Source organism: Amborella trichopoda, chromosome 12 (assembly GCF_054954075.1).
Source record: "Amborella trichopoda isolate Santa Cruz 75 chromosome 12, AtrichopodaSantaCruz75HAP2 v2.0, whole genome shotgun sequence".
In the NCBI taxonomy this organism is placed as follows: Eukaryota; Viridiplantae; Streptophyta; class Magnoliopsida; order Amborellales; family Amborellaceae; genus Amborella; species Amborella trichopoda.
The window spans coordinates 6,601,210-6,673,298 of record NC_142347.1 but is presented as its reverse complement, the minus strand read 5'-3'; the positions used below and the strand labels follow the sequence as shown (position 1 = coordinate 6,673,298).

Sequence of the window (72,089 nt, the reverse complement as noted above, 5' to 3'; positions counted from 1 at the left end):
GCGCATAGACAAATTAGGAAGTCACCTCGATCGATCGATTAGGTATATGAATATCCTTCAATCCTCCTTCTCGGGGAATTATCTTATAAGCAATACGGAAGCACAAGAACAAGCATAAGCTGCTTACTCGGCAGATAATTTTCTTCTGAGTAGCCTTTGAGCCGTGGAACAAATTCAATTCATAGTCGACACACTCTTTGTGATTGAAAACTGCTGCCATATGGAACGGCCGGTTTTCCCTTTTCCCCCAGTAATTACGAGTGAGTGATTGGTCCACGCGGTGCCCTCCGATTCTTCCTACCATTGACTCTATTAAGTTAAGGTTATTCAAAAGCTAATGGTGCCGTGATTCGAAAGGCGTAGTACACGAGTAAGGCCCGTTGACTCCTGCCCGATTAAAACGAGGGCTTTGACGTTGCTGCGGCTTTCTTGCTGCGAAGCCACTCGGCAGAAAATTCTCTTAGAGCAAACGAGGGGGCCAACAAGAGAACAGAACTCGATAGACTACCGGGGATCATATAGGCTGATTCTCGTTGGGCTCGCCAGTGGCACGTGATGGAATCCAAGTAAAATCGATGGAAGTTTGGTTTTTCCAAAGAGAATTGGCACATCTGTTCTTTGCGCCTCTCTATAGGAAAGGTGAGCAGCTATAACTGCTCACTTGGTGAAAAAGCTGAGGCCTTCTTTCATTTCACGGGCGTGCCGACAGACATGGGCGCAGGCAGAATGTGCCATCGCCATGCACGACCTGCGAAGTCACAGGAGGAGGAAGAAAGAAAGAGGCATGCACAGCACTGCCACTTCCGCTAGTGGCTAAAAAAAGGATCCTTGCTTCCGATTTGCTCAATAAACCCTTTATGTGTGTGTGTGAAAATTTCCATACGATTGCATCTCTTCCCTTCCCTTCTTGCCTTTCGGACTAATGACTGACACCTTTCGTAATCCGTAATTAAGACACAACCGAGGCAGGGAATGAGTTTGTGATGTCCTGACTCAAACATTCTATTGAACCTTCAATCAGTTCTAGTCTTATTTTCTTATCCACGGCCAAGGAGGTTTGGGATCACGTACATGAACTCTTTTCAAAAGGTAATGATGCACGTATTTACCAACTTAAACAACAGATTGCCAGTAGACCAATCTGTTCTGAGCTGATCTAAGCTAATCTGATCTAATTAAGGGCTTGAGAGTTCAGGAGGATGAGACTGAGAGTGACTCGCACGGGTCTAGTTGTTTTCGTATTCGGTCAACTCGGAATTGATCCATAGAAATTAGAGACGGCTGCTACCGGGGGTAGGGGGTCTTGTTTTATGTGCAAGGCCATAATTAATCTTACTTTTTTTGCCCTTGAGTGCAAGCGCAAAGCATTCCCTATTTTTTCCCATTCAATATCTGACAGAGGATCTTGAAAGAAGAGTTATGACATCTGAGTTGAGTTCACTCGCCGCTGGCCTCCTCGAATCTATTAAAAAAGTCATTACTTTTCTCACTTAAGGAGCCTTCAAAGCAACAGCGCTCTAGAATGTGAGAAAGACACGAAACAACTCATCTAGTTTGCTTTTTATTAACAAAAAACTCTTTGAGTGGCGACCCCTGCACTCTTGTAGCCGCCTTGAAGCTGCAAGCAAACACAAAACAAACAAGAGTTTGATCCTGGCTCAGTCCACGTCCACAAGTCTGGAGCTGCACTCCACTGAACTAGAGTCATCCAAGTTGAGTGTAGTTTTTCCAGATCTGTTTCGGATGCCTGCCTTGAAGCCAAACCGCCATATTTGTCAGGCTATTGTTCTCTCGTTTCCTAGAATCAATGGAGAATTTCTGGCTGGCTGAGACTAACATGGGAGGGCTTCCAATTCAATAATATATAGAAAGAAACGCGGGCTTTGAAAGCTCGGAAGAATTGTATTGATCTGCGAAAGAAATGAATAAAGCCTAAGAAACATAAGTACTTCACAACTTGATTTTTTCTACTATTATTCTGTTTTCTAATAGGTCGGATGTAGAAGAAGATAAGGTGCTGAGAGTGGTTGTGGAGCGCGCTCAGCAAGAAAGCCGCAACCATAAGCAGCAAAGAGAGAGCGCGCGGCGCGCTATTATTTCTTCGCTCCTTAATAGCAGCGGCTTATTATCTTTCCGGCCGGTAAAAAAGGTAAAATCGGCTTTCGCGCTAGCGCGCTCTCTTTTTTTTATAGCTCATATTAGATTTATTGAATTGGCTTGCGTCCAAAAAACACGGGAAATATTAGACTTTATTTAATAGTAGAAAAAATCAAGTAAAGAAGTCAGGACCTTCAGCTTTCTCATCCCCTGCCTGCCGGAAGATTCATTGATTTGATTTCACTTTCCTAGCGGGAAAAAGTCATTTTGCGAATTCCTTTCCTAGTCCTATTTTATTAGTAGCCATGATTGGGGCTATAGTACAAACTATGCATAGTACTACAAAGGTTCAAAGACAGGATGTATTCCGACGAAATGCTATGGATTCTAGGAGGATTATAATGAGGAGGGGGACAGCCCCACGATCTACTAAAGAAAGGACAAGTAGCTTGATTGGTTCGAATCCAATTCGTGGGATGGCGGAAGGCCACTGAAAGCTGGCCGGCGGCAGAAACTCAGGTGTGATTCTTCTTTTTTTGAAGATTTAGCTTCAGCATACTCTCATTCAGAATGGCATTCGATTTAGATGCGCTTTCTATATCTGAGGAGGTTTCTGCTTCTGCTTCTGTTTCTGCTTTTCTTCTGCCTACTCATCATCAGTCGTCCATATAGTCCTATTCTAAGAAATCTTCCTCCCCTTACGAACAAGAAAATAAAGTGGGTGGTTTTGAAGGCTTCTAGAGTGAGGAAAGGCTCTTAGCCACCGGTGACCGGCTCAATGAGCACCTTTGGGCGATGGTTTTTCGATCCTCTCTTTCCCCTTTTTGAATATGCCCACTTACTGACGCAATACTGATTTAGTTATTAATATACGACAAAAGCGAAGTTTTACTTTGGAAATACATTCAATTGTTTTGCCTAGGCTTAGTTTAATCCGGAAAGCTATTGAATCATCTTGGACAGAAGAGAGTACGAAGGAGAAGTTCATACCCTTAAGATAAGAATCCCGAGTCCACGATAAAGACTAGCCTGTCAGCAAGCAATCAATTGGTCTTTGGCTTTCGATTCAGATTTGGATTGATTTCCTATTTTGAATACTTCTTTTTAGAAACCGGAGGTGTGGAACGAGGCCAAGCTACGAATATAGTTACTGATTTCAGTGCCGGTGGTTCAGACTAACTATTTTGATTATGGTTCCGATTCAACAGATAGAGACTACCTCATAGTTGAGCAAGGGGAATGGGTAAAAAGACAGACGGATGGCTCGCGATTGATAGCTGACTGGCCTGCCGCCTATGAAGATTGATAGCAGCGCTTCCCTACTATTAGAATTGATTGCTTTCCTTCAGTTCTGAGCCAAGGAGAGACCGACGCCATGGCCATCAGGGTTGGACTACTCCAAGTATTGCCCGTTCCACAGATATCCGGGGCATGATCTTGAGTCTTGCTACACACTCAGGGATGTCATCTATGATCTGAACGATCAGAACCGCCTGGACTGGAACGAGATCGATGCCCATCTTGCAGGTCAAGACCAAGGAATCTATCAAGATCCTCTGTCAGATCACACGGCGTCAGCATCTACATCACAGGGTGCACCCACCAAGGTCAGCAATAGGTTCTGAATCAATCCACACATCATACCACAGCCGAGCTGAATTACCGTCACCAATAACCCATGACGAACCAAGCTGGATAAAAGGAGCCAGCAAGCGTAGTTTTCTCCAGATGCAAGAACCTTCCCTCGGAAGATGCGGGTACCAGATCGGATGTCTTCTAAAATAACGGTTCTTCACCCAACACGCCCACAGAGAAGAGCCTGTTTGGGCTCGCCAGGCCAGCTTTAGTAAGCAGGCGTCGTTGAGATCTTGCAGCTTTCTCAATCCTAACCCGCCCTCGGATTTTGGCAAGCAGACCAAATCCCAACTTACCAAGTTGCACTTTAGTTTTATATCACTAGCTGACCATAGAAAATTCCTCATCAATCTCTCCAGCTCCTTTAGAATACTACGAGGGACTGGTAACGCCAAGAAGCAATGTATTGGGATGCTCGCCAGTACATGCTTGATAAGAACCAAACGGCCTGCAAACGATAGAAGTCTGCCCTTCCAGCCACTTAACCTCTTTCTGACTGAATCTAACAGCGGGAGGAAATAGCTTCTCTTAGGGGCACCTAAGAAGAGACCCCAAATAAGAAGCAGGTAGCTTACTCTCCGACATACCTGTCAGCCTTATAATTCTCTTCTTTTTGGAGGATGGCATGCAGCCCAGAAATGGCTTACTTTTTGAGATGTTGAATTGCTGCCCGGATGCTTGTTGATATTTGAGAAGCAACTGCTGAAGAGCCTTGATACCCTTCGGTGAGGCCCGCATGAAGAGGAGAATATCATCGGCGAAGAAAAGGTGACAAATCTGCGGACACCCAGATTTAGAAGTTAGCGGCAGGATAACACCTTGGGAAACCAACTGAGAGATATTATGGCTGAGGATTTCTTCTGCTAGGATGAAAAGGTAAGGAGACAGTGGATCTCCTTGCCGCAGCCCGCACTCCGGAGAGAAGAAACCACAGGGTTCCCGATTAATCAACACCGAGCCCTTAGAGGTGCAGACGCATTGCTGGACCAATTCTATCCAATCGCGGGAGAAACCCATCTTTGCCAGGGCCTTGAGAAGGAAACCCCAATCCAGCTTATCAAATGCTTTCGAGATATCTAGCTTCAAACAAATCGACCCACCAGCCAGTTTTCATTTCAGACGCTGCGCCAATTCATGGGCCAAGGCTATATGATCGTGAATAGACCTGCCTCTAACAAAGGCAGCTTGGTTAGGGGACACCAAAGAGGGCAGCAATGGGGCCAATCGAGAGGCCATGATTTTGGTGATGATTTTGAAGGAGAAATTGAGTAAACTGATGGGTCGGTATTCGTTAAAGGTCTTAGGCGAGCTGGATTTAGGAATGAGAGCCAATAAAAAAGTGTTGGAGGCTGATAGGATTTTTCTGGATGAGAAGAAATTCTGGATTGCTTCGGTCACAGATTTTCCGACTCCCAACAAGATGTGAAGAAAGCTCCTGAAAAGCCATCGGGACCCGGGCTGCTATGCCTCTTCAAAGCAAAAAACCGCCTCTTTGACTTCATCAGAGGCAGGAATGGCACAAAGGGACTTGTTTTGTTCGGCCGTGACTTGTGGTAAGATGCAATCGAAGATCGATTCATCCAATAACACTGGGGCTGGTTTGAAACAAGCAGAAAAATGCTGGACTGCTCCTTACTTTAAGTAAGCTGGGTCCAGCGTGGAAATCCCATTAATGGAGATGGAGCTGATACTATTAACATAGCTCCGCGACCTGGCTGTTGCTTGGAAGAAACGAGTATTCCTGTCCCCTTCGGTCTTCCATTTGATGCGGGATTTTTGTCTCCAGTGTCTTTCCTCCGCGTCCAACAGATTGTGTAACTCTGCTTTGGCAGACTGAAGAGATTCCAAGAGAATCGGATCGGGGGATTTATCTGCATCTGCCTGGAGCGAGAGAAGTGCGTAAGCACGGAACGAGAGAAGTGCGTAAGCACGGAACGAGAGAAGTGCGTAAGCACGGAACGAGAGAAGTGCGTAAGCACGGAACGAGCCTAAATGCGAGCCTAAATGCGAGCCAAAAAGCGAGCCAAAGAGCTCAAGAAGATGCGATTCTGCCTTCGCTATGTTTTGCTGAAGAACACCAAATGACTGTTTATTCCAGGCCTTGAGCTTCTGTTTCAGATTTTTCAACTTCTGCAGAAGAACAAATTGGGGGTTACCACTGACTTCGGTGGACCATACCTCCTCAACCAGCTGCAGGAAAGATGGGTGGGACAGCCACATCTCCTCAAACCTAAAAGGGGGCCTTGACATGTTGCTGGTTTTTCGGAATCTGAAGGACTATCGAGCAATGATCTGAACTAAATCTTGCTAGGTGCTGAAGAGAAGTCTTTTTAAAGGCGTTGGCCCAAGTGGGATTTACCAAAGCTCTGTCAAGTCGAGCCGCTACATATTTGGAGCCCTGTCTGTTGTTGGTCCAGGTAGAATTACTGCCTCTGAATCCAATGTCCAGCAGGCCTGTGTCGAGTAGCATATCCTGAAACTCCGCTACAGCAGTGGGATTTGGGGGCCTGATACTGAACTTTTCGGTCTGCAAAGAGACTGTGTTGAAATCACCTATTACACACCAAGGTAGATTAGCCCCTGCCTGATCCCGAAGTTCCTTCCAGAGAGACCTCCGATGCCTTAGCTTGGTGCTTGCATAAACTGCCGTAACAACGCATGATCTCAACCCATTCTTCTCTACCACCGAAAGACTGATGTGTTGAGAAGAGGAGTTCAGCTGAGTGAATACCCATGGGCTAGAGGACTTAGCTAGGGCCATAAGTTGCAGGTAGGAGAGGAAGAGGAGGTGGGGTTGGAGAAGAAGGTATCGAAGCCAGCTGATGCAAGACTAAGGGAGTGGAAAGAAGAAAATTTGGTTTGAGGTTCCGACAGGATAATGAGGTCCGGAGAGTTGAGATTAACCAAACGCAAAAGAGTACGACGGGTGGGGGCATTTGCAATACCCCGGAAATTCCAGAAGATTGTATTGATCATTGGAGGGAACAAGCAACGGCTTGCTCCTATTGAAAACGTAAGTTGCGCCTAGCGCGAAAGCCTAAGCTTGTTGCCTTAGAGGTACTAAGCTTTCGCGCTAGGCGCAACAACTGTAGGCTATCAGTCTAAATAGGGCCTAAGCTTGTTGCGCTAGCGCTTTCAAGCTTACGTTCGCTCAATAAGTAGTTTGCTGCTTTCAAGCCAAGCTTACGTTTGCTCCCTCGGAAGCGGAAGCTCCCGTTCATGTGACGAACCGAACATCGTTAGGTCCCGAATTCTGCGAACCACCGGATCTAGACCAAGATCTCCATTACGTCGTACGATATATCGATCCGGAGAACTGACTTTCAGTTGTAAGTCATCCATTCTGCTCCTATCTAAAGTGATGCTAGGCTGCTTCACACAGGTGCGCTTCGCTCGGCCACATGATGAACATGTTTTGAGCTAACTGCATGTCGAGCGCTTAAGCGGAGCTTGTGGTCACTCGTTCCTCGCTTGTTCCAATCCTAGTAAAGAGCTTCAGATCCGATTCTAAACTAAATACGATATTCCATGTAGGCCCTCACTAGTGTCGTTATATTGCTAAGGGGTGTTATCCCCTTCTTTGTCTTTTTGTTTGTGGTGTAAGGTCCCACATCGGTTGGGACATGGAAGTGAGGACTACCCTCACTCCTATATAAAGGGTCTTCCCCCCTCTTGTAATGCAAGAACTTCTCCTCATGTGTTATGTATGCTAATTGAGGTGTTTTAGTCAATCAAATCTTTTTTTTTATATACTTGTCTTCTTTCTCCTTCTAGTGGGCTTTTCCCACTTTGGGCCTTGAGCCTATCCACTTAGTGGGCTTACCCACTTGGGTCTTTTAAGACCATTTGTATTTGGACAAAAGGTCCATAGGTCCTGGTGACCTAGTGTGCCGTGGGCTTCGGCATAGGGTATTAATACCCTAGTGGAGAGCGATTGCTCTAGCACTGTGTGTGCTTTGATCCGCAGGAGCACTGTGTGTGCTTAGCCTGCAGCGGCATCTCTGTCGCAACAAGTGGTATCAGAGCCACTGACCGTTGATCAGTGCCACTTTGAAGTGGGTCCCATTTTGAATAGTGGGTTATTTCGGACGTGAGCGTTCCGATAGCAGGATTTTTCCTGTGTAGTGGAGATATCCACTTATCAGCCTTGATTCGAGGGCTACCACTGGCATTACGCCTTGGGTGCGTGTTAACCACAATAGGAAGTGGGCCATCACAGGATTCTTCCTGTGAAACACCGTGTGGATTGTGTTCTACGACACGGTTGTAGTGGGACACTGTAAGTGATCGATCAAGGATCATCACAGTGATCAGGTAGCTCACCTCGATAATCGAGTGGAGATGGCAGATCTTGGCAATACGTTGAGCGGGATTGAGAAGCTCAACAACAGTAACTACGGTTACTGGAAGTCCTGCATGGAGTCTTATCTCCAAGGCCAGGATCTTTGGGAAACGGTGGCTGGTGCGGATGTTGATCCACCAGAGAACATTCCGGCAAATGCAGAGGCTTTGCGGAAATTCCAGATTCGAGCAGCAAAGAGTAAGCAGCATAAGCAGCAAAGGTAGAGCGCGCGGCGCGCTATTATTTATTCGCTCCTTAATAGCAGCGGCTAACTATTAAAAATCGGGGGAGCGCGCTAGCGCGGCGCGCTATTATTTATTCGCTCCTTAATAGCAGGTTGCGGCTAACTATTCTTTTTCCGGCCGGTAAATGGGGATCCGGCCGAGAAAAAGTGAGCGCGCTAGCGCTATTATTTATTCGCTCCTTAATAGCAGCGGCTTTCTTGCTGGGAAGGCGATGTTTTTGATTAAAACATCGGTGCAGAAGGAGTTGTTGGAGCACATTCGAGAAGCCAAAACTCCGAAATAGGCTTGGGACTCGTTTGGTGCGTTGTTTTCACGAGCAAACGATGCTCGGTTGCAACTCCTGGAAAACGAGATTGGCACACTCACGCAAGGTAGCATGTCAATCTCGCAGTACTTCATGAAGGTGAAGAATGTCTGCAATGAGATATCCCAGCTGGATGACGAGTCCAAGATTAGCGAGACTCGGATGAGAAGGATCATCATTCGTGGACTGCGGCCCGAGTTTGGTGGCTTCATAGCAGCAGTTCGTGGGTGGCCGACACAGCCCACATTGCTGGAGTTGGAAAATATCTTGATTAATCAAGAGACTTTGGCAAAGCAGATGGCCGGGGTCACCATTAAGGAGAGCGAAGAAGCTCTATTCTCGGGAAAAGGGAAGAAGAAGCCCAGCATTAATGATCAAAAGAAAAAGCCCAAGAATTGGAAGAAAGAAGAAGACAATGGAGACAGGAGAAGAAGTCAGGAGAAGTCGAAAGATGGAACACGAAGTTGGTCGTGTTACAGGTGTGGCAAGCCTGGCCACTTTGCTCGAAACTGCAGAGTGAAAGTTTATGAAGGAAACGTTGCAGAGGTCAGTTCTCATGTTGAGAATGATCGGCAGAATGACGAGGAGTGGAATGTGCATGCCTCGTTTGCGGATATCTGTTCCGCCAAGAAAGGCACTACAATTGATGTGTTGACGACAATTGTAGAAGAACATCAAAGAGGTGTAAGTGCCTGTGCAGCATCTACCTCTAAGGAGAAGATCGACTATGACAGAGACTGGATAGTCGATTCAGGGTGCTCACATCACCTGACCGGTGATATGAGTAAGTTCATGAATCTGCAGAAGTATAATGGGAATGATGCAGTTGTGACCGCGGATAATTATGTTTATCCGGTAAAGCACGTTGGAGATCTCGCGATTTCGCCACTGAAAGGAAATCCGAGAGTGCTGGAGAACGTGTATCATGTTCCTGGTATGAAGCTTAGTGTCAGTTCCGCAGATTACGGCAGCGGGTCACTACATTCTCTTTGGACCGTCAGATGTGAAAGTCCTGGCGAATGCAGATGTTCGTGGACAGGTCCTCATGGAAGGGAGGAAGGTAAAGATGTTGTACGTGTTCTCGGCTGGTACAGCATATGTCAACAAGACGCGTCGACATGAGACGGCAGACCTTTGGCATGCTCGGTTAGCTCATGTCAGCTACAACCGATTAGCTGTGATGATGAAGAAGGAGATGGTTCGTGGTCTTCCTTCTCTAGAGACACGAGAAGGAGTTGTGTGCGCTGGCTGTCAGTTTGGTAAGGCGCACAGACAGCCATTCGGAGAGTCGAAGGTTCAGTCGACAAGACCACTTGAACTCATCCATTCGGATGTTTTTGGGAGAGTTTCTACTCCTTCATGTTCAGGTAAGCGTTATATGCTTACGTTCATTGACGACTACTCGCGGTATGTCTGGGTGTACTTTCTGACAGAGAAGTCAGAAGTATATCAGAAGTTTGTCGAATTCAGAAATCTGGTTCCGAATGAGTTCGATGAAAGAATCAGATGGCTGAGGACAGACAATGGTGGCGAGTACACGTCGCAGCAGTTCAGTGCTTATCTGAGAAAGCACGGGATTCGGAGGCAACTCACCTGCTCCTACACTCCACAGCAGAACGGAGTGGCAGAGCGAATGAATCGGCATCTGGGGGAGACTTGCCGCAGCATGATGCATGCTAAGAATGTACAGCCTCAGTATTGGGCTGAGTGCATGACGACGGCAGCTCACGTCATTAATAGGCTGCCTCATGCAAAGCTTGATTTTCGCTCGCCGTACGAGGTGTTGTACAAGAGGAGACCGACAGTAACACACTTCAGAGTGTTTGGGTGTGTGTGTTACGTTCTTGTGCCTGAGCAGCTTCGGACGAAGCTAGAAAAGAAGGCAGTGAGATGCATCTTTGTCGGATATGATGAGCAGAAGAAAGGGTGGAGATGCGTAGATCCCACCGTCAACAAAGCCTATGTCTCTCGAGATGTCGTGTTTGATGAGGCATCATCGTGGTGGTCTACCGAAAATGTAGTGTTGCCAGACTCGGAGACCCTAGACACGAGTATGCGAGCGCTGTTACCAGAACAGCAGGAAGTTTCTGTTTCCAGTGACTCTGGACCGGAGGAGTCACCGAGATCGAGTTCACGAACTGTTAGTTCGTTGAGCCCGTGGAAGACTGGTACACGAGACTCAGGGAGTCTAAGGCTCGCAACCCAAGAAGTGTCTTCATCGAGAGACAGTGAGGAGAGTAGCTCAAGGAGAGAGCTACGGGACGTTCAAAGTCCAGTGCAGGTACCGGCGGCTGATGCTACTGTTGATGGTCAGACAGGTCTCAGGAGGTCTTCCAGAGTCATGAAGCCGAACCCGAAGTACGTGGATGCCAACTATGCTGACACTGTGTTGCTCTCACAGTGTTGTGTCTCTGAGAGTCAAGATGCTGAAGAACCTGGCTCGTTTGAAGAGGCAAAAGGTGATGCCAAATGGCAGAGAGCGATGAGTGAAGAGATATCTGCTCTAAAGAAGAACGAGACGTGGGATCTAGTCCCACTGCCTGCAGGAGTGAAGCCCATTTCTTGCAAATGGGTGTACAAGGTGAAACGAAAGACTGATGGGTCAGTCGAAAGATATAAGTTAGGTTAGTAGCTCGTGGCTTTTCCCAGCAGTACAGAATTGACTACGATGAGACTTTTAGTCCGGTGGCTAAGATGACTACTGTGCGGGTGCTTCTCTCTCTTGCAGCAAGCAAGGACTGACGTTTGTGGCAGATGGACGTCAAAAATGCTTTTCTCTATGGTGATCTGGATAGAAAAATTTTTATGGAGCAGCCAGCTGGATTCGTGTGTCCTAAGAATCCAGAGTTTGTGTGAAAGTTGAAGAAGGCTTTGTATGGCCTGAAGCAGGCTCCAAGAGCATGGTATGGGAAGATAGCAGAATTTCTGCTGTTTTGTGGCTACCAAGTGTGTGCAGCCGATTCTAGTCTGTTTGTGAAGCAGACTAAGGGAAAGTTGTCAGTGATTCTGCTGTACGTGGATGACCTCATCATCACAGGGGATGATGTAGAGGAGGTACAGAGAGTTCGTGAACATCTCTCTGTTCGGTTTGAGATGAAAGAGCTCGGGGAGCTCAAACACTTCCTTGGTCTGGAAGTTGAGAGAAGTGATAAAGGAATCTTCCTATGCCAGAGGAGATATGCGTCGAACTTGTTGAGCAAGTTCGGAATGACGAACTGCAAGCCGATTGCTTCGCCGATGGAAGCAAATCTTCAGTTGAGAACAGATGTTGGGGACAAGCTGGAAGATGCGCGTATGTATCGCCAATTGGTGGGAAGCCTGATATATCTCACCATTTCTCGGCCAGACATCGCATTTGCAGTGGGTGTCGTAAGTCAGTTTATGTAGAACCCACGAAAGCCCCATCGGCAAAGCGGTTCGTCGAATTATGAGATATGTGCGAAGCACTGTGGATTACGGGATCCTGTACAAAGCAGGAGTTGTTCCCGAGTTGGTTGGATTTTATGATGCAGATTGGGCAGGGGATCCTTCCACTCGCAGATCTACCACTGGGTACACTTTTACTTGGGATCGGGAGCTGTTTCTTGGTGCAGCAAGAAACAGCCAACAGTGGCATTGTCGTCAACAGAAGCGGAGTATCGAGCAGCGACAATGGCAGCGCAGGAATGTTGCTGGCTTTTGCTGCTGGTCAGAGAGGTTGGCATAAGTGTCGATTACCCTGTGGATGTATTTTGCGATAACCAGAGTGCAATCCGTCTTGCATCGAATGACGTATTTCATGCAAGAACGAAGCATATTGAAGTGCACCATCACTATATTCGGGAGAAGGTGCGCCAACGGCGAGATTGATCTGGTGCCCGTATCCACTGAAGAGCAGCTTGCAGATATCTTCACGAAAGGACTGCCTTCCCCAAAATTCTGCAAGCTCCGACAAGAACTTGGAGTTATGAGAAGAGTCGGTGTCGAGGGAAGGAGCTCACATCGAGAAGGAGCCTTGGCCTGATAAGGGAACGTCAGCGCTAAGGGGGAGTGTTAGAAGAAATAAGTGTTTAGGATGAAGTGATAGATTTTCTATATTTGACTTGAGATTTAGCGTTGTAATGTTCACGAGGTTGTAAATAAAAATAATCAAATGTTCAGTGCCTACTGACTGAATCACTTGAATCAAGCCAGAAGTAGACGTTCCAAAACTCCTTGATCGAGGAACTGTCCACAACAAAGATGATCGTACATAAGCATAAGTCCATGCGTAGGCATTCCGGCCTTTAACCTGCTGCCGCCAAGCTCCCTCGTCTCTGAAGAAGCAAGCAAGGTGGCGATGATGGATCGATCCCAGCAATAGAATCAATTCCTCCCCTTCGATCTGATGGATATGAACATCCTTATATACCTATAGTGAACCCTTCGCGAGTCCCGGTGGGAGGGATCCGGGGAACCCCAACACATGTTGATTCTATGGAGTCATAAACGAACTATTGAAATGTTGAGTAATAGAAGTCATCGATTTCGGGGAAACACTCCCCATTCTGATTGATTGGCCGGATTGATCTTTTCTTGAGCAAAGCAGTCCAGGCCTTGACTTTCCTCCAGCTTTTGAACGGGTAACGAATGAGACAGAAGCATTCCAAATGTTGGATGGACCATCTTTTCTGTTCCCTGCCGAGCTCACATATTTCTATCAACACCGGGAGGGGGGCAGACTCATTCGCTCTATGGGATGACCGGGTGCATGAACCACCTCTTCCTCAGCTGGAACAGTTGGGCCAGAGGAGATGATTGAAGCTTAGTGCCTAGTGCTCAATACCTATTTCCCCAAAACAAGATTGGGTGGGCAATCCGCTTCAAATTCTGTTGGGGGGGGAGTGGCCGACAGCACAAGCGGGGATGAACCGGAGATGTATTAATACGTTTTGATGAAGAGAGGCGCTAGGGAATTAGGATATTAGGCAAACGCAACCTTTGATTGGTTTGATTCGCCCACCCAGCAGAGGGACTCAGCACTGGAGACTACAAGCCGTCAGAGTTCTTTAGGGTTTGCCCCCCCCTTAGACGCCCGGGACGGATCGACGAAGGGAAGGATTGCATAAGAACTCTCGGCCCAATAAGTCCATAAGAAAGCTTTGAGTGATCGGGCGGGCTCGGGAAGTCGAGTCGACCTTGAAACGGGTCCAGCAGCACCCCCTTACAGACTCTATTTATTGGTAAACCGGTCGGGAAGAGCAAGTTGATGCCGGATCGAGAGGAGGGGCAACCGCTCGCATTTGACCGTATGAATAGAATCTATCGACAAGTCGAGCCTACGTATACGTTAGAGCAAGACGAGATAATCCCAGTCGAGCGCTTAAGCGGAGCTTGTGGTCACTCGTTCCTCGCTTGTTCCAATCCTAGTAAAGAGCTTCAGATCCGATTCTAAACTAAATACGATATTCCATGTAGGCCCTCACTAGCTCTTCGCTTGTAAGTACAAGGAGCATGCCCGAGGGGGCTACTACGCTCACCGCGCACTTGCATCACCACCTGAGCTTCGCTACCGTTTCTCGCCCAGCTCCTACGCCTACCACGAACTTGAATCATCACGTGGCTGCTAAAGCAAGCTAAGCTTCACACAGCCCTGAGGAAGCCAAAACACCCTCTCCTCTCACGGCCGAAGGCTCCGCTTAACGTTGGAGAGCTTTTAGATCCCGCCCTAAAACGCCCATTCTCCCAGAGTTCCGAAGTGATCCTCATTCTCACCGCAGTAAGAACGGGCAAGAATCGCTTCGGTTGGACTTTATAATAGGTACGTATCTGGCAGTGGTTCTTCGGATCGATCACAGATTCTCGGCCCCGTGTTAACCACGTTTGGCTTCCACTCCAGTTGACCTCTCTTGTTGCCATCCCCCCGTGATAAGGTAGAGAGCCAAACCAACCCTCCTCTTGTGGGGAGTCAAGTATCCCTGAGTCCTTCCTCCTTGGCTCAAGTCATTTGAATAAGAAAGAAATGAATAGGGGCGACTTCACTTAACTTAACTGAACGTCGACTTATCTGTCACATAAAACTTCTATCAATGCTAAGGTATATAGATAGTTTCTCTCCGATTGCCAAGGTACGCGTTCCAGTTCAAGCGCCTTCTCAACAAGCAAAGAAAACTTCATTCCTCTTACTCATATACCCTACTCTGCTTAATTCATTCTATAGGGCGAGCTAAAGACTCTTCCGCTGGTAAAGGTCTCCCCTTAATTCATTCTATAGGGCGAGCTAAGGTTATGGAAGAACTTCGTCGAAGAAAGTGAGATGTTGGTTATGAACGTCCGCTGTGGAGACTACTAAGGAAAGGTAGTAGGCCGAACTAGCCAAGGCTAAGGAGCGAAGCCCCAACTCTCTCCTAATGTCGAGCATAAGTGGCGAAGCCTTCAATTACGGACGAGTCTCCACTAAGGCAGCGAAGCAGCCGAGTCTACCGAGGCTAAGGAGGCAGTTAGTACGTTAGCCATAGTCTGAGCATGAGCGTTCGCCTACTATGTAGTCTGGCTATTAGAGCTGTGTAGTAAAGACTGAGCTACATATTCTAGTCGTTCGCCCCATGAGCAAGTCCGAGTAACACAGCCAAATCCTATCACACTGGTAATGAGTTATTGTGGAATTAGCCCTAACAACACATTACCAGCGAGGTTTTATTTCTTAGTGACGCATGTCATATGTGTTTCAAATATCTTGCATGAAACTTAGGTACATATTGAAATATCATTAATATGTTGTTTAGTTGTCATTTCAATGATGATAATGATATCCTTAGGCAACTTTTGACCACAATTTAATAGCCTTCATGAGCTTTTTGGTCCTCCTCTTCTGGGCTCAGATGTGAGCTACGCCATTAGATCTGCATCTCAAATCTGAGGTTTTTCCTTCATATCTATACTTTTTTTCATAGATTTGTGTCCATATCTCTCTTCATCTTTGCATCTCCATTTCCTTTTTTGTTTTCTGGTCTCCTCTTATTTCTTTGATTCCTTCGTCCCTTTGACGACTTTGTTTTCTTTCCCTCTCATCTTCTCCGTCCTTTCTCTTTTTAGTTGTCTTGTTCTTTTGTTTTGTCTTTAGTGTAGTATACTCTTCTGGTTTTTGTTCCTATGTGCTTGTTCTTTGCTTTGGGTTGTTTTGATGCTTTACATTAGTTTTATCTTTCTACTTTCCCTTTTTTTTTTCTTACTTCGTCTTATTTCCTTGTGTATTGTCTAGTTCGTTCCTCTCTTTCTTTTTCTCTCCTTTTCTTTCTTGAGCTTTTTGTTTTCTGAACCCCTTTTATACATCTCTTTTAGGAGTCCCATTTTCTCTCTTGAGCTTTTTGTTTTCTGGACACCTTTTTTACATCTCTTTTAGGAGTCCCATTCCTTTTAGTTTGTAGGATGAGAGAGAGAGATCTTTAGCATTGGGGTGGCGGTGGGAAAGGTCCCCCACCCCGTGCCCCTCTCCTCCTCCGTCCTTTCTCTCCACCCTTTTCATTTCCATCATCTCTTATCCACCATTTTTTCCATTGCTCGTCCTCATCTTGGCTTCTTCCTTCTTCTCTGCTGCTCTCTATCTCTTTTCCTCATTTCATTTAGCCCAATCAGATTAACACCTAAGATGGGGTGACTTTCGGGGTTCAATACTTTGTCGATGGTGTTTCTGGGTTTTCTTAGGGGACTGAAAGATCTATATATGAGGTGACTTTAGGTTAATGCTTAAGATGATGCTCGTTCACTGGGAGCCTTGTTACGGAGCTTTGAGCTACTATTCGAGGCTCTAATTTTATGATTTTGTGGCCAAGCACAATATTATGGGGAGATGACTTTGATTTTCGTCACCAATTCTCCTTGTTCCTTCCCGGTCTTCACTTACAATAACTCCACCCCTTTTCTTCTTTAGTTTTCTTCTTGTTCTTTTCCCTTTTGGCCTTTTATGCCCCATTGTTGGGTCGCGGTTGCAGTGTCGGCACCCTCAACTGTGCCGCTAAGCATGTACTGAGACTCTTATGGGCACTCCAACCCCGACTGGTGTAGGTTGTTGGTTGCTCCAACCCCGACTATGTGGAGAACGTTGAAAGGGAGGTGCTCAATGCTCGCTACTTGTTGGGAAGCTGAAACTAGGAAGTGATGTTCAGAAGAAAAGGTTCTTGTGAGTTGTATTGGATGGATTAGTTGGGTGCTTTGGTAGCTTTTGGTCTAGGATTGGCGAGGTTTGTGGGATTGTTGTGCTCTAGGAGTTAGGATAGGTCAGTCTTGGATTTAGGGAGTGTTTCCCATTATTTCTTCATCATGTACTATTGTATATAGCAGCTTTGCTCCACTATCCAATGAAATTATAGTTACCATTCAAAAAAAAAAAAAAGTCATGATTTTGACCTTTATTGAAAGAATGCTAGCACATTTAAGACATTTGGCTGTGTTTTCAATGAACCAAGGGTCCCAAGTGTTCATAGCAAAGTTGAGAACTATACAGCTATTTTCGAGTTCTCCCTATGTCAAATATTCTTGAGTTCTCCCTAAGTCTAAAATTAATTGAGTAAACTACCCACACAAGTACCACCATAAAAATATTTGATTAGACTAAGTATTTCTAATAGTGTTTTGTTAGTGATGGAGTATTTCCTTAATGTGCTCAACATTTTTGAACACTTGGTACTTTTACCGTATAATATAGTGGGTTTTTTTGTTTCGGGGTATTTAGAATATTAATCAATGATAAAGTAAAAATTCTTAATAGAATGAAAAGCTTTTATTAATTATAGTGGAGACCGACATCATCTATGTAAAGTATGACATTACTCGGATCGATGATTAATTGTTTTTAACCATTAATAAAATGTCCTTATTTGTTTATTAAAAACATTCATCCCACCCCTGCTAAGAATGAAAAATGCTACTGCTCAAAAAAATCTGAATTACAAAGCAAGAATAATGAGTATTAAAAAATGTTCAATATATTTCCTTATCAAACCTTGTATCTCTCATTTGATCCTACCTTTCCCAAAAGAATATTATCTCTCTCTACTCAAATTGCCAACCCCAAAGACATCTTAACAAGGGAAAGACCTGTCATACACAAACGGCGAACTTGCCTAAAAAAGCATCAGGATTATTCTAGTAAGATGAGAATGATTTAATCATTAAAATAAGGGTGGCAAAGGGCCATGCCCAGGTTGGGCCAGCCTTGGCCTTGGCCCGGCTCCTGTCCCCATAGGGCCAGTCCAGTCTTGGCCTTGGCCCTGGTAGGGCAGGTATGGGCCAAAAACAAATGAAAAAACTGAAAAAAAAAGAAGAAAAAGAGACCTGGGCAGGGCCAAATGGGCCAGCACCTGACCTAAACCAGCCTTCGGGCCACAATTCGTGGTCCATGCCTTACTTTTTAGGGCCGGACCGGTAGCCATTTGCCACTCGTTAAAAATAACTGAAGAAACAAAGTTCCCACTTCTGAAGCCTAAACATTTACCGGAGATCATCACCTTCCTTCCTTTAAACTCAATTTTGGAAGTAATCTCATTTACTCCTAACCCCACTCAGCAAAACAGTACCTTAACTTGCGCCATAAAAATTATGGAGAAAGGGGGCCATTTGGTCCAATGGCTTTTTTTGTGAATACTAGAATTCATGATCTTAACCTCCAACGAGCATGGGAACTTTGAAAATAAAGTTGAGACTATTAAACAAGGTGAACATCACCCAGTCAATTTAATCCAAGGGATATAACCAATGAGATGAGTATATCACAACATTCATGCATCATCATCATCATCATCAAAGCTTTATCTTAAGTTTTATGCATGAGAAGAATAAATACTTAAAGACTCAGAAACTTTTTAAGCAAAGTCATTAGAGAACATAATGCATAAAATACTAAAAAGGAAATGCTAAGAAGAAATGGTGGAGGTTCATACAAGTCTTCTAAAACAAAAATGATAATTTTTATGAGTAGTGATGCATTCCACAGTTCCACAAGACTGATCAGGAGTAGATGCATGCACTATTGTTTGTTGGGTAATCTTTTCTATTCAATGTCAACTTTTCTCAAAAAATAAAAAATAAAAAATAATCTCTCTCTCTGTCTCTCTCTCTGAAATTCAAATTCATTTATTCATAATTTATTAGCTCTATTTTGAGCTATTGTCATCATCTAGTTGGTAAGCAATTAGAGTCCAATGGAGTCAGAACTGTCTGACTCTGAAGCAAAAGATTCTCAACAAACATTGTTCAAGTTGAGTTTGAGGCAAAAGGGAGAAAAATCGTGCAATACACGTGGATCATTTGGACAGTTTTCACAGTTTACTTTGTAAAACACATTCTTTTCGAGTGAAAGAACATGCACTGTTTTCTTTTTGTGTTAATTGCTTAACATTTTATTAAATTTTATTCATTTCATATCATTTACCATTTCATCTTACCATACTATATCTTTTCTTTTTGTTCTTTTCATACCTTTTGTCTATTTTTTTTAATTAATTTTTCTTTAGTAGCTCTCAATGTTGTGCTGCTGATTGATGCCCTAACTAGTAAACTCCAAACCCAAACCCCATTCTGGTTTTTCATTCCATATCTCATTTCTTGCTTACCCTTCTTATAATATATAATGTTTCCTCTCTTAGATTTCACAACATTTTTGCTAAATGCTAATTTTGTGAGTGAATCACAGAGTTCTCTAAAGTTTTTTCGACCTCTTATGTTTGCTGCATAAAAGAAACTCATGAAAAAACATGGTGATTGAGTTTCATTTCCCTATTTATTTTTTGAAAAGATACTACAAAACGCCTATAGGCGAAAATGAACCGTGATTTTGCCTACCCTCATCACTGTCCAAAGTTCATCGTACGGTCACGATTGTCCAGTAGTGTTTCATTTTTTTTACAAATCGAAATGATCTGAAATTTGTAGAGTGTGTTTATAAAAAATAGGCGAATCTATAAAATATATCAAAAAAATATATTACATGAAATAAATTGACCAAAATACCCCCAAAATGTTTTAGGGGTATTTTGGTCAATTTTATTTTTGCGAATTATTTTTTTATATTTTTATTAAGTGCACCTCACTAAGATGTACATATGTTCCAAATTTCAGATCATTCTGATTTTTAGAAAAAAATGAACAATAAAACACTACCAGACAATCGTGACCGTGTGATAACCTTTAGACGGTGATAAGGATAAAAAAAATCACTGTTCATTTTTTCCTATAGGCATTGGGAAGACTTGTCCTTATTTTGTGTGTAAACATGCACTTGTTACTTTTTTCTTTCCAATGAGTTTGTCGTATATTGGAGAAGTCCTTGGCTTGGTTTACTTTGTTGACATTGTATTTTAATGTTGTAATGTGAACATTCTTTTTGACGCTAGAATAATTGATAGAAATGCCATGCATTCTTGGTGCTTAAAGATTTTTTTTTTATTTTTTTATTTTTTCTATGCTAAAGGATTATATACTATAAGATAATTTATTTTTGGTATAAAGAAGTCACAATTATTTTTGACCATTGGATGTGAAATCCAATAGATGAAAGTGTGTCACAATATTTGATAAATTTTACTTTAAACTTTGTGCCAGAACAATGACACATTCTCAAACATCAAATCCAATGGTCAATGATGATTGTCACATCTTTATATCAAAAGTAAATAAACCTTAAAATACACCATGTTGAGTCTTGTCCAAGACAAACCTTCTTTACTCAAGGAGTGTACTACTATGACCATCACATGTTTGTATGTCTTTTAGGGATTGTATACTATGAGACTAATTTTAAAAGTGTTAAAATTAGCCAGACTATGATAAAGTATATGGAATATAAGTTTAGTAATAATAAGAGTAGAGATGACGAAATAGTTAAGATTGACGTTAAAAAAATACATAAAAGAGCACACTTTCGATATTTTGGATCGATAATCCAAGAAAATGGGGAGATTGAGGAAAAAAGTTCAATCTAAAATGATGGAACTTAAAATAGGAACTGAATTCCACAAACCCTGTTCTGCTTCCCTCCTTATATTTATATTTATATTGTTAATTTATATTTATATTTATATTATATTATACAATACAAATCAATATTAATAAAATAGTTTATTATATTATATGTTAAATATAATACAAATATGTATTAATAAAGTAAATATAAAATACACTACATTATATATTATATTACGTTATATTAATATATTTATTTACATTATTATTATACATTTGCATTATATATAATATATTTAATATACTATATTATATAATATGTTATAGATATCATATATTTATATTTAAATTATTACCATGTAAATACTAGTACAGTTAATCATGTTTGTGACCATATATTATTACCATGTATTAATATATTTTCTTATCTAATATATTTCATATATGTAATTGATATTTACAATACAATATATATTATATATATTTTTATGTCTAATTAAAAATAATATTTAATATATAATATTTAAATAATAGTTAAATAAACATGATTTTATATTTCAACGCTTGTCAAAACATAGGTACTTAGAACTTCTTTACCATTCCAACAAGTTATCAAACATATACACTCAGAACTTCCTTAAATAACTTCTCTCTTCCCAACATAGAAGAACTTCCAATTCCTGGGGATACTTACCTTTCATTTATCAAGCAGACCCATAAAATGAGTTCAATTGAGATGATGATGTTGAGATGAATGAGTGACAAGACAAGAAGGGATAGAATTCGAAATGAATACATTCGGGAGAACTTATGAATGACGCCAATAAGTGATAAGATGAGAGAAAGTAGACTTATGGCCTCACTTAAGGTATGACCCTTGATAGAGCAGAACTACAAACCATCATTCATGTAGCCAACCTCAAATAGTTGGAAAAATGCTTTGATGATAATGGTGATGATAATACTTTGAGATTATTTATTTTTTGCACAAGGAGGTCATAATCACTTTTAACTATTGTGAAGCCCAGTAAATACGTCACAATATTCTAAATATTTTATTTTGGACTTTATGACTAAACAATGTCACATTCTCAACTACTAAATCTAAAGGTTAGTGATGATTATGATCTTCTTGTACAAAAAATAAGTAGTCTCATTGTATACATTATCTTTCTTTTTATGGTAGTTTAATAATAGATATTGAACTAGGGACATTGTTAAAAAAAAATTTAGAGAGAGATGGACTCTTTGAGAAAATAATTATACCTCACACAAATATTGTGGTGGTTTTTTTATTATATATGTAATAGTAACAATGGTGTAATATATAATTTCCTATCTTGTCAAATGCATTGTACAATTTCTTATCTTGTCGTATCACTATACAATTTCCTATATTGTCATATGCAATATATACTTTTATATGTTGTTACTTTCCTATCTTGTTATAATTTCTTAATTTTGTTTCTATTATGCCCCCTCAAACTCGGCTGGGGAGGCATTTGAAGCCCGAGTTTGAAATAAAGATCTCAAAAAGCATTTCTTGGCAAATGCTTGGTGAAGATACTACCTACTTGATTACGAGAGGAACAAAACGAGTGATAAGTAATCCAAGAGTAACCTTTTCACGCACAAAATGATAATCTAACTCAATTTGTTTTGTCCGGGTGTGAAAAACAAGATTAACTGTCATGTAGAGAGCACTGATATTGTTACAAAGAAATGTAGGTGGCTGAGGAAGAGGCACCCCAATATCCCAAAGAATAAAAGAAAGCCATGCACAATAGATGCCATAGATCAGAATTCCACTTCAACACTTAAACGAGCCACAGTCGATTGTTTTTTAGAACTCCAAGATATGCAGTTGGAACTAAGACAAGTATAGAAACCAATGGTTGAACGGTGAATGTTTGGACAGCCAGCCCAGTCTGCATCAGAGAAAAGCATATAACACAAGGGAACTATCAGATAAGATTCTTATACCACATGACTGTGTATTACTGAGATAACGAAGAATCCACTTTACTGCCTGAAAATGTGCAATTGTAGGGGCATACATTTATTGACACATTGTATTAATACCATGAGAAAGGCCACAATATATTGGAGTGTGCCAACAATGCTCCGATAAAGGGATGGATCAGGAACTGGATCAAGAGTACGCATGAATATTATTCTTTATTGCCATTAGTGTTGAAATAGGTTTGGCACCAAGCATTTGAGTACAATTAAGGAGATCTCGTGCATATTTGCTTTGCGATAGAAAAATTTTGCTTGAAAAATAAGACACCTCGATGCCAATAAAGTAGTAAAGAGATCCAAGATCTTTCATAGAAAATTCTTTTCTAAATTGGGAAATGAACCATTCTAGAAGATCTGAATTATCACCAGTAATAATAATATGATCAACATAAAGGAGAATGATAATAATGCCTTGAGCAGTGTGAGAAACAAATAGAGATGAATCAACTATGTTGCAATTAAACCCCAATGATAATAAATAGGCATTAAATCGATCAAACCATGCTCATGGTGCTTGCTTGAGACCATTGAAAGCTATTTTTAATTCGTAGACATGATTTGGATATTTTGAGCTTACAAATCTAGGAGGTTGTTCCATAAAAACAAGTTCTTTAAGAAAGCCATGTAGGAAAACATTTTTTACATCAAGCTGTTTGATAGATTAGTGGCGCATAATAGCTATGGTGAGTACAATTTGAATACTAGTAGACTTAATTACAAGACTGAATGTTTCAGATAAATCAACTCCAGCAATCTGATTGTATCCTTTAGCAACTAGTTTAGTTTTAAGTCTCTCTAGACCACCATCATACTTTAATTTAGTCTTATAGACCCAACAACAACCAATAATATTCATATCTGAAAGACGTGGAACTAGCTCTCAAGTTGAGTTAATATGTAAAGCTTCAATTTCCTCTTCCATCGCACGATGCCAACTCGGATGCCCCAAGGGACACTTAATGGTTTTAAGATGGGATAACTTCAAAAGTAGGAGCACTTGATATTGCTGCCATGGATGGAAGAATCCAAGGTCCTTGAGTACCATCTTGAGATCTTGTGACCATGTGATGACAATAATACTCAGAGGCTGGTAAAAAATTAGATTGGTTGGTTTCTTAAGTGACAACATTATCATCACCATGACTGTGTGTTGTATCATCCTGCACATCTTGGATTGATGTTAAAGTGGTGAAATCTTCTTCTATAAGAGAAGTTGGACTGCTCCCCCTAAACTTGAGCCATGTCAAATAAAGAAGTGCGGCTAGCATAAGGATAGATATTTTCATCAAATATAACATATATAGAGATATAGACTTGCCTTGTGGGTGGATGGAGACATCTGTAACCTTGATGCTAAATACTGTAACCCAAAAGTATGCATGGAAGATGACGATGATATAATTTATCTGCAGCATAGTCTCAAAGGTATGAAAAACACTGACAACTAAAAATATGAAGTGAAGAATAGTCTAGTAGGCGGCCAAACAACAAAGAATATGGTGAATCCATTTGCAAATTGGCTGAGGGAATCATGTTTATTACAAAGATTGCAGTATGGAAAGCTTCAACCCAAAATTGTTTAGATATTCCTGCATAAAACATCATTGTAAGACCCAACTCTACAATATTTCGATGTTTCCTTTCAGCTACTCCATTTTGTTCAACAGTTCTCGAACATGATATTTGCTGTACAATTCCATTCTCAATAAGATGAGTAATGAATTCTTTCTTAGTAAACTCACCACCTCCATCACATTGAAAAATTCTAATTCGTTTATTAAATCTCCTTTCAATCTTATGATGAAATTTCACAAATGCAGAGAAAAATTCAGATTTTTTTTTGAAATGATAAATCCAAAAAAAACGAGTATAATCATATCCATAAGGACCACATAAAAGGGATAACTCTGAGGAGATAAAACTGGATAAGGGCCCCATAAATCTGAATGAATCTTAAAAAAAGGTTCTGTAGAGGTCTTATCAGTACTATTAAATGGGAGTTTACAAACTTTTTCCCATCTGACAACTATCACAAAAAGGAATGAGATTTATTCTATACATCAACATTAATCAACTGTTTAGATTCTAAATAACATACTATATTAGTTTGAGGATGTCCAAGTCATGGATGTCTTACATCTTCTGATGTTCTCTTATTTCAATTAAAAAATAAAGCCTTCATATCCTCAAGTGCATAAAGTCCGTCCTTCTACTCCCGCTAGCTAGAGCTCTCCCTGTGCTCATATCCTTAATCCAAAAACCATTTGGTGAGAACTCAAAAACACAAGGAAAATCTTTTGTAAACTAGCTAACAGATAGTACATTCTTTTTCATCTCTGGCACCAAAAAAACATTAGAAATATTAAATTTTCCAAACCCAACATCAATATTTGCAGTACCAACATGTGAAATAGTCAATTTCTCACCATTGTCGACCATGATTGTATCTCGATCACTATAAGGGCGAAGGTTTTGTAGTTTACTTGGGTCTCCGGCAATATGAGTTGACACACCGGTATCTGGGAACCATTCTGAGTATTGAGAATTTGCTATTGTCTCTACAACAAGAGTTTTATGAGTGTCTTTTTCTTGGTACACACAAATTTGACATTTTTCAAGTGGTGTCTGAGCTAATTATTGCATCTGTGAATCTTGTTGGAACCTGTGATTCACATGTTGCATAGGTGTATCATCACTTTCTTGGCTTCTCTGAGGCACACTACGTCCCCCACTATTGTTGTGGAATGTTTGAAGAAATCCACGTCCTCTAGAATTGAAAAATTGTTGACCTCTAAAGTTATGTATGCCTTTATCTCTGTAATTTCTAGTACCTCTGTTAGGTCTGAGAGTTCTCTGTTGTTCAGCAAGAGCCATATACTGATTGGGATATGAGATTTTTTCAGATACATGAGATTGAGTTATAATCTCATGGCTTTGAAGACATGGTATAATTTCATAATAGCAAGGAATCGGAGCCTTAAGCATAGTGGTAACAAAATTATTATATTTTGGACCAAGTCCATTAAGAAGCCAAAATACTTTATTTTCATCTGCTACAGGTTTGCCAATAGCAGCAAAATCATCACAAATACTCTTGAATTTGTATATGTATTCTAATAGGGTTGAATTTATTTTCTTATAGAATTAGAGTTGTTAGGTAAGTTGGAACTCCCTAGCTTGAGAATTACCTATATAAGCATTCTTCAGACATTTCCAAACTTCTGCAAAAGTCTTGAGGCCAACAACAAGGCTAAGACACTCTCCTGATATTGTCCATGTGACTTAAGCTTTAAGAAGCCAGTCCGACTTTAGTCATGATTTAGTCTGGGTTTTCGATTCACTCTTACCATCAGGAGAGGAAATATTTTGATTTGGTATAAGCAAATCACCATTAATAAATTAATAAAGTTCCTGACTCTCAATGAGAGAAAGCATTTAAGTTTCTCATAATAGATAGTTATTTTGTGTCAACTTAATAGATACAAAGTTACCTATATCAAGGGTGGAGGGATAGAGATACTCGGATATTGAGGTTGTAGTAGTCATTGGAAGGCAAAAAAAAAATTGAAATACCGTGAGTCAAGATGAGGTTGCAGCCCATTTGGATTTAGAAACGACTTCAAGATGAAACACTGAAAGGATTGATAATGCTTTCATAAAAAAAAAGGATTGATAATGCTTTCATAAAAATTAAAATTAAAATCTAAACCTAGGTTTAGAAGGTAAGAATCTCTGGGAATGAGACGTGAGAGGAAGGTATAGTATGTATGTGATGAGGTTTGAAAGTGAGAGATGTAAAGACATATACCATGCAAGTGGCGATATGTATGTGGTGAAAAAGAAATATGTAGGTGCTGATATGAATTTGTGCTGAGGTATAGATGATATGACGTGAAAGAAGGAAAAGATATGTAAGTGGTGAGAGGTTCAAACAGTGAGAGATGTAAACACAAAGGAATGAAAGATGGACATTAACGATGAAGAAGAAAGAGGGAATAAAAAAAGGTAATTGTTTTGCTTGACCTTCTCTTTTAATTTGCCCAATTAGATTGGCTTTACGAATTGCCCTACATGCACCAGTGGATCTTCAATAGAGGAACAACAACCATGGAAGCTGAATTGGGATCGATAATTACTCTGATACCATAAAAAAAAATTTAGAGAGAGAAGAGCTCTTTGAAAAAATAATTATGTCCAACACAAATCCAAAGGTGGATCTTTCATTGTATATATAAGAGTAACAATAGTGTGATATATACTTTTCTATCTTGTCGTATGCAACATAAAATTTCCTATATTGTTACTTTCCATTACAATTTCTGCATTTTGTTTCTATTATTTGTATCACAATCGTCAACATCTTAATTGATCAAGCCCAATACACCGTTTTTTAGATGGATCCCTTCTGCCCTGTGGACAAATAAAGCTTATCAAGTGGGAGCTACTAGCCTGAAAGGTAGTTCACACACTTTTTTTTTTTCCTTTTTTTTTTTTTTTTTAAGAAATATTAATTCGAGACGCTGAAAATAAAATTCTAGATGTCCCGTCATGACATCTGCTACCCTGACTATTTTGCCCCGCTCAAAAAAATTGTTTCATGGGATCTGCTACCCGGACTACTTTGGCCCGCTCAAAAACATTGTTTTATAAGCCTTTACCAATTCACGGTAGAGACGTCATCATTTATAATAAAAAACACTCAAATATTTGAAGCACATGAGCTTCCTAATATATTCCAATATTCCACAACACCCACCAAAACCTATATCCTAAGCAAAAAAAAAAAAAAACACCCTAGTCTCTCTCTTCTTGTATTCAATGGAACTGGTCTAGTCCTTTAAAAAAAAAAAGTAGGGCTTGGGCCACAAACTGTGGCCCGAGAGCCGAGCTATGGCCAGCGGTAGTGTGATTCGGCCTGGCATTTTATTTTTCCTTATTTATTTATTTGCTTTTGTTCCAGCCCAATGGGCCCCGCGCATTGCCACCCTTAACCAAACTCTCCAATGAGACAAACATATTATCTCAATTTGAAAACAAGCAGGTTTCAACTTTTTCCAAACGCGGATCGATTCGTTTCATGTCCATATCTTTCTCGATCAAAGCACAAGATTAAAGATTCCATATCCATTAGTGGCCCACTAATCTCTATCAATTTTTTATAAGACAATAAAGGCGTGCCTAAGAAAAGAGGAAATCATCAAAGATACATTGTCCCTCCTTGCATCAAGATATGCATCCTAGATAATTTGAAACTAAGACGGACAAAAACAATGTGAAAACCTTTGCTATTAAGCCTTAACCTTCCAACAAAATTAACCAATTATCCTAGAAATCTCCTTGAATACATTCATGTGTGTCATAAAGAATTCGGGTTAAGAAATAGGCTGTCTTCATCTAATACTAAGGTAGCATTTATTTTATTGTTGTTGTTGTTGTTGTTGCTGCTGTTGTGTTGATATAATAGTAGTAGTCAGTGTTCAAAACAAAACCATGGAAGCCGGCTCAAACCAGTGGAGTACTAGTCCGAATCTAGAAGTCTTCAGTTTTCATCAGTTCCCACTTAGTTTTTCCTTTTTAAAACAAATTTCAATAAGAAAAACATGTGGAGAACTGGTAAGTGGGCAGTCCCAAGCTCAGGAACCAGTATTGGCTGGTTCAACCCATGGGTGTAGTTTTCAAAACACTAGTAGTAGTGGTGGTGGTAGTATTAGTACATTGTAAACCATATTGTGGATATTGTGGTCTATTTCAAAATGGAATAGACTGGCGAGTGCACAACACTCGTCATAAGTGCGGGTAACACGGCTACACGTTACACATGAATAGTCCACATTGAGTGATTTGTGTTGTGCACGGTGCACAACGCACAAAATTGAGTGCTAAGTGCACTTATATGGCGCATATGCAACCTTTCATTTTGAAAATGGACTCTTTGGTTTGCATATACAATTCCTACAATATGGTCCATAGTATCACGATCCAATCTAAACCGATACAATTCCAGGAGTAAATATATATTTATCGCCTTAATTTAGGTTAAATAGGTAACCTGAGTAAATATATATTTATCGCTTTAATTTAGGTTAAATAGGTAACCTAATCCCTCTTCCTTAATCTATCCGAGTCTTGTCTCTAAAAGAATTTCTTGTTCGTTAAGCTGCATGGTGGATAACCTAATTAAAGAGAGACCCCACTGAGTTGAGGAGGGTATTTTTGTAATTTTGATAAGAAAGTAAGGAGGGAGGGATATGTATAAGGGAATAGAAAACTTAGGGTTTGGGGTGGGCCCACCTTGTGTGTGATTCTTCCCACTTGATGAGAAAGTGATCGCATGGTGACGCAAACGCCTTCGGCCGCAATTCTCATAGCAACTAACTCACTAGGCAACAAGAAAAACAAAACACCTCCATTCACATACTAGATGTCTTTTGGGGCATAGGATAGGCAGAGGCAAGAAAAGTAACTTGAAAATCCCACATACAAGTTATGGAATAAAAAAATAAAACGTCAATGCAAGTTGTCAATATTGAATCATAAAAAGGGACTCCCATGTTATTTAGCATTTATTAAAGGGTGGTCATAATCAATTTTAATCATTAAATGGCCTACAATAATTTTTTTAGATACTCTTACCGCATGGTATAGTAACGTTGTCGTAAATTTCTAGTATAAAATAAAAATATTTATTAAAAATAGTGAACAATAACATCATTAACATGATAGGTGATATCATCCATAAAATGCATTAATTGTTTTTTAACTATTAATAGAAATACGAGCTTCCTATGTTTCTCCTGCAACATAAAAGTTCTATCTTTCTCTTTATCCAACCGTCTATTCTGAATGGAAGGTTAAGATTGCTCCAATCACAATGTTACGTCTCTATACTATTATATTTTAAATTTTTAATTCTTTTCTATAAACTATTTTGACACCCAATTTTGGACATCCATTCCTCTATTAAACTCGCACTGGCAAAAAATATAAAAAAAAATATTTTCAATAAAATAAAATGATAAAAATACATCTGAAAGCTTCAAAAGGTATTTTGGTCATTATATTTTATCAAAAATTTATTTTAAATTTTTTTTATAGGTGCGTCCCAATGAGAAGATGACATGTACTAAATTTCATATTCATACAATTTGTATAAAAAATCTAAAAATAAAATACTTAGAGACGTCGGATCTAAGATCAAACGATGAGTGGCTCTCTTGATCAAAATTGGATGACTGGATGGTAGGGGGAGGATAGAACTTCTATGTTGTAGGGGGAGCATAGAAACCTTTCCCTTTTTCTTATAGAAATATTCATTCTACCTTTCTAAATGATAAAAAATGTCCTATTTGAAAAATTTTGTATTACCATTCAAGGGTATCCCACATGTCCAAAAATATCAAGGATTTTAAGGGTATACACCATCAAGTGGTGTAGCGTAACAAAACCCACTATTAAATAGTCAATTTTATGGCGTGTGATGGGCCACGATATTTGAAAAAATATTTAACATTAAATTTGGTCAATGGAACATTTAGGACCATCTGATTTAAAACTTGATGGGCATGATAAAAATAAGGTACACCTAAAATTTTATCCAAAAAGGTTGTCTTGACGTTGAAAAATTTTAATTGATCATCTTTATCTCTAACGTAGAGATATTAAAAAAAAAATGACTTGAAGCCTTGAACTTAATGCACCTTGTAAAAACATCATATAGACCATCTATTTTCACAAATTTTAAGTCTTCATATATTTGCTCATCTATACTATTTATATTATTTTTGGAGCTTTAAATTTTATATCAAGGGAAAAAGTAAAATTTTAGGCCATCATAGGGGTTTGTGGGACTCGAATCATGTTCTCCAGCAAGATTTAGAAACATGCCTTTTATTTTATTTTTATTAGTAAGTGAGCATAATCAAACTTGAGATATAGCAATGCTAACTTTAATGGCTAACCACTCATGCCTAAGCCCAATTCCTAGATGTGTGGTTTACTATGATTTTTTAAGGTTTGCAGCCATAAAAAAATAAGCCAACCATCATGAACACTCAGCTATGGATGCATCCGAATGCCAACTGCACCCTTGTAAGAAAGGCATATCGGGTTTAATTGGTTAGCAATTGACGATATATAATGTTACGTCCTAAGCTCAATTCCTATAAGGGTAGGCCTTTTCCCCCCTTACTCACCACCAAAAAAAAAAAATAAGAAAGAGGAGAGAGAGAGGCACAAAATTCATGTTGATGAGTCAATGCCCTCCCTAAACTCAATGCCATGAAAACCCAAACAGCCATAATAAGTTGCATCAGTGTCCATCAAACACATTCCAAATCACACAACTGCCTGGAAGGAATAAAATAAATAAAAAAATAAAATACACATGAACCCCATAGCTCGGACTCCTGCAATATAAATCAAATTACGACCCGAAATAAATAAATGATATCTTCCAGTGGACAACATAAATTGAAATAAAACATATATAATAAATCACATTAAAGAAATACAAAAAGAAGTAACGTGCATGAACATGAATCCCTCTCCAATGAATTTCTCCACAAGAGGACTGAATGAAATAGAAGTAAAAAAGACGAACCTGACACAGAGAGCTTGCAGGACTTATGGTACAGGAATTTTCGGGCAGGGCAGAAGCGAAAAGGAGGAAGATAAGGCTATGGCAAGAGTGTGGCTTTTCATTGTCAGAAGTTTTTATGCCCAAACGCTTTCCAACTTTATGAGGAAAACACAAAAGACCAGTATGAGGTTTACAACCTCGGACAGTAATCTTTGACTTAAAAAAATTGGAACAAAATGCAATCCGAGCTGTTGAACTTTGGACTGTACATTACCCTCTTTACTAGAGAGTATAAGTTGTATAAGGTTTGTAAACTCACACCGCGGTCAGTAGCTTAAAAAAAACTTATAAAGCCGGCTGAGGTTCGCAATCAATGTTTAAAAAATCAACTCGGTCAAGATACTCAGGCCCTGGCAGAAGTGATTTACTCAGGGGAGTAACACGCACGAGTCCAACTCTTTTTTTTAAACAAAAAAAAGAGGATAAAATAAGAGTGATATATTATAAGCACCATCATTATCATATACATCCTAAAATGGCATGTTAGTTAGCCCGCCGAGTCTTTATGGACCTCATTGCATGTTGTAGGATTCAAACCCGGACAGAATTAAAACTTATTATCTAACACTCCCTAGAAAGACTTCATAGTACATTTGACTTAAATTTGAGTTGCTCAGTTAATTGAAATAAAACAAGCGTTGTACACCCAACTTGCCCAAAACTCGCCTCATCAATAAGGGGAGGTTGAGTTACTCGGCCGAGTTTTAAAACGTTATTTGCAACCTTGAAAAGCTTGTTCTTCTCATATTTAAGGTAGAACAACACATCCGAAGTTCGCAAGAACAAGCGGTCCGATATCCTAAACTTCTCAAACTTTAAAGCCCGTGTGTTCCGTATTTAGAAATCAAGCATGAAAGCCCGTGTATCCCATATTTAGGTTGTTCAATGTTTTGAACATTGGACAAACCTAGATATGCATTCCCCACGATTCCTAGAGCCCCATAGATCCAAGAAAAAAAATTAGATTGGTACGATATTTTCAATATCGGATCGGAGACAATTTGTCAAAAAAGAGCCACACTTCCTCATAATTTTCACATAAAATCGAAACTACAAAAACCCTTAAATAAAGTGGTACGGATGTAATTTTTCCTTTTTCTTCATATGAGTTGATATGCAGCAAAATAAGAGAGAGAGAGACGGGGGCGGAGAGAGAGGCTTTCCTTTATACTACATAAACCAGTGCCAATCCACAAATCATAGTTCTAAAACTCGGCCGAGTAATTCAGCCTCAACTCATAGACGAGGCGAGTTTTGGACGAGTTAGGTGTACACCGTGTTTTTTAAATTTTAAATATAATATTAGCGCAAATTCATATCAAATATGTTAGGATGGCTTACTTGTTAGCTCTAAGGGTTAAAGTATACGTCAATCACGGGTTTAAATCTTGTTAGGCACACCTATTTTTTGAAAAACATCATTTCAGCGTTCAACTTTGCTCAAATAAAAAAAACCATGAGAATTGATCCTAAAAAACCTCTGATAAAGAAGTCATTTTTTTTATTTTTTAGGTAGATTAGTGAGGAATATAGGCACCTACCCGTTTTTAGAAATAATTAGCAGTTTTCAAATGTGTCAGTAGAAATGAAAACCTAAACCGATAGCTAAAGCTCAAGTGATCCTACCACCACAACCTCAACCCCATTCCCAAAAGAGGACCATTTACATATTTCAATGTTCAACTTTGCTTTGAAAAACATTTGCTTTGCTTTGAAGAACATTAGCTTTGCAAAACATCATTTAACTTTGCTTTGAAAAACATCATTTAAGCGTTTAACTTTGATCAAACAAAAAAAAACCACGAGAATTGATCTCGAAACTTCGTATAAAGATGTCTTATTCTGTTTTTTGGGTAGGTCAGTGGGGAATACAGCCCCTATCCTTTTTTAAAAATAATTAGCAGTTTTTTAATATGTCAGTGGAAATAGAAACCTAGATTGGTAATTGAGGCTCAAGTGGTGCTACCACCGTAACTTCAACCCCATTCTCAAAAGTGGTTTTTTTACATAAGTCACAGCACCCAACACGCCAGTCTCACTTTGTTGATAAAGGAAGTACTTATAATATTTATTATCACTAGTTTTTTTTATTTTCTTTAAAAAAAATGAGCTGGACTCGAACGAGTTATTCATACTTACCGGAATTTTACGATGCATGTTCTCAACTACATCGGATGGTACTCTTCCGGTGAGTTTAAATTGACTACTTTTTGCCCATTTTTTTTTGTTAAACCTACTGTGCCAATGGCTCATAAAGACTATCTTCTCTCATTTTTCAATAAAATTATGGGTAAAATGGCGATTTTGCTGTCCATCGCACATGTGTTGCACGTTCGAGCCGTTGAAAGATTAAATACGAAATAATTTTTTTAATACTTACTCAAAGGTAACAATCTCACTTTTTTCATTTTTAAGTTATTCAATATTATTTAGTTGTTTATTTTCCCATCTAGAATTTCTGTTTCTCTTTGGAGTTTCAAATTTTTCGATAAACTAAATACTATTCTAGAAATTCCCATTTTCATATTTCCAATTTTTAATAGGCTTAATTAGAATACAAAAGCCATTTCTAAGGGTCTATTTGATGAAAAACTTCAAAAAACATTTATTGAACTTTTTACAATTTTGAGGTGAGGAAATGGCATTTGCTGCATGGGGGTATTTGATTAGATAGTCTAAATTGAAATTAAAAAATATTTAAATTCTATGTGCCATTTGATTGTCATTTCCAAATTACAATTCAACTATTATCTCTCTCACTCTCACTCATACACACACAAAGTGGCAAACATTTTCCCCAGCTGTTGTTTGATTATTGATGAACAGGCTTGTGTATGCTTTTAGAGAGAGAGTCCATTTGAAATGAGATTAGTGCAAGTGTACAGGCCTGTGTGAGAGTGAGATCCCTTCTTCAAATGAAGACATCCGTCTGTGTGCAAATATAACTTGTGGGAGATGAAAGAGGTCGAGCTTGTTTTCATAGCCAAATGCAAGCTCGACCGCAGTTGGCGATGATGCGTATCTAAAATTACATATATTCTCTTTTGTCCTTGGATTATTACCACCTCGAAAGTCTTGAAGGCAGTACCTTGTGGAGCCAAAGCCTTGCATGCTGAAGCTGAAGCAGATATTTTCCAAACAGTGAACACGTTTGGAACCTGAAGCAGATATTTTCCAAACAGTGAACACGTATTGTAACGTTATGTCGAAGGATATAACAGCCAGCTTTCTATTGTGAAATTGAGGATGAAGATGTTAATTAACATAAGCTGAGACACATGTTCTATCAAATGCTCCAACATAATCATGGATATGTAGGAACAAAGAAAAGTTGCATGATGACTGCATATGGTTGAGAATATTTTGCTTCACTTCAGTTACTTTACTACCTGGCTGGAAATAGGCATGAATCTTTTGTCCACCGAGAGACGAGGTTGAGTACAATGTACTCTAGTCTCAGGTTCAATATTGCATTGAAAACTCTATTCAAATGTCTAATAATGGTTTCTCCTAAATGTTGATGGTCAAATTGTGAGTAACTGAGTAAGAGTTCAAAAACTTGCCGCTTGTTCTTCTTCCACAGTATTTATGTTATCACTTAGCAGGGATTTATTTCTGAGTAATCCATAAAACCTCAAAAAAAGAGTTAACATCCATACGCGCGTTAAGGTCAAAACAACTTGAATTAAATACTCAATGAATGCAGCCCCAGTAAGCAGAGAAATGTATACCCGCACCCATGAATGGGTCGTCTACGAACCTTATCCAAGAAATGAAATATTACCCATGTATATAAGATTGCTACAACAATTTCACGAGCTTGTTCTGTTCTGGGTCAATACTGATACAATTTTATGCACAGACGATCACAAAAGACATATGTCGTAATATATCGCACATTCAAACCCATTGATTCGACAAATGGATCACAAACCATACATCTAAATACCTATAATCTTCATCATCGGAAGAAACATCGAAACACATAATAAAAATAGATAAACCAAATATAACTCCAAAATCTCGGACAAAACATGCCCATACAAAACATCAACAAAACATGTCCATAAAGGGCCCATAGGCACTCGTCCATACAAAACTTCAACAAATCATCTAATCGTTCCTTTGAAGTGCAAACAATAAAAAAGGAAAAAGTCTACGTCACATTTCGCTGAACATCATACCTACAGTATATTATACCTTCACTATTTATTTTAATTAGATATTTATCAATGGGGGCAGTTTGCATACGGATGCATCCGTAGGTGTAGAGGTAAGGTGCACCTTCAAATTTTACCATGGTATATAATTTTGATGTAAAATGTTTTTAGGATTATCTCAAAATCTATTTTTATATCTAATTATAAAATTTTAGATTTCAAAAATGGTTAAAATCAAGTAGATCTATAAACATATGGAAATCTTGAAAATGGATGGTGTAGATAATATGTTGTAAAATACACTATTTTTAAGACTTAAAAATCTTTTTATTTTTCATGGTCATACATCTCGATGTCAAGATGTTCAATCAAAAAGTTTTTCAACGTTAAAACTACCTTTTCTGATGGATTTTTGAGGTGCATCCGTAGTTCTACATTATAAAGGTTGCATCCTTATATAAACTTTTTCCTTTTATCAATTTTAGATTAAAAATACTACTAAGTCTTTTTACCTCAAGGCATAAATATACAATATGATCTCCTAGAACCATATTACAAAGTAAATTTCCAAAGGATGACATCATCAAATGTCATACCAGTAGGATGCTTTTTTTTCCTCTTAGACCGCATTTGAATTGGTGTAGGCACCCTAACCTCACTCCATTCAATATTGTGTGAAAAGGATCATCTTATAGCCATCAATTCGGGACCCTGCTTTCAGGAATGGTTATCTAGTACATTTAAATACAACAGTTCTGAGGATCCTGGGGTGGTCCACAGGGTACTGTTTGCCATCACCTAGTGAACGTTTAAAATGGTCTCCCTTTGTACACTGGATTACAAAAGAATATTGGGCCCTATTTTTCTTTTGGGTGTGGTTTGTATAGGGCTGAGGCCCCAAACAATCGAAGTAAGACTCACCTTTAAATAGTGTCGGAATATGTTTTTCGGTACTGGAAATTTGACGCACCTTTAAATAGTGCCGGAATATGTTTTTTTTATATTGGAAATCTTTGTGATGGCTTGAAACTTTTATTTTCATATCTAAATTATAAAATTTAAAGATTCAAAAATAGTGTATCAAACAATTCAATGAACACTTTAAAAATATGAAAATTGACTGTCCAGAAATACATTACAAGTTAGAGTATTTTCAAGACTTGAAATCCATTTTTTCTCATGACCACACATCTTAATGTTGAGATGATCGATTTGAGGATTTTTTAACATCAAAATAACCTTTTCAAGTGGATTTTTTAAGTGCACCTTAATTTAATTGTTTAGGGCGTCGCCCTGATATACATATAGACTTTTTCCTCTTCTTTTTGACATGAGGGCCGACTCTTTTTCTTCTATTGTATGGGGTGCAATTTAACAGGTGGCTCTTACAAACCCAGCTTTACATCAGTTCAGCATGATGCCAACCGTTTGCGCATATGCCCAGGCATTAGGTCAGTTCAGCCATGATGCCAACCCATATACATATGCCCAGGCATTAGGGCAAACAGATATATCAATAAAAGACAGAGCGTGCCCCTGAAAGAGAAAAAGAGTGATATTCAGATGTAGTCAGAGTTGCCTATATGACAATATAGGTTGATAATTTTATGTTATATCATATACACTGGTTCAGAAAATCTCAGCTGACCGCCTTAGAAGTGTATGATATAAATTATATCATAAAACAAACCATGGTCCCCACGTGCTCGTGACGCTTTTACATACGGGTGCAGTTTGTATAGAGCCTAGGCTCTAAACAATCAAATTAGACCCTACCTTCAAATAGTGTCGAAAAATGTGGTTTCAACATTGAAAACCTTTTTTATAGCCTTAAAATATACTTTTATATTTATTTATAAAGTTTAAAGATTCAAAAATAATGTAGATCGAAAAACCTATGAAAACTTGAAAATCTTGAAAATTAATGGTCCAAAAATGCAGAACAAAATATACTATTTCCAAAACTTGAAATCGATCTTTTTCTCATGTCCATGCATCTTGATGTCGAGATGATCTATTTGAAGATATTTGAGCATCAAAACAACCTCTTCTAGTGAAATTTTTGGGGTAGGCTCTAATTTGATTGTTTAGAGCCTCGGCTCTATATAAACTTTTCCCTTTACATTATATGGTGTACAAGGATATCACATTTTCCACTGACAGCCTTAGATGAGTATGATATAAAGGACTTGCCCAAGGATTCAGTGACAAAGTGTAAATTGGGATCCAATATGAGAAAATTCTGTGGAATCATGACCATCAAAGAAGTCTATCAGTGCTACATGTAGCCTCGACAATGAACAGTTGAGATAAACCATTCCACCGTTTGACCAGACACTGGTGGACTAGAGTTGTGGAATGGTTCATCTAATTCCCCCCTTTTGACAAAAGGACGTTGGGCAACATGTAATTCAGTATTTTATAACGCTACATGTAGGATGCTACAAACTCCCTACAAATAGAAAACTCCCCGCTTTTGAAGATAGCGCGCAACACATAATAAGCAAGAGGTAAGAAGACCACCAGCCGAAGTTATGATACCATGGGATATTGGTTTGGATTACCATGCACAGGACAAACACTTCTTTCTTGATAAATAAGATGGATCAAAACATTTGCCTCAAAAAGTGCAGAGAGGAGCAATTAGACTTTTGTAAAACTTACTAAGGTTTTTTCTGCAGTTCAAACTCCTGGACTCAATGACAGCACCCTCTCTGCCAGAGAATGGGGCTCTAATGCAAGGATATAGGCTCGTAATAACTCAAACAAAACTCACTTTCCAGCCGAGATATCTGTACAGTTAAAACACCAAACCCCCATCATGAAGAGGTCCTTCGCCTTTTTGTGCTATGGTCCCCGAGTTGAAGGCCAATCGATAGGTCATCATTCGACCCATCCTTACCATCTCTAAGCTCCGATAGGTTTTCGGGGTTTTGTGTTCGGCTCTGATTTGGTTGGCCCAATGCTACATGGAAATCCTGCATGAATTGGAGCTCGACGCTTGTGGAGGGCTCGGCAAGCCTTGTGATGAAGTCGGTCTGCCTAAAGAGAACATCCATGTCTACCCCACCACTTTGGGGGGTAGAACTGTGGGGCCCAAAACCTGTCATGTCTTCAAAAGGAAGGGACTGACATCCTTCAAGCGCTTTGATTTTAGCTTGGGAGTGGCTTCCTCTAGGAGAAGGCTCCTCCACTGTTGGGTCTACAACTGCATTGGAGAAGTCTTGCCTTTCCTCTTCAACAATTTCTGGCCCATAAAAGACAAGTGTTACCAAACGCTCCATCAAGGAAACCATCAACACAGTGAAATGTATCGATAACAGTACATATCAAAAATAAAAATAAAAATGAATATTGATCGCACACAAAAATGAGTCTCTGAAGATTAAGGCATTTCTGAGACGCAGAGTCCATATTTATGCAACTTATGGTCCAAGGTAGCAGACACAGACCTTGATGGAATATTCTTAGTTTGGTCTCTCTTTTTCAGTTGTCCTGTTAAATAGCAATGGTTAAGGATGCCATTCTCCAGGCAACCTCATGGCTTGTTGCAACGAGAATTGTAAATGCATCAAATGCTCCAATTAGATGAGCATTAAATGTGTCTTGAGATGAACATTGACTGTTTTGCCACTCTGGAAGGGGCGTAAAGCACTAGATACAACAGATCTTTCCAAGTCTCATGTCATAAGAGAATTAGATAATGGGCATCTAAATATATAATTTTAATACAGAAATGCATGCACGTATAGTCCATCTCTGCATATATATATATATATATATATATATATATATATATATATATATATATACATGGGAATTGTCTACAAAGAGACCATTTATTTTTTTTGTACGGAGGTACAAGCATTCTCACTCATTACATGTCAAATTGGATGGCTTGAAGTGAGTCACGATGTTTGAGTTTTTTTAGGAACTTTGTGTCTTTTCAATGACACTCTTAGAACCACCCATTTTGAAATTTAAGGGACAAGATCAATAAAGATTTGGAGGTCCATCAAATTGCAGACCATCAAAAGTAGACCTCTCAGCGTACGTCCTATGGTCAGCCGGCCTTGCTCGCTTTAGATTCACCAAAGTTAAGGAAAACATCTTTGAAACATTTTTGGTCGTAATGAAGATGAAACATAAGAAAGATTAAAGAAGGGTAAAACTTAGCATGCATTACAATGAAACATAAGAAAGATTAAAAGAATTTTTTTATTTTTTTTTACAGAAGTTCACTATAATTCCATTATAGTAGAAATTACAAAGGAGGGTCCCAAAAGACAAAACCCACTGCTAGAAGGTATCACAATGGCGCAGAAGCTAGGGGGGGGGGGGAATTTAGGAAGGCCCCTTCTTTTGCCAATCTATCAGCGACAGAATTTACTTTTCTGAAGGCATGGCGCCAGAAGATCCTGTAGTTGCTTGTTAAATGGATTATCTCGTCAAAGATGTTGTCGAGGTGCCAAGGCCATGCCAAGCGGGTGGAAGCCCAATGGATAATGTTCTTGGCATCACCTTCCACCACGATATTGTGACTCCAAGTGTAGTCAAACTTGTGAAGGCCTTCCAAAAGCATAGAGCCTCAGCAAGGTGGAGTCCGCTATACCAATAGGTCACGAAAATGTCAGTAAGGTACTACCATTACTTGAGCAAAACAGTCCCCCAATACCTGAGGGACCAGGTTGCCAAGAGAGCAATCGTCGAAGTTAAGCTCCACTGCCCCCTCATCAGGTGGTCACCACCACGCCTTCGAGATTCTATAGTTTGCTAGAATTAAAAGGTTGGACCAATTGCTAAGAAAGTCAGTGGAAGGAGAAAACTTGAATAGAGCATGATTAGATGCCCAATAAGCCACTACGTTCCTGATTTTCTCTATGATTTCTTTCGATCCACAACACCCAAATGGTGGCTGAGAGCGTGGCTTTCCAAAGAATCCTTCTTGCCTTAGGCCAAGGGGGTAGAGAGAAAGGCTTGAAACAAATGAGAAATGCAGGAATGTGTTACCCAAACCCAGTTGAACAAGAAAAAGGTGGACCTCCCTACTGCTCTAGAGAAAGAGCAGTGGAGTAAAAGGTGAGGACTAGACTCCGCTTCCATCAAGCAAAGTTACATCTATTTGAGAGTTGCACACCTCTTCTTTGAAGCTGATCCACGGTCAACAATCTCTCGTGCAATGCGATCCAGCAGAACACCTGTACTCTTGGTGGAATAAAAGGATTCCAGGCCTTGGAAGCAATGACAGGAAGTGGGCCCGAGGGGTTTGAGAGGCAGTGATGGTTCTGAAGAGGGAATCCACCGAGAATAAAGCCGAGGCCATGGTGGTCCAAATAATCCTGTCATCCTCAAAGGAAGATAGGAAGATGGACTGTAAACACTCGGCCAAAGAAGTAAGGTCTCCAAGCTCGTGGTCGAAGATAGATCTCCTAAACTGAGGCTTCCCAGATTTGAGGGCTCCAGCATAATTGAAGTTGGGCCAGGATTAAAAGAATAGTTTACTTGGTTAGACCGGGGCCATAGGTCCAGCACCCAGAGTTGGGCCTGGATCATACAACGGAGCAGTGTATGGCTTTATCCTGAGTGTGTTGAAATTGCTTGAACCAAAGAGGTCACTTGGTAACGATGTCTTGAATTTAAATGGGATATGGAAGGGGGCATTTAGGATGAAACCTAGTGCAATCTAGCATCCATCGCCAGGAGTCACATAGGTTAGTTTTTCTCTGCACTCTAGGCATGGAAAAGTTTCCTGGAGTTTCAGGGTTGCTATGGTTCAAGTTCTACGTCATAGGCCACAGGGCTTCTAGGGTGGGTTTGGAGAGCGAAACAGTCAATTGGCCAAGAGGGATAAGGGCTCAACTACCTAGTGTTCTGACCCTAAAACAAAGTTTTGACGAGGTATTTACAGGCTGGGGAACCTTTAACTGTCATCCATAAAGTGGCGGCCAAATCTAGGTTGTCAATCTTACATGTCATTAACGACATGTTCTACATCATTAGCCATTTCAGAAACACCCTTAATGGCCCAACAAGGCATCTAAACATATTCTAGACATTTTCTAGTCAACAAGGCATCTTGTGTCACAGCGATAAGTAATGCATTGCTGAGGAACCAAAATGGATTTCTAGCAAAAAAAATTATTTTCATCATGACTTTCAAACCATACATCAGGTCTGCTGATTCTTAAACCATTAGAAAGATTATGGCATCCATTACAAGCCAAAATCAACTGTGGCCAATTTGGATGACTTTTGGAGGGGTTATAGTGCTTGCATCTAAAGGGTTGGTTTAAGTTTTCTTATACGGGGTTAGCCCGATTTGGAAGGTGTCTCACCTAATTTGGAAGGTTTTCCTAAGTGCTAAAGCTAATTAGGAAGTTTTATGGTCAAATAAGTGGCTTTAAGGTTATTTTTAGGTTGCTGCTAAGGGTGCATGGAGATGTGAGCCATCATGGGTTTTCTAGCCAAGTATGTTCCCTAGTGTGGTTTTTTCTTTCTTGAATTTATTGACTATTGTAATAAAGTACAGAAAATTACAAGTTTTTAGCTAGAGTACGCAATCCAAGAAAGGGTTTACTAATACAAAAACCGGCTCAGAGGATCCAAAAATGTTCAACATCCAAAAAATGGCAAAGTTGATGCAAGGTAGATACAAAAGGTGGGGACTAAATGCTCAAGTAGTTGCCAAAATCCCCGAGTTCGAACTGAGCTGTGCTCCCTCTCTAGCAAAAGTAACAGCCATGGCTTGGCTTCCTAATGCAGTACGAAATTATCAGCGACTTAACACCCAGCAAAAACCAGCCATGTTTAGAGAGAGAAACAAAAGTTAGAGAAAAAATAGCAAGAAGATAGCAAAACGTGCGGATCCGAGTTCTCAACTACGCGCCCATGAACACAAGAGGGAAACAAGAAATACACCCACAAAAGATCTTCTCTCTCTCTCTCTCTACAAACTTTGTAACAAAAGAAACCTTCTAACTTTTATTTAACATCAATAGTATTGCCCCTGTTTACCATGAGATTCCCTTTAAAGCTTCATGTCTTTCCTTCTCTCACAAGATGATGATATCCCTCAAGACGCATTATCCTATAATATCTACTTATGGTACTTATCTCATGTTCTAAATAAACTCCACCACTTACAAAAAACGGATTCTTTCCTTTGAAATAAATTCATATCCACGTCACCCCCAAGGATAACCATCTTCACAACAGAAAAGACCAACCTATCCCTTCACGTTGAAAAGATGACCAACTCTTGCAAAAGAAGAAAATTGGCCTTATTAAAAAAAAAGGACGTGACTTCGCCATATCTTGACCTTATCAACAAAGATGGAACTTATCTCCCTACAACAAACACACTAATGGATTTAATAAAAAACGCATAAATCCTAAACACACCAACGGACGCATAAAACAAAAAATAAAAATAAATATGTTATTTCTTCTTCTTTTGATCGCAATCTGATTGCTCTTGATAATAGAGCGCGATTATCTCAACCGCATCATCCTTCCCTGGTTGGAGAGAACTTGTCCTCGAGTTAAGCTCTTCGTCATTAGAGGAATCTCCTGCATAAGGAATTAGGTGCATGACATTGAAAACATCAGAAGTCCTCATATGGCTTGGTAGCTTTAACTTGTAGGCAGTGTCATTGATCTTCTTTAGAATTTTGCATGGCCCAAGCTTCCAATTATTGATCTTGTTATACTCCCCAACAGGATATTGTTTTTGATCAAAACAACCCATACATAATCTCCAAATTCAAACATTTGCTTACGACGATGCTTATCTGCTTCTTAACCTGCTCATGAATGCCTTTGATTCGATCAGCTAAATCTTCTGCCTTGCCACTAAATTCCCTGCATGTGCTATAGGAGTTAAATCTAGCACACTACTGGGATTATATCCATAGATAACTTCAAATGGGCTTGTCTGAGTAGTTCGATTCTAGGACCTGATGAAAGCAAACTCAGCTTGAGGTAAAGCCAAATTCCAAAGCTTTCGTTTGTTTCATGCCAAAATGCACAATAAATTTCCCAAACTCTTATTCACTACCTATGTCTGACCATCAGTTTGTGGATGATAAGCGTTGCTAAAATATAACTCAGTTTCCATCAACTTCCATAAAGATCTCTAGAAATAGCTCATGAATTTTGTATCTTTGTCTGAAGTGATTGATTTTGGATTGCCATGCAATCGAACAATCGCCTTGAAATAGATTTTTGCAATATTAGTAGCATCCATAGTTTTCTTGCAGGCAATAAAGTGTGTCAATTTAGAGAATCTGTCTACCACCGGAAACACTAAATCCATGCCTCTTTGTGTTCTTGGTAACCCCAACACAAATATATACGAATATCCTCCCATGGTGTAGCTTGTACTGGTAATGGAGTAGAGAGTCTAGTATTTTGCGCAGTCCCTTTTGAGACTTGACAAATGTAGCATCTGTCTACAAATCTACCAATATCATGCAACATCTTGGGCAAAAAATAATCCTTAGACACCAAGGCCATGGTTTTGTCACGACCAAAGTGACCTTCATTATGCAACTCCCTAATGATCGTTTCCCATAGTGATCACTCTGGCATACATAGTTTCAGGCCTCTGAATAGAAAATCATCATGCACACAATAATCATTACGTTTACCTGCTAAGGTATCAGCTATAATTGCTCCAAATTTAGGATCATCTTAGTATACCTTCTTGAAAGTATCAAACCTCACTACATTCACCTTCATAGTGGTACGTAGCATGGCTTTCTTGCTCAAAACATCAGCTACGCTGTTATGAACACCTACTTTATGCTTTAAAGTGGGAGCAAACTCTTGCAGGTGGGAAACCCATTTAGCATGCTTTCTATTGAGTTTATGTTGACCATTGATGTATTTAAGAGCTTCGTGGTCTCAATAAAGAATAAACTCTCCCTGCACCAAATAAAGTCTCCAATTCCTCAATGCTTGCATAATGGCATAAAAATCAACATCATAAGTAGAATAATTAACCTTGGACCCATTGAGCTTTTCATTGTAGAATGCCACCGGTTTTCATTCCTGACTTGACATAGCATCAATACTAACTCCTGATGCATCATAATCAACTCCAAAAATTTATCAAAGTCCGGTAAAGCCAATACAGGTGCTTCTTTATCAACTGAAAACTTAGCTCTGATTCTAGAGTCCATTGAAATTTTCGCATTTTCAAACAATTTGTAACTGGCGCAATAAGTGCACTGAAATTCATGATGAACTGCTTGTACAAAGAAGCCAAACCATGGAAACTGCAGACATTATGTATGCTGCACCAAGTAGGCCACTCAAGTATAGCCATCACTTTGGACTAATCTGCTGTCACCCCTCAAAAGAAACAATATACCCCAAGAAACAACAGAATTGAGGAGCTTGAAAGGCAAGTACCGCAACTGACACAACAGTTCGCGAGCCTCAATAAAGGGGAAGACAATGATCTTTCAGCCCAAGAGGATCTTGAGTGCAAGCCTTTTCACTTTCGTGCTCCGTGTGTGGAGTCGGGTGATGAGGATAGCGATAGAAGACCTAGTTGTTGGGAACATCACTCTAAGGTTTTCGATTTGAAGGATCATATTTTTTATTTTGATACAGATTGTATGGAAAGTCAACAAGTTGTCGATTGGAATTCACCACCAATCTTCGATATATACTCGGATGAATAACAAGATTTCTTAGGAGATCCAATCTATGATAATGATCAAGATGAAGGTGAAGATATTTGGAAGAGGGGGGAAGAATATGGAGAGAAGGCAGCAAGAGGATTGATTATAATCTTGACCTTTGAAGATCTCATCAATATTGAAGAGGTGGAGCATTCAACAAATTTAGGGTATTGGAATCAGAGTAGCGCAATAGAAGTGTGGTTGTCTCAATCGCAAATTGTGGCCCTGATTTCATAAAGTGATCAAATAGATGTTAAAAAAACTTCTAAAGTCCAAAAAATTGAGTTTGGAGTATCTTACATGATTTCCAATGAAAGTTCACGAAAAACTATATTTGATAAATTTGCATGGATTCCTGAATATGCATATCAGGACCCATTTCTTGAGGAATTTTTTTTACCTCGAATAATATTTGAGCCAACAAAAAAGAAGGTTGAAGAAGGTGGTTTTGATGCTGAATTCATCTTAGAACGCTTCGAAACTCGAGGATGAGTTTTCTCCAACAAGGGGAGAATGATGGAGGGACAACTTATATTTATTTTTAATTTATGTTCAATTTTAAAGGATGTACATTTTGATTTTAGAATTACGTTTTAATTCTAGGATTTTCTTAGTTTTTAGAAATTCTAGTGGACTTTTTAGATATTTTAATTAAAGTTAGGGAGTTTAGTTTAGGATTGTTTGGTCAAAAGTTAATTGTATGGACAAATATTATCCAAAACAATAATTTTCTATTATAAATAAGGGCATGGACGGGTTGGAGAGGCATTCATTTATTCCTCTTTAAGTAAAGAAAGGAGAGGCATTCATGTATTCCTTTTTAAGAAAATAAAGACTTTGTCTTGTAAAAAAAACATTAGGCTTGAGCTCTAGGTGGGAGAAAGCCTTAGCGTTTCTCCAAAATTACTTGTGTCAAAGTGCTTCTTGATGATTCTTCAAGTTTCTTCAAGTTCTCCTACATCAGTCATGAAGCTGCATTTCTTAATATTACATATAGTTTCTCCTGCCTTGGAGTTTCAAGAACATCCCTGAGGTGTTGCATATGAGTCAAAGTCTGACATGAAGGGCTATAAATTAATATGTCATCAAAGTATACGACAACACACTTGCAAATAAAGGATCTCAGCACATGGTTCATTATTCTCATGAAGGTACTAGGAGCATTTGACAATCCCAAGGGCATAACCAACCACTCAAATAATCCATCTTGTGGTTTTGAAAGTCGTTTTCCACTCATCCCCAAGCCTAATGTGTATCTGACGATAACTACTCTTTAGGTCAATTGAAAAAGACCTAAGCACCAAAAAGTTGGTCCAACATGTCATCCAACCTAGGAATAGGGAAACGATTTCACAGTGATTTTGTTTATGGCCCTACCATCCACACACATTGCCAACAACCATCTTTCTTTGAGGTCAGTAGGGCAGGCACTGCACATGGACCCATGATAACCCAGATAAACTTTTCAAGTAATTCCATAACCTATCCCTTAAGTTCCTCATGCTGTTTAGGACTCATGCAGTATGTAGGCCTGTTTGGCAAGCTAGACCTTGGAATGAGACTTATGTGATGTTGGATATCCCTCATGGGTAGTAAACCCGAGGGGAGGTCATTTGGCATGACATCACTATAGTCCTCAATCAGAGATTTAACCTCCTCTGGAATAACAAAATCTAAACCCTCCTCATGAGCCACTAAAGCAAATATTAACCCAATCTCTTGAACCTCCTCCATAAAACTAGCCATTGAGATTAAATTTACACCTCCCCTGGTTTAGGCTTAGGTGTAATTTCCTCTTTCACAAGAGCTAACACAGTTTTATTATTATCATTCCAAATAGGATATATGTTCCTCCTCCCATCATGTATAGCTCTACAGTCATATTGCCATGGTTTACCCGATAATAAATAACAAGCATCCATGACAACCACATCACACCATACATCATCAAAATATTTCTTTCCAATAGAAAAAGAAACATAGCATCTACTATCTACTCGTACCTCATTGCCCTTCTTGAACCAAGTAAGCTTTTAAGGTTGTGGATGCTTCTTTGTGCTGAGTTTGAGCTTCATGACCGCATCTGGTGAGATTACATTCTTAAACTCCCACTATCAATAATAAGCTTGCACACCTTGCCTCCAATGGTACAGGTGATGTGAAAAATATAGGTCCTCCTCTTGGGTTTCTTGCTTGGGCGTTAGTAGGCTCTTTCGAATTACTAAGGACCTCCAACATCTTCATAAACAAGATCATCCTCATCTGGCTCCTCATCATAACTGGATCATCGTCATACCCATCAGCATCATCTGGATTCTTTTCCACAACCATGAGTTTCTTGCTTTTATTATGACAGCTATTCCGCTTCCTGCAACCACCCTGCACTTGAAACAACGGAGAGTTGAGCTGCTGCTCTGAACTCTAGCACCTGGACTAGCAGTATTTGGGCGATTAATAGGTGTTGCAATGGCATCCCTGCAGCCCCCAGATGATGCATCTTCAAGCCTTGCACCACAATTTTGAAATCGGCCTGTACGAAGACCCTAATCTCCTCTTGTGGTTGTGCTAGCCCTACTCCTGGACTATTGTTTCTCTACTGTCAAAGCACGTTGATAGGCTTATGAAACAATCCATAAAGGGTGTAAATTTAAGACGTGCTAAATTGATTGGAGTAGTCCTGCAATATATCAGGAAACCTATTGCTCTTCAGTCTCAGACAAGTTGTTTCGTGCAACTAGTTTATAGAACTCCGCAGTAAAATCATCATCAGACCACCCCGGTTGCCAAAGGGTATGAAGTTGCTAAAACATTGTCAAGGGGTGCAGTTAAAGGGCAAAAACTGCTCCCTCAACTTTTTCTTCATCTTTTCTCAATAAGAGATTTCGATTTTCCTTGTCTTTCCCAAGCCTTTTTCAAATGCTCCCATCATGCTGATGCGCGATCCTTAAGCTTAATGGCGACGAGCTTAACCTTCCTATCATCAGGCACGTCCCTGTATTTGAAGATGCGCTCTATAATATCAATCCAATAAATAAATTCTTCCGCCTGCAATCCTCTCGCATACTCCGATAGATCAACTTCGATACCTAGATAGCAAGATCTGCTCTCCTGAACATGGGGCTCCCAAAGTGGAGTGTGCACATGGAACGGGTTCTCGAAAACAGCATCCGACTTACTACCCGTCATCATAGTGTGTCGGGGCTATATTTGGAACCAAGCACCAGGTCAGCTCTTTTACTTGCCTTCTCAAATTTTCGTTCTCTATCTCATGGAGGTCCCGCTCTAGGTAGATCAGCTCATTCCTGACACCTTGCTGTCAAGGACTTTCGTGAGCCATGAGCACCACGATCGCACAAGAATCGAGGCTCTTATACCACTTGACGTAACTGGAAATTCCTGGCGACTAACACCCCGCAAAAACAGCCACGTTTTAGAGAAGAAACAAAAGTTAGAGAAGAAACAGCAAGAAGATAGCAAAGTATGCGGATCCAAGTTCTCCACTATGTGCCCACGAGCATAAGAGGAAAACAAGAAAAACACCCACAGAAGATCTTCTCTCTCTCTCTCTCTCTCTCTCTCTCTCCCTCCCTCCCTCCCTCCCTCCCTCCCTCTCTCTCTCTCTCTCTCTCTCTCTCTCTCTACATGCTCTATAACAAAAGAAACCTCCTAATTTTTATTCACCATCAATAGTAATGTCCGTGATTACAATGAGATCCCTTTTAAAGCTTCACGTCTTTCCTTCTCTCACAAGATGACGATATCCCTCTAGAAGCCATATCCTATAATATCTACCTATGGTACTTATCTTTTGTTCTAAACAAACTCCCCCACTTACAAAAACGGACTCTTTCCTTTGAAATAAATTCATATCCACGTCACTGCCAAGGATAACCATCTTCCTAATAGAAAAGACCAACCTATCCCTTCACATTGAAAAAATGACCGACTCTTGCAAAAGAAGAAAATTAGCCTTATCAAAAAAAAGGATGCTACTTAGCCTTATTTTGGCCTTATCAACAAACACACTAACGGATTTAAAATAAAAAAACGCATAAATCCTAAACACACCAACGGACTCATGCAAATAAAAAAATAAAAAATAAACAAGATATTTCTTCTTCTTTTGATCGCGATCCGATTGCTCCTGATAACGGAGTGCAATCATCTCGACTGCATCACTTCCCTAAAGGTATGCCTCCATGAGACGTGCATATCCCTTGCCAATGTGTGAAATCTCGTAAAAAATGTGGTTAAGTCTCCAAGAGCAAGGTGTGTTCCCTAGTGTGGTTTTGGGTAGGATTTCGGTAGGTGGGACAAAAGTTGGGTTTTGGGTCCGGGATTGTCTAGGGAAGGAGACTAGGTCAGGGTCCAATGATTTAGGGGTGCAGGCACGTAGGAATTCTCTTAGCCAAAAACAGGCGCGTGCACGCACACACACATGCACAAAAATATATATTTCACAAACATGTGATTTGCATGAGCAATAGCCATCTTGCAATGAAATCACGCTACTGTCTTTATTGACAAGAAAATCTTCTAACCATTTATTTCCGTGTTCTCTTTCAGGAAAAAGTAAAGGATATTAAAGTAACTCCCTCTTTTGAAAAGATACACACCACGATCATTGATATTGAAACTTGAAACAGGAAATGCACATTATTCCTGAAGATATAGTAACAAAAGATACATTACATACTGAAAGAGGGAAGTAATAACATTATCATTGTGCTCATCTACATTGCATGTAAAATGCAATGATGTAGTGAGATTGGGTGCCAGTCATCCAAAATACAGATGTGAGATCATTTAAGCCCATGACAGGACTGCTTATGCTTTCCATTTCAACAATAAAGTGTTGATAATTGGGTCATTCATCCCATAGATGTCAAGGAAAACTGCTAAAAGGTGGTAAACTCCTTTCTCCTGAAAAACTTCCTAGAAGTCGGTATGATCTTATTTTCCAAAGTTGAGGCAAATAGATTCATCCATATCCTTCTCATCCTCCTCACATATTTCCAAGTTCACCATGTAACCCCTGTCTTTCCTCCATGTTTCCCGAGTATTCCCATCTGCTACCTTGATTATGAGTTTCAAATGTAACAGAAAAAACTCCTACAAAGTAATTAATTATCAATTCTCCATAGCATTTCATTGGATTACATTATACATTCTACATGTTCTTGTTTCATAAAGAACGCCCCTCAGGCTGAACAAAACACTTCAGTTCAGATAAGTCCTCAGAAACTGCAGCGAATGTCTAAAGAGCAGGGAAAGCTTGAACAAATGACTGAAGATCAAGAATTCAAAGTAGGATTAACATTTCAGTGTTGCAAATGCCTGAGTGAAACTATAACATGCAGGAAGGGGAACATATACTATATTGTCCAAATAATACCAAATCTTGGCGAAATTGGGAAAGAATTTCATACCACGCCACTTAAGGTACTTAACACATTTTGTGAGAAAGTGATCTTGGTGGTACATGTGAGAAATAAAGAATAGAGTTCCCTTTATTATAAGGTGGAAAATTTACCTATTCAGTAAAGTTTTTTTATGGCCCTGGCCAGAACATCAGCAACTTGACCTTAAGTATTTCTGCATTGACCTCTTTCCAATTTATGTAACCTCAATATACTATAATATCTTGTTTTCAACTTGACCTGAAGTATTTCTATACTGAACCTGAAACTAGCCTTTTTTCATAATGTAACCTCAATATATTATAATAATCTAGTTTTTATTAGGAATTCGATCCAAATAAATCATAATTGCCTTTTCTTTTCAAAAATGGAAATTTTAACCATTTCAAATACCACAATCTATCCAAACTAGCCAACAAGCCAAGAAAGTAACAACATTGCAGACTCCAAACATAGTATCAAGGAATGCAATTCCTTAATGATTTCAGGACAAATGCTAAAACATATATAACTTAATTCATCATTAGTAAAAACTAACAACCCAGGAACAATTAATTAAAACCAAAATAAAAGGGCCTAATACCCTTCAGGCAATATAGAAAGAGAAAAAAACAACTAGTATAAGAACTGGAAATGCTGCCTCTCAGTGCATACCTACGCTGTTTAACATACCCATCACACACATGGTGATGGCATGGGAATTAAAGACAGGGAATGGAAGAAGCTTGTATGTGTTTTAATCTTGATATATAATGGAATTTAGAGAGGTTATTTAGTACCTTTCTTACAATGAATACCGACATCTGGTAGTTTAATCATTCTCTTAGTCATTCAAGTTATATGCAATGTAAAATATATATTAGATAACTCAATAAGATTTATCTATCACAAAGTCCATCATTGATGCAGTGTTTATTCTTCAAGCACATTAAAAAAAAAGAAATCCAGAAAATGTAACAGAAAACTATATGAGGATATAACCTTCATGAGTTGAAATTTGAAAATATGGAACAACTCTATATAATCATCCGTAACATGCTTCTAAATTGTCAGTGGTTTAAACAAATTATGTATGACTTCTTCAATCAGTCAATTAATTAAAAAAAAATAAGCATTTCTCTGTGATCATATGTCATATATAAGAACTTATGCTCAGTTTTAGGAATAACAACAGGCAAAAGTCATTATGGACATAATGATAACCTTGAATTTCAAATGGGAAAGTATCCAGAATGCGAAGGACAATGGAAAACCATTGTCTAAAATGGACAGTGTGATGGAGAGCATAGAGATAATGGAACCCATTCGAATACGTGACCCCAATGGTTGGAGCCTATCTCTCTCCATCTCCAACAGTCAAATCAATGGATGGTAATGGTGCCCATTAGAATATGGTTTCTCCATAGTTCATTGGATTATAGTATTTTCCCCTCCCCAATATATGACGTGCGTACTAGAACTGAATTGCACCAAATGCTATCATCTACAAAGAGGTGGAATTGAGAAAAAAAATATCGTGAAGCAGCAGAGGGCAATATTCCAAACCTTGGAGCTCCATATCTGAAGTGACTAAATCAAGCTGAAGTAGATCAAGAAGGCGACCAAGATCAACAGCACTAGTCCAGTTCTCAGGACCAGCCCCATCCTTAAGCTTCAGGCGGCCTCGGTTTGCTGTACCACCCCAGATAATGCCTAAAGGTCTAGGTTTTTCACCATTCTCACTATTAATAAGTATAACACTGCCGCTATCACCTTCAAGATCAAATGCTTGTGTATTCTCTCCAACCACAAGAAAGTCAGTGAAGAAGCAAATGCCTTTCTCATCATTATACTCCAACGCATAGGCCAGGATGGTGCCTCTGGTTAAGCCAGAGCTTCTCCCTACTTTTACGACGTGCTTCCCAATAAGGCTTCCTATGGGTGCTTGTAGGTTGACATGCATAACCTCACCCATATCCCCAACACCTTTTACTATAGTTGTGACTTTGGACATATCAAAGCTATCTGCAAATGGGACAAAAGCCCCGTCTGCCCGTACAAATGTCTCTGTGGTAAAACCAAGGAAGGTTAGAAAAACTCCAAAAGTTAACTACCTTTGTAAATCAAATGAAATAGCTCACAGAGAGAGGCCTTATCCCCAAACCATAAATTAAGCTTTTAACAGGATGGCAGTACAATCAAAACCACGTTAAACGCACTATAATTGACAGTTATGGAAATGGAAAAATATACAATATTAAGTCAACTATGGAGGGTATCGCTTCCTAATTAAATACTGGAAGGTAATGGGGAGAGCATGGGTCTGGCCAAAATAGGAAATGACTCCAATGGTGAGTCCAACTCTTATCTCCCCCAACATCCACCATTTACTTGGACCATGATGATCCGAATAGATTATGGAGCCCACTGAGTGATAATATACCTCCTCATGAATGAATGAAATCCATAAGGTCCCATCTTAAATGGTAATGTTAAAACAACAAACAATCCCACAACTCAAACAAAAATGAATAGTTATTATAAAAGAAATAAGCAAATGAATAAATCAAAAGTCAAAACTAACCTGGATTTGTGCTAGCGAATATTCCATACCACAATTCATCTGTAATGAAGGATGTTGCTCTTTCAACAGCACCCAAATAGACACCAGGACCAAGGTTAGGTGGTAAAGGATGAAACATTTTCTGATTAGGATAGTCCAAGTCCACTGCAACATGACGATTTGTCAAGAAACCCACCTGGTGAGAACCAGTTCGGCTTTTCACAATTGTTCCAAGGGTTCCATAGGTCTCTTGACTTGCAACCTGGAACCAGGAAATTACAATTTCAGAACAGGTGACTTGAGGAGGGGATGAAGAATGACATCAGTTGATAACTTAGAGCAATACAGACATAGTTCTAAAGAAAAGAGTTTGACATGATTTTCGAACTAGATGGTTTCAGTAATCAAAACAGAACGTATATTTAAATTTTTTTGACATAGTAACTAACAATCATAAAAGGTAAAAGCGCAAATGAGTTTCTCAAAACACTAAAGCTTTCCTAGTTTTGCAAACTCGGGGAATTCAAATATAGGTAAGACCTCAAAAAGAACATAGCCTTGTGTGGCATTTCTGACTTCCACTTTCTACTTCCTTAAAGCACTTGTCTTTTGATAGTTTATATGTTGTAGAAGAAACAAGCTTAAAGGAGTTAGCTTTAAGAACTTCGGAAAATTCATCATGACATGTCAAGAGACTCAAGAAGTAACTACTTGCCAAGATTTGTCATAAGTCTATCTATAAGACATTCATATCCATAAGATGAATACCATTTTAAAAACTCGTGAATCAAGTCACTGATTTCCCTGAATCAACTACGTTGGACCCTCATGAGAAGATCCCTAACCCAAAAAATGTCACCCTCGATAAAACTCCAAATGTCCCTGACATGGAATAAATGATGAAAATTGCTTTACCAATAACTTCAGGCCATTCAATAATTCCATTAAAAATTCCTAAGAGACCAACACAGTCCATCTTTGTGCCATGAGTCAGAAGAGAAGATGTAAAAACCTCCATGGTTTCCTTTTTCTATTTATTTGGGCCTTAAGAGTTTGCATCCCAAATCATGGGTTTTGGATGAATAAACATCATGTTAGAGTATCAGGGATGAAAAACCAGATTGATAGCAATGTAAACTATAATTCGCTATATAGGTGGAGATTAAAATGCAACAATGAATACAACATTGAGTCAAGGAAACAAAAATAACCTCGTGAGAGTGAAATAAAATAATTACAAAACACACCAAGCTTCTTAACCAACTCAAGAAATGCATGGGAAACATCTGGCTGCATAAAAGTGAGGCAGACAAGGCCCTCTGCATAAATGTGAGACAACTAGTTTGCAAGAGAAAGGATGAGGGTCCAAACCAAACTGACCAACAAAGAAAAAGTGAGACAGGGTGACCCACAAGTTGACTGTAGGTTTTGGGACTCCCAGGCTCTTCAATAGTTGGAATACAATTTTTGACGAGTGTCAGCAACCTAGTTGTTTGCTAACTCAGAGAGAAAATATAGCCTTCAACATCCTTGATATTGGAAGGGACGAAGTCCTTCAGAGACCAAGTGAACTCAACACCAAGGAACTCACCACCATTTTATCGAAGAAAAAAAGTATATCACTGAACTCAATACCAATGATTAGCGCCTAACATTCCTCATTAGACAATTATCAAACTACACTATGACGACAACAATAACTGACAGCCATATGATATATTCAAGTAAACAAAGATGGGACAGAAATAACACAGCTTTCGTCATTATCCCAAAGAAATGCAACCTAAGTTCCCATGAAATCAGTCTAAGCATGAAGAGCTGGTTTGAGTCCATTAAAGAATACCCAAATTCCAAATGACTGCCCCATGAAGTACAACTAAAGAGGAACCTGGAGTAGGATGCATAGAAGGATCTACAGGAAGGTCCCCATAAACTATTCTTCAAATCATCAGGGGCAACTAACATGAATGTTCTAGAGGCTATGAGAGTTCTATGGTCAGCATATGTAGCAGTAGTCAAATGTTCACCATAACCAATGTCACGATCCTACTTGTAAACTTTGGCCAAAGATGAGTTGCATGTCAATGAATTAACCTCTCATCTATAGCTTTTAGTTTATAAACCTATATAATGGCCAACTTCCATAAAGGCAGTATGATGAAAGTATTAGGCTTCCTCTTGCATGTCTTGATGCCATCAAGATTGTGATGAAAGCTTCTTTATAAGAGGAAGTTTCACAATAAGAGAGAGAGAGAAACTAATAATGCATAAAGTTTGGTCAAATTGAGATGAAAAGTACTCTCATTTGTATGGTCCCTTTTCCAGAATTTATATAATTTGGCAAAAGTTCAATATAAGTATCCCTTATAAAAAGCTATACAAGACAAGACTTCCACAGTTTTGGCACCAGACTCAGCAACTTCATCTTCCTCCTTCCTCCTCACACTTCCAAAAATCATAAGGTCACATGGAAGATGCAGCAACGTAAATTCCACTTTTGGACTACATTCTAAAACAACAAGGTCCTATGGAGATGAAGAAGCCTGCAGACAAATGGATACCAACTAGAGAGCACCCCAATCTGCATTTAAATGGCTTCAACATCCAAATTGAGAATTATTAGTAGATTTTTGCCTCATATACCTGGAAAATGACGAATGCAATTGCATGGTCATACATTCAAGATCAAAGTGGACCGGATGTTCTCTACCTGAGAAACCAAGAGATAAAGCACAATTCCCTCTACACATTATACATGAGCACCTATAGCACTGAGTCACTCTCATCATTAGCCTTAAGCATATTAGGATATTACGATATATCAAATCTTGTCCCAAACAGGCATATACATAGTACCGGGAACTGATTAAGGTCATTCTTTTCAATTGTAATATTAAGAAGTGATTTTGTTATATTATAACCCCTAGAAAGAAAAGAAAGAATGATATCAAGAAAATACACTGTAATCACCACCATGTACTTTATCCACAATACACAAACTCCATTTCCTTTTATAATCCGGGCTTGCTTCAGATAGACCATATGATATGTTGAATGGCTGACAAGAAGTGGGCTCCAGGGACCACTCATGTACTAATGAACTATTTTCAGATATCTGTAGCCAGCAAAGCAGATGAGGTTTCCAAACAATTGATAATACACCATTGGATCTAGCACTGATTGTCTCTCATGTGTAAAGAACTACATGCCCATACCAATTGGCATATTCAACCCTCTTATTATCTGCGAGACATGCCTTATCAACAATATCACCCATGTAGTGAGTGGATAATTCTGTTGCTATGCACAAAAAATGTCACATACTTCATTTAAAAATTTGGTACACTTCAAAATATATGATACCACTAGAATCATCTCCTTCGATCAAAATATAGTCAATTTGTACCAAAAATCAATAGTCTCGGCACGCGCTAATCAAACAAATGTAGAACATCACAATCAGTATGTCTAAAATCATTCCTAGTAAGTGTCTCATGCTCAAGGAGGCAGTCTAGGGGCTTTTGAAGGTGGCACCCTTTGAATTTATATTTTACAAACATCTTTGGATGTGGCTTCAAGTTGATCTTCTCGTGCAAACCACAGTGAAGAAAGGAAGTTTTCACATCCACAAGAAATGACACCCAATGACATGTTGCAGTCATGAATATCACCATCCGAATTGCAGTCCTCTTATCCACATGGGAAAACATCGCTTCAAAACTATATGCATGCTTCCAATTGTATCCAAGGGTTACCATCCCAGCCATATGTTCCCTTTAGAAAAGGAACCAAAATCCCAAGTTTCATTCCTTCACCGCTCCAGGTTCTTCATGTAGCCTTTGGTCAATAAGGCTGTGATGCAGCTTATATGGTTTAGGTTTATACATAGACTCAACTGAACCAAGAAAGGCTCGATGATAAGCATCAAATGAAACACAAAAAATAAAATGATCCACAGGAACAGATATCCAAGAAGAATGACATACCTGACACTTACAAAAGGGATCTGAAACTGGGACTGAAGGATACTCTAGAAGGTAAAGATCTTGCAAATCTCGTAAAACCTGAGATAGGCGTAAGTGACGGCTAAAAACTTTCAGCACAAGAGATTACATGCATTACTTAGGGAAGTTTCAGGAAGACAGCTTAGAATTTTGCCAAGGCCAATCCATGGTTCTAAAATCAGGAGAAATAACAAGTCACATGGTTTGCCTCCAGAGTCGTGTTGAAAACAACTCAAATATGGCAATTGGCTAAAGAAAACAACATTCCATAGACATACAAATTTTCATTAATGGCATGCTAGCATCTACACCCTCTCAAGTCTCAACAAAATGAAGGGTCAGAAAGTTTCTATTATACATATACGAATACAGACACATATGGATAAGGAAATGGGCATACAACTCACTTTCCTAAAGTATAAGACACTGTTACGGGTACAGGTGTCCAATCCGACAAGTTGAAATAAAAGAATAAAATGCAGTAGAAATACCATAAATAACAATTTAGGAAACTGAAACATATATATAGGATCTACCATAGAAAAAGCATTAATAAATAACCTTAAATTCAACTTTTAGAGCATTGAATTTGGTAACTCAAAGTGATCAGGTAAATCAAAGAGATCATACTAAAATTTCAAAGCTAAAATGGAAAGAATTGATAAACCATTAATTAATGGATTACATCTATATCATATGGTGATAATTCTTCGTCAAAATATGACCTAGCTAATAAATAAGAAGCATGAAAAATTAGGGAGTCATCATCCTTAACGATCATTATAATTTATTTTACTCATAACCGTTGATATAATTTAAAGTAGGGGCCCAAAATCTTGAACAACTATAAAGTAACAAGCATATGGCAGAACAATATCCCATACTGTACTGGTATCAGACCATATTGACACTGGTAATTTGAGTACATAGAGGTATCTGTGCATAATAGCTATGGTTTTTTTATCTTATTGATAATTTGTCATACAAACTGATCCATTAGATTGAAAGAAATGCATACAAAATTCTGTATCCTAGAAAAATAGGTGGCATGAAAGTCCAGACTAAAGTTGGCAACAGAATTATCCCAATATGATTTCTTTTGTCTTCCCCCCCAACCAAACTATTGTGATAACCATCTCAGGTAAGAACTTATCAGAAGTTGAAGAAATAATAAGCATTGCATGTTTTCTACAATTTATGGTTCCCTTTAAGCCACAACATTCTATCGTGGGACTTGAGGACAAGAGCACTGACGCGTAATCCTTTATTCCTTTTTCAGAAAAATATATTTGAAATTCAATACCCACCTATTATCTCCGAGAATTTTAATTATCTTTCCAAATTGGTTTGGAAATACAAAATGACCTAGGAAACAACACACTTCGGATTTTTTTCTGAGAAGCATATCCAGAAAATGTTTCAATAATCAAGAATAAACATCACATGTGAAGTACATTGTAAACGGCAATAACCAATAACAATGGCTACAATCTCCTGAAGTATAAAACTGATGAAAGCTAAAAAATTCCAGAAAAAGCACCTGAGATCCTGGACCAATACATTGGTCACTTCCTCGTAGGCCTTCTACTAGCTCTGTGTATACCTGCTCCTTAGGTATTGCAACAGGTGAAGTATAATATGAGAATTCTACAACATCCACATCACACCATACACCACCTGGGCCCTATAGAAGAGAGATGTAAAAGGTGAGGATGAGTCAAGTAAAAAATCAAGAAGCCACATATAGCTGATGCAAGTATATACACACGCAAAATAGACAACCAAACTGCACTTCAGACAGAGTCAAATAAAATTAGACAAGTGAATTTGATTTGTTAAAAATGAATAAGTCATTCACATTTGAACTCAGTAGTCTATATAGAATGGTATCTTGTGGCTCAGGAAACGCACCATGAAAATGGATGAACGCATCTTCCCACTAACAATAATAAATAGATTAATTTAGCCATGTAACTTTGTAACCACAATATGAAGACCTTTATAGTTGAAAATTTGACAAGCATAGAGATGTGAGTTTGATTGATTTCTTTTTTGTTATACTAATGTTAAGATTTCTACATAGAATAGGATGTCTTGCATAATAAACAAAAAATACTATAATCAAATGACCATAATGCTCCTTTGGATATAAATAATACAATCAAGAGAAAAGAGATAAAAAAATCAACAACATTACTCTTACACGGAGTAATGCGCATACATGCTGCATATAAAACCACATGCAAATATGATGCAGATCAAGATCTGGTTGATTTAGACTTTTTTTGTTTTTTTGGGGTATCAGACGGTTAGAGATCGCGATGGCTGGTCCTGGAGGTCTTAGCCACAAGGATGCTGATCTGACCCGATTGTGTAAGGAAATCAACAGCTTGATGGAGAGGGTTACATAGCAGTTGTGCAAGCGAGGCCAGAAACAGCATGTCCTAAACAAAAAGGAATCTATGGGGATAGATCCAAATCATGAGGTTTTTATGGAGAATGGCACAAATCAGAGTCTGACTCAGAGTGGGAGCAAAATGATGGCATGTCAAACTACATAGATGGGTTTGAAGCACGATGGCATCAACGGAAGCATAATTTTGAAGAAGAACTTGAGTACCACCCTTTCCACCTCCATGCTTCCCGTGAAGAGCCGAGTGAAGGAGAACAGGGTTGATTTTAGCATAGGTCATATAGAAAATCAGCAGGTTGTAGATTGGGATCAGCCACCAATCTTCGATACATATATAGATGAAAAACAAGATCTTATAGGAAATTCGATCTATGATAATGATCATGATTTCGTGGTTAAACAGATACTTGAAGAAAAAAAATGAAGTACTCAAAGGAGAATCAATAGGTGAAGTTGGTTTCGTCCTCAAATGCACTCATCTCGAAGATGCTCCTTTGATATGTTTTAAGGCTGAGCCTAAGCAATTTCAACAACGTTATATAGCTGAACTAATTTAATTTCAACCAGTTTATATGGCTAAACATATTCTATCAACATACAATGACCCTTTCCTCAAGGGTCTCAGATTCACTGCATAATCGTTGTGTCTTGATTAATGCAATAACTCAAAGTCCTAGGATCAAGCCCTAAACTCAATGTGCAATATTCGGGTTGGAAGAGACCGTACATTAAGAGGAGGATTTGTATTAACTTATTTCAAAAATCGAGAACGAGTTTTCTCTAACCAAGGAAGAATGATGTAGATCAAAATCTAGTTGATTCATAATTTTATTTTACTTTTACCAAAAACAACCTTTCCAAAGAGAAAAAAAAAAAAAAACCTAACCCTAATAACAAATAATAATTAAATTCACATCCCTAATATTTATATATATATATATATATATATATATATATATATATATATATATATATATATATATATATATATGTTAAAATTCTGAATCAACCAAATCTTGATCTGCATCAAAATATAAATATAAATATCAATTACCAAAGATGCCATGATCATTATTGTTAGATGAGTTGATCCTTCAGAGATTCAATGCTTGGTAGATATGTCAACAATGATGACAATGCGTCCAAGTATGCAAAATAAGGGCAATAAGAGTGCGCAATCATTAAGTAAAACAAATGCTTAAAAAAACGGATCAGTGACCCAGATCGCCCATCCCAAAAATCAGCCTGGATCAGTGGATTAGCTGGATTGGCTTTGATCTGACCCTAAAAAATTTTAGAAAAGTATTAAATATTATTTTTTGAGTTTCCAAAAAAAATGGGGGTAGTGCATTATAGATTTTCAATATTTTCAAAAATAAGTGAATATTAAAACGTGGTTTCTTGTCTTAGTATCTATTGATATTAATTTTGATACTAATTTTTATATTAAATTTGCTACAGTACTTTTACAAAATTTTGAAAGTCATTTTGTGACTTTTAGTGAAGAAATGAGGGAGAAAGCGATTTTTGTGAATGTCCTTTGCGAATTTTGCACTTGATTTTTCTCTCACACACATTGGACCTCTCTCTCTCTCTCTCTCTCTCTCTCTCTCTCACATTGTCACTAAAGGGGATGTTAGTAGATTTTGGGTGAGTTAGTAAATAAAACTCGTATAGCTTTATTATAATTTTTTATAAAAGGGGACCAATATTGAATTTAACCCTCCATGTTTTTGCCCCATATTGTGTACAGAAGTAAATTTAGGGGGCTGCTTCATATAGAAAAGGGGAATGGAGGATGGGAAATACGGGGTTTGGACAGCCCAAGCAAATGTGGCTACCCAAGAAAGGGAGAGGTGAGCCACTGAGCCATCCCTCTCTGTATAAAAAAATACATATATCAAATTTTATTTTTCAATAAAAATAATGTGGGAACCGAGCTATCTAGCACGGTACCCTGACAAAACCAGTAGTTCTCTGATAGGACCGGCCGAATCTGTCAGAGAAATTGCTAGTTCATTAGGGGAACCGGCCAGTTCCCGATATTTTGGGAGATCTGGATTGGCCTGACTGATTCCCGATTCAGATCAACCAGTTCTTATCGAGACCACTGATTTTTAAAACCTTGAGTATTAAAGCATAACATATCAACTGAACTTTGTTAGGAACCAGTGCAAGTAACTTTTATTGGGACTTTTATTGGGAAAAACTAGTCCAACTGATTATATCATGGATTTTACAATCTAACATAGCTAAAGAGCCTTCAATGTCAAAAATTCCAAAGATAAATCTAGCTGGGGTTTTTATTAACTCCCCCTTAATATAGTTATGTATACATGATGACCATCAAATAAAGTGTGTTTTAACAAAAGTGTATAGTTGTCGTCATAGCTAAATTTGCAAAAGTCACATCCTTAGGTATGGGAATCTTGAAATTGGAGTACAATTCACTCTAGACCTCAACATCCCCAAAATCAGAAGTTGTAAAAATGATATTTCTTAGAAGTTAGGAGCATATCTCTTTCTTTTTATGATGACCATCCTAAATTGCAATAAGTAATCCGTTCTGATAAGTAACATGTCTACTTCAAAGTTTTTGTCTCATGGCAATGATCCCGTTCATAAACAACACACATAGGGAACACAGTCCTCTCTAAAAGAGGATAAGCTCCCTTCTTTTCTTTTTTTCCCCTTTTTTTTTTTTTGTTGGAGGGCGACAGTGAGCATGGGCATTGAACAAGGTCTATATATTGCTGGAAACAATCAACACTTTAACAGTTTAACCAATAAGCCAATGTCAAATCCCAAAAAAAGGATAAGCTTGATCAATATATCATACAATAATTTAACCAGAAATAAAACCAACTAGATACTTGGTTACATTTCCAACCGCAGGTTTTTGGTTCTCATCATTGCGTCACCAGAAGGCTTTTCACGGCCTTGAGGAGTCTGCGACAATACTCTATATAGATGACATTGTAATCTTTTGCGAGGTGTGCCCCACCCAAATAAAAAACATTTGGTTATTTCTCAGGATTTCTGAAATAGCTATAGGTATGAGGGCTAACATGCCAAGACCAAGATGCTTGGGATTTGTATCAATGTTGTCAAATTCACTTCGGAGTCTTCTTCGGTTTGGTGAGAAAAATGAAGTAGTTTGGTGCTTCGGCCGATTCGAGGGATGACTTTGGATTTTTTAATTTAATATAAAAATATCAGATATTTATATATAAAAATAATGAAAAAAATGAAAAATAAAAAGTTCAAAAATATAAAAAAATACTTTTATATGGATATTTCTTTGCTTAGGCCGAAGAGGCCGAAGCTTCGGCCGAATCGGCTCGAAGAACCCGAATCTGACCGAAGCCGCAGCACCAGGCTTTGCTTCGCTTTGGTCTAGGCCTAAATCCAAAAGCTTCGGCCTCTTTGGAAGCAAAGTTGACAACATTGATCGGTATAGACCAAGCGGATGCCAGTGCCTTGACGCAACATCTTGGCTGCAGAACAAAATCTCTCCCCTCCACTTATCTTGGCCTATGGCTTTGTTTGGGGATCACTAGGAAATGCCCTTAGGACCCCAATCATGGAAAGGTTTAAGCAAAGTCTTGCAAACTAGAGAGATCGATATCTCTCACAATGAAGCCGGATCACTCTGATCCTAGCCAATGTCCCAATCTATAGCATGCGCTATTCGAGATACCAGAGTCAATAGTTTCTGACTTTGAAAACCTCATGCAAAATTTCCGGTGGTCTAGAGCCGAGGGCAACCATATATTCCACGTCCTTGCGTGGTACAAGATTTGCTACTAGAAATCTAAAGGGCACTAGGGGTCAGAAGGCTAAGACACAACAACTTGGAGCTGATAGGGAGCCAAGTGGTAGTGGACGTTTGCTGCCGATGAGTCCCAGCCATCTAGAGAGGATGTTGCAGATAAAGATGGTATCAAGGACAATGATCAGCTCACAAATTGCCCTTTGCACAAATCATCTGAAGCTTGGACCTATATTGCAAAGTGTAGCCAATCTTTCATAGGATTTATTAGGATTTATTAGGGACAGAATCGAGTTCTAGAAACACCGATGGGCAGAAGACTTGAGTTAGGTAGCAGATGGCCTCAGCTCCTAGCAATAGCAACCAACGAGGATGCCTCCATAGAGGACACACTAGAATCCAACACTGGCAATTTAGTTGGTGCCCGTGCCCTACCTTAAACGGGCCCTCACGGACACCGAGAGTGACGCACAGCAGTTGCGCCTTTTTCTTCCACCCTCTTTGTGCCCATAGAAGAGAGGGATCAACTGGTTCATTTTCGGTGAATACCTTTTACAAGACTCTCCTACTGGCTCCTCCCCGCTCCTCCTTTTCTCCTTTGGTCTGCCCTAGTGTCCCACAAGGTCCAAGCCTTCTCATGGACCTTAACCCACGGCAGGGTGCTTATTGTCAATCAATTGAAAAGGAGAGGAATGGACCTCCCAAGCCGCTGCATCATGAGCCTCCAAGAAGAAGAAAATATCAACCATCTTCTCATCTTTTTCTGCACTGTGAAGTAGCCAGGTTCCTATGGCCCCCCCTTCTTCAGTTATTCAGAGTATCGAACTCCACTGGATCACGCAACCGTCCATAAGGCAACTCATGACCACTTGGATGTCCCCACCTTTCCCCACGGTCGGCCATCTCTTTGGTTTGCCTCAGTCTTTACTCTGTTTTGGGGGCTCTAGAAGGAGAGGAAAGCTTGGACTTATGAAATGATTCATGGGCTGCCCATAGCCATCTTCAATCAACTAACAGCCAACAACGTATCCCAGGCAAAGGGTCTTCCACACCTTAAAAGCCTCAGTGCCGAGGACTTTAGGAGAAATTGGCACAATCTTGTGTGATTAGCCCCTAGAGCTCTCAAGGTCAGGCCCCTTTGGATCCCCCCGCCCCTAGGTACCCTCAAACTAAATCTACATGGTTGCTCTCTCGGCAACCCGGGCCCCTCTGGTTATGGAGACAGCTTGGCGAAACCGGAAGGGGAAATACTCAGTTTCTCAGGGTTCCTAGGCATAACCAATTCCACTACAACCGAGTCCATCGCAATCCTAGAGGGTCTCAAGCTGCTCCATTCTGTTCTTTTCTGATGTGGGATCTCTTATAGTGGAAGGGAACACCAGGAATGTTAGGACTTGGGCAGCTAGGGATGGCCAACCTCAGTGGAGACTCGCTCATGTTTTCAGCAACATTTTTATGCTTTGCTGGAACCTCCCACTCACTCTCTGCCACATCCCAAGGGCAGCCAACAACCGCGTTGATTTGCTAGCCAGGGAGGGTGCTCGGGGTGTCTCAATGACAGGAGAGACTTCAGCAGCTCTTTCTCTACCCCCACAAAGCACCAGCAACTACCCAGCATGTGCGCCTCTGGTTTTGCTTACCATACACCATTTGGCTATCTTTCTTCTTCTCCTCTCTATCTCCCTCTTTGTCTTCTCTTCTCCCTTCCTCCTTAGTGTATTTCTTATAGGCTATTTCTATCACAGGTGGCTTCACTTGTTTTTGGTACTTGAGCTCCCTTTGAGGCTAGCCAGTTTTTGTAAAGCATGGAGTTTTTTGTTTTTCCTTATTCTAAGCATTCATACAGTTGGTCACCATATATCCCTCACTCCATTTTCTCTCTCCACTCCCTTCTCTTCTTTTCTCTCTCTTTTTCTGCCCACACCTTCCTGAGAACCCAGACTATGGCTTGCCAGCAAGGGGCATGAGGGGTTTTCTCTAATGTTGTTATATATTAATATAATATCATCAATCATTCTCAAAAAGACATATATATATATATATATATATAAACATTTATAAACAGTCTCATTAAGTTGTACAATGATATATGTCTATGTTGAAATATATTCAGCTTTTGAATCCTAAGATGTTGTCTTGACTATGGTTTTATGTTTTTAGATTTCTTTGTATTTTTGTCTAGTGATGAAATTTTTCATAGATAATCCAAAAAAACGACAAAGATCTGAGGTGTGATTTGCTGAACATGTAATTATGAATCCATGTAAGGTAAAATTGTTCACCATAACTATTTAGACATGAGTAATAAGTTAGTCCATCCCTCATTGTTAACTATTTTTGGGCAAGGTTACCATGGCCATTTGCCAAAGGAATCACTAACAAAGAAAACATACTACGTGGTATCATTAAAGCTAATTCCAGCAATCACTGACAAAGAAAACATACTACATGTACCAAAAAGTGGATTTAATGTATCATTAAAGCTAATTCCAGTACATTAATTGTTCAACAGACTAAGAATATATATGATATGTTTAATATTTATATTTTCAAGATTTACATATAGAAATATTAAAAAAAAAAAACCCTCATTCAAAACTGGTTTGCAATAGAGAGAGCGTAGTAAGTCAAAAAATTTCCTTCGTGAATGATAAGAGAGTTTTACCTTCCCAATACAACATTAGCAATCATTTATGTATTTGTATGTGTTCAAAAAGCTATGCTTAATCAAGCAATAACTGCAAAGTCTGTTTGATTTACAGGAAAGAAGGAAAGGAACCATACCACAATCCAATGGAGTATTCTAGGCTGTACTCTAAAGGGGCATCCAACCTCCATTTCTAATAATAGAGAACGGAGATAGACCAGAGTGGGGCCCACCATGATTCACCCAGATACAATTAATCTCCAGCATCAATCATCAGCAATAGATAGAAGAAGATAACACCCCAATAGACCATAGACCAGCGTTCTATTGTATACACTATCAAAGGAAAAAAAGGTAGACCGAGGAAAATAAGAAAAGAAAAAATAAGGCAAAACATGTACCTCAAGAGTGTAAGGCAAGACCTGGCACTCCAACAACCATTGCCTATGCACCTTCCTCGCAACAAAGACGAGAATCGCCGGTATATCAGTAAGGATCCCCTTCCTCATCCTGAACCCAACCGCGGTCCCCAAACTATATCTTCTCAAAATCTTGCTATGAAAAGCCCTAATCGTCATGAGATCTAGAATCGTTGCCGCCTGTTGGCTTGGGGGCAATTGGGCAACATGGCCTGGCTGGAAGCCCTTGTGGAGGCCAAAGAAGTAAGAAGCCCGCTCTTCTGCAGTGTCGTTGAGTCGAGTCGAACCTGGCCAGGAAAAGTATGCTGCCGTATGGCTGCTTCCCTCACAGTTCTGTTGTTGTTGCTGCTGCTGCCCACCTGATGCCACCAGCTCGATCGACGGACTGTCAAGGGGCAGCCGGCATGTTCCTCCACCTGTTTCTCTGTTTCCTCCATATCCATGATGAACTTGGGAAGAGTAAAGCAGGGACTCTGGATCAAAAGACCTGCAAAGATAGGTTGAGAGAGAGAGAAGAGAGTGACAAAGGTGGAATTGTATGCATGCCTAAAAGGGAAAGGAAAGGTTGCCTTGTTTTTCTTGTCGAGAATTACATAGTGAAATGTTCACATGAAGCTCACTTGTTCTGGTTGCCATTACTCTTAAACCTATTTACAGAGGAGAAATATGAAATTTGGGCAGGGGGAGTTGTAGATATTTACTTGTTTTTTAGGAATGCAAGCAAAATATGATTGTGGGGGGAAGAGAGAGGTACATGGAGATATCAAAACCAATCTTTAATGGAAATGAAAGTTTCAGTAATTGAGAGAGAAAGAGAGGTGTCTACTTAGCTCTGTTCTCAAAAGCATCCCCATATTTCATGGAGATGAAAATCTAGAGGGAGATGCCTACTCATTGTCACTACATTCATCTAACAGTTCTGCTTTCAAAAGAAAACCCATGGTACAGGGCCATGTAAAATTGGATTTTGAAGTGAGCGAGAGAAAAGAGGTCCACTTGATTCTGGTTCTGCAGAAAACCATGAGAGAGAAAGAGAGAAGCCGACAGGGGTGCTCACTCATTACCACAATCATGACCATGCGTTTCAGCATTAAGCCCATGATAAAAATAATATTAATAATAAAAGAAAACCATGTCATAAACATCAAAAACAAAGAAAACCCATGATATATAAACATGACAAACAACACAGGCAGAGTGAGAAAAAGACATCAAGAGTGTGGAGCTACAAATGAAGAGAGAGAGAGAGACCGCACCTTCGAAACATGGACTGAGATTTTGACCTGTGCTGAAGATCTGACATGAGAGGATGATGAGAGGGCTTGGAGGTTGCTGACTCCATTGCTCCCCCCTCTCTCTCTCTCTCTGCTCCCCTCTCTCTCTCTCTCTCTACACTTTTTCTCTCTCCTCTTGTTGTATCTCTCACAGACACACTATGGGCTGGTAGTCGTAGTGAAGTCGTGCCCTCCCATAAAGCTGGCGGGCGCAGGAGAGAGTGCAAGTAGCTGTTCTCACGTGCCAAAAGCTCAACAGCTACCCATTTATATATACAACACAAAAATAACGCACATGACCGGGAAAATGGCAGAAAAGGAGTGAGCCGGTTGACAGGCAAAAGATGATTGTGATTTTTTTGTATTAAAAATAATTCTTGTACTAAAAATAAATTGTTTTTTTATATGTATTTTTTATTATCGTTATCATGTGCCTAAAATTTAGCTTTCAAAAAATTTCTAATGAATTTATCTCTGCCTAAAATTTTGGTTTCAAAAAATTTCTAATTTTATTTTTTTTCCGGGAATTAGGATAATACTTTAGCCCTCTTGTAAGATTGTGCTATTCATGTTCTTCCTTTGAGTTTGGGTGGAGGTATAGCTTATAGTGTTGCTAGCAGGATTTGTTTTGAGGCTAGTGAAACAAGGGAGCTATGTGAGAAAGATTTGAGTCATTCATTTTTCATTTCACTTTTGTTGGAGACATCTTCTTGTGGTTCTAGCATTAGTTGTAAGAGTTGTTATTAGATGGCTCTCAATTTAGTAACTTCACACATTTTCATTATGAAAAAAAAAATTTAACTTTTTTTTAATTGGTAAGTTGGAAAAAATGAGGGCACCGGAAAAGCCATGCACCGCCCACTAAAAGTTTTCGTCGAAAGCAAACGAACCTCTTATAAATTGCATGCACAAGTATCAGGTATATCGTTTTCAAACACGCGTAACGCCTAATTAAATGTTGCAGTATCTTTTCTATTTGAAAGATGCTTTGAGATATGCATGACAGTGAGGAGTAATAACGATTGCAAATAGATTTAATGATGAAACTAACTAATTTAGTGATCATAAAACATAGTTGGTAAGTACTCTAGATAATTGTGAGGTATCCAGATATAAGAAAAGATTATGAAAAAACTCATGAATCAGTGAAAAACAACACAAATAGTTGAAAATGTTTCATATCCCATTTTTTTCATTTTTGGTGAAGTTTCCACATAGTTAATAGACTTTCACTGTTCCTTAAAAAAATTGAACTTACCAGTTCTATCTAAAATTTCAATTATCTGCTAAAAGGTATGCTTATTCATCTAAAGTATGGTCTGAGTAATCCTTAATACAAGTTATTTTCATGTGCCTAACCAATTGGAATTGATGGAAAGGGGATGCTCCACTGGATTCTCTTTGCCTATGCCGAGAATATAGAGCGGCTTAGCCCGTGCCGAGAATATATACCGCCTTAACAAATTGCAGAAACCATGAATAGTATGGGAGTAAAAGACTTCGAGACATTAATAATTCAATTAACAACAAAACTAAGATAGAAAGCAGCCTCAAATGAAAAGTCCTTTCATGGACATAGTGTGCAAGGCTCACCATTTTGTATACTAATCTGTTGAGATGACCATTTTTTTTTATCATCGGGCTCATGGCCATTGGTCGTATTATTTTTTTCAGTTTTGAATTATCTCAAAGCAGTTTTACTTGGATTCTTGCCTCCATGTGAATTTTTTGTGGTTTGATTCATTACTCATTGAAGGGACTCTTACAGATATCTTTGGACCTAGAAATAATCTTAAAGTTACTAATCCTTTAATGAGGTTAGATGGGTGCTACTACCTGTTACAATATAAACCCATACTGAAAAATGATACATGAACATGACAGTGACAAGGGTAACTTGCAAATGAACATGTTTGGTAACTTGAAAACAATGTCCAGTTCTCATCCAAACGCTATTGAGATCAATTCAAAAAAAAATTGCAAACATAAATTAAAAAGCAAAAAATTGCTTAAACGCATACGAGAAAAGTTACTTCATTTGAAGAAAGTGGTCTTTTCAAGCCATTCCGGGCATGCTTTGTGGCTAAGATAGGGAATATGTAGATGTATTCATCCATTGTAGTTTTCATATGTTCATTTTGAAGTCACTCTTCATTGGCTTTAAAATCCACAGTTCTATGGTTGGAACTTGCAAGTATGGACCAGGGGTCAACAAAATCGATCATAAATCAATGTGGGAAGGATCACAGGTTGTGGATCATTACTCTGTCCACTATTATTTGAGTTAACTCCACAACCTTTGACAAAAGATCTAGAGAAGATGAGTAATTTTGGAAGGTTAATAACTTTGGTAGCTCAAAAGATATGACCATAAAATCTTCTTTCAATTTTAATTTACCTGATAATTGGAATTTACGAGACGAACTCCCTATGTGGCATCCATTAAAACTTGATCAAGCTGGAATTTATAAGCATAGTTAATAGATACCTCCTTTATTAAAGGCTGAGAAGGATTTGGTGGTTTTCTTTTATGATAATTCTGGTGTGGTCAATGAAGTTCTTGCTATCCTTTCATTTGTTCTGGTAATGGTGCAAGAGGCTGGTTTGTTAGGTTTGTAAGACCCAAGAGAGCACCAATGCACTTGAAGCCTGCAGCTGAGCCATACCATACCCAAGAGGAAGAGATTTCTCCATGTAAGGAAGACATAATAATTGTACATAAAGCATGAATTGCACCTTAATAAATAAAAATAGATATGTTTATCTCGAGGTCTGACCATACGCTCACACTTGGGTGACACAGACGCATATGGCAAAACTCCTGTAAGCCTAGACAACATATCAATAGTGTGTCTAATTTTTGGCACATGTGATATTTCTTAATTCTTTATTCTTTATGAGTTTTCCTGTTTTTACCTTTCTAACCTAGGGTTTGTGTGAGCCATTCTTCGTATAAAATTTTTATTTAAGGAAAAGTTTCTATGAGCCCGTGGGTGCAAGTGCCCACCCTTCAACGTCCATCTCAAACATGGAAGCGCATTGGATCAAATAAACATTTGGATGGTGCCAAAAAAAAAAAAATACATTTTAATTATTTTTTTTCATATTCATGATCAACTTGGCTATCCCTGAAATTTTGGATAAAAAATCCATCTTTAAAGTGGATTTTTTAAGGGACACATGTGTGCATATGAGTCTGTCAACTTGGAAATCCCATCATTTATTTAAAGAAAAAGTTTATATAAGGTTGCAATATTAAAATATAGATTTTGGATACGGTATTTTATAGGGGACGCATGTGTACATATGAGTCGACCGACTTAGAAACCCCATCATTTATTTAAAGAAAAAGTTTACATAAGGTGGCAACCTTAAATTGTAGAATTAAGGGGCATCTCAAAAATCCATCATAAAGGGTTGTTTTGATGTTGAAAAACCCTCTAATAAATCATCTCAATATCGAAATGTATGAACATTCGAGTCTCAAAAATAGTGTATCTTGCAATACATTATGTGGACCGTCCATTTTTAAGATTTTCATGCGTTTATAGATCTACTTGATTAGAACCATTGCAATTTCTTGTAATTTTCTTTCATTAATAAAAGAAAAATTGTTTGGTGCATCCAAGCCCACACCTATTATTACTATGCGAGCTTGGAGATCTACACCGTCTGCCAAAACCGGGTCCCGTAAATAGTAGTCCTCCAACGAAAAATTAAATTAATGATTCAAATATTTTCTCCAAAAAATATCATTTCTAGTTTTTAAATTTATTTATTTTTACATATTAATAATCTCCACGCGTAAGTGCGGTCCGATAGTAGGGCTCTGGCACTCTGTAAGTGTGGTCCGGTAATAGGGCTCCGGCACTATGTAAAGTGTGGTCCGGCAGTAGGGCTCTAGCACTGTATAAAAAGCGGTCCGACAGTTGCAAAGGGCGGTCCAGCAGTTGCAAAGGGCGGTCCGGTAGTAGATGTTATTGGATTCCAGGGCTCCAGCACTATGTAAAAGGCGGTGCAATACTCAGTTTCGGTCTGGTAGTTGTCTTAGGGCGACTCGGCACTTGTGCGCTCTGGCAATGTGACGGTGTGCTCCGACAATGTGCTACTGGGGTCCAAAAGTCAACGTTAAATCTGGCCAAAATGTTTTTTATGTACAAGAAGGGCATTTCCATCTAAAAAAAATGAACATTTTACCTTGGGGGTATTTGCATAGAACGTTTGTTTTGGGGAAAAACTTAAGAGAAAAAGTTGGGTTGAAAGTAAGTTGCATAAAAAGTGCTCTTGGGGTTTTTTTTAATTTTTCCTAAAGATTATATATTCCCTAAAAATTAGGATCAAATTCTATTTTAAAAATAAATTAGGGAAATTATCACAAATATACCTATATTTTCGTTAAATTGAAAAAAAAAAAAAAAAAACAACCCCAAACTTTCAAAAACCTCGTCTACAGCCTTTCTCACTATTTTCAGGTTTTTTAGACAAAAATGCCCTTAACGGTAGTCTTTCTACCATAATATATGTTGCAAGTTTTATGGTAATTAAAATAC

General features: G+C 38.9%; 2 protein-coding genes across 3 annotated transcripts; both read right to left on the bottom strand.

Annotated features, from left to right (window-relative positions):
- Positions 1-5,364: 5,364 nt before the first annotated feature.
- LOC148779405 (uncharacterized) lies at positions 5,365-6,493 on the bottom strand. The gene is made up of 2 exons (XM_088854203.1): positions 6,092-6,493; positions 5,365-5,922 (listed from the first exon to the last, which is right to left on the bottom strand). The coding sequence occupies exons 1-2, from the start codon at positions 6,491-6,493 to the stop codon at positions 5,365-5,367; spliced, it is 960 nt and encodes a 319-aa protein (XP_088710329.1).
- A 31,438-nt stretch (positions 6,494-37,931) lies between these two features.
- Positions 37,932-67,691, bottom strand: LOC18433631 (protein NARROW LEAF 1). Of its 2 annotated transcripts, XM_011624790.3 has the most exons (6): positions 67,522-67,691; positions 66,248-66,752; positions 58,555-58,698; positions 53,032-53,272; positions 52,014-52,514; positions 37,932-38,606 (listed from the first exon to the last, which is right to left on the bottom strand). In XM_011624790.3, exons 1-6 carry the CDS (start codon positions 67,605-67,607, stop codon positions 38,179-38,181), a joined length of 1,905 nt encoding a protein of 634 aa, XP_011623092.2. In that variant the 5' UTR covers positions 67,608-67,691; the 3' UTR covers positions 37,932-38,178. The 2 variants fall into 2 exon arrangements, with proteins under 2 accessions (XP_011623092.2, XP_088708885.1); XM_088852759.1 differs by lacking the exon at positions 52,014-52,514.
- Positions 67,692-72,089: the final 4,398 nt, after the last annotated feature.

What these genes read in the sequence shown, in the direction of transcription:
- LOC18433631 (XM_011624790.3), bottom strand. Translation starts at nt 67,607, where the DNA reads ATGGAGTCAGCAACCTCCAAGCCCTCTCATCATCCTCTCATGTCAGAT. An exon ending in TCTTGCCTTACACTCTTGAG is followed by an intron (nt 58,699 to 66,247) that starts GTACATGTTTTG and finishes TCTCTTCTATAG; the next exon opens with GGCCCAGGTGGTGTATGGTG. An exon ending in GTATTGGTCCAGGATCTCAG is followed by an intron (nt 53,273 to 58,554) that starts GTGCTTTTTCTG and finishes TCCTGGTTCCAG; the next exon opens with GTTGCAAGTCAAGAGACCTA.
- LOC148779405 (XM_088854203.1), bottom strand. Translation starts at nt 6,493, where the DNA reads ATGGCCCTAGCTAAGTCCTCTAGCCCATGGGTATTCACTCAGCTGAAC. An exon ending in CTCGACTTGACAGAGCTTTG is followed by an intron (nt 5,923 to 6,091) that starts GTAAATCCCACT and finishes TCTTTCCTGCAG; the next exon opens with CTGGTTGAGGAGGTATGGTC.